We start from the raw sequence: 72,089 nt of genomic DNA, 5'->3' as shown, positions 1-72,089 counted from the left end.
TCTTACAATATGTTGTCTTTTATGACTGGATTCTTTCATTAGCATACTGTTTTCAAAATCCAACCATGTTGTAGCATGTAGGAGTACTTCATTCTCCTTTTTTTTTTAAAAAAAAAATTTATTTTTTGGAGAAGTTTTAGGTTCACAGCAAAATTGAGTGAAAGGTACAGAGATCTTCCATATTCCCTCTACCCCCACACATGCATAGTCTCCCCCATTATCAACATCACCCCTCAAAGTGGTACATTTGTTACAGTTGACCAGTCTGCGTTGACACATCATCAACACTGAACGTCCATAGTTTATATTAGGGTTCACTCTTGGTGTTGTTTATTCTATGGGTTTGGATAAATTTATGATGACATATATCCATCATTATAATATAACACATAGTAGTTTCACTGCCCTAAAAATTCCCTGTGTTCCATTTATCCCTCCCCACCCACTAACCACTGGCAACCACCAATCCTTTTACTGTCTCCATAGTTTTGCCTTTTCCAGAAAGTGATGTAGTTGGAATCATACTGTATGTAGCCTTTTCAAATTGACTTCTTTCACTTGGTAATATGCATTTAAGTTTCCTCCATGTCTTTTCATGGCTTGATAGCTCATTTCTTTTTAGCATTGAATAATATTCCATTGTCTGGATGTACCACAGTTTATTCATTCACCTGCTGAAAGGACATCTTGGTCGCTTCCAAGTCTTGGCAATTATGAATAAAGCTGCTATAAACAGCTGTGTGCAAGTTTTTGTGTGTACATAAGTTTTCAACTCCTTTGGGTAAATACCAAGGAGCATGAATGCTAGATCATATAGTAAGAGATTCATTCCTTTTTTGTTTGGTGAGGAAGATTGGCCCTGAGCTAACATCTGCTGCCAGTCCTCCCCCCAAGACCACTCATGTTTTGTGGCTAGAGGAAGATGGTCCCTGAGCTAACATCCATACCAATATTCCTCTATATTCTATGTGGGAAGCCTCCACAGCATGGCTTGACAAGCAGTGTCTAGGTCCATACATGGGATCCGAACCTGTGAACCCCAGGCCGCTGAAGCAGAGTGTGAGAACTTAACCACTATGACACTGGGCTGGCCCCCTTCAATCCCTTTTATTGCTAAGAAATAGTCCATTGTATGGCCCCATCACATTTTATTTATCCATACATCAATGGATGGACATGTGGATTGTTTCCACATTTTGACTATTATTAATATTGCTGCTATGAACATTTGTGTACAAGATTTGCTTGGACATATGTTTTCCTTTCTTTTGGATACATAACTAGGAGTGGAATTGCTAGGTCATATGGTAATTCTATGTCTTTCTTGTTTTAGATTTTAGATCTTCTTTGTTTACTGTAGATGTTTATAGCTATAAATTTCCCTTTTAGCACTGATTTGTATGTATCCCATAAGTTTTGGTATGTTGTGTTTTTATTTAAATTTGTCTCGCAATATTTTCTGATTCTCTTGTGATTTCTTCTTTGATGCATTGGTTAAGAGTGTGTTTAATTTCCACATATTTGTGGATTTTCCACTTTTCCTTCTGCTATTGATTTCTAGTTTCATTCCACTGGGCTCACTGCATCCCATAAGTTTTCATATGTTGTGTTTTAATTTTCATTCATCTCAAGGTATTTTCTGATGTAAATTTTGATTTCTTCTTTAATCCATTGGTTTTTTAAGAATGTGTTGTTTAATTTCCTCATATGTGTGAATTTTCCCATTTTCCTACTGTTATTTCTAGTTTCATTCCATTGTGAGTGGTAAAGATACTTGGTATATTTTCAGTATTTTAAAATTTATTAAGACTTGTTTTGTGGCTTATTGTATCATCCATCCTGGAGAATGTTCCATGTACACTTGAGAAAAAATGAGTATTCTACTGTTATTGGGTGGAGTGTTCTGCATATGTCTGTTGGTTTATAGTTTTGTTCAAGTACTCTATTTCCTTACTGACCTTCTGTCTCATTGTTTTATTCATTATTGAAAGTAGGGTATTGAAGTCTCCAACTATATTGTGTCAGTTTTTGCTTCACATGTTTTGCAGCTCTGTTGTTAGATGCGTATTATGGACTGAATGTGTGACCCCCAAATTCATGTGTTGAAGCCCTAACCCACAATGTGATTCTAGTTGGAAATGTGGCCTTTGGGAGGTAATTAGGGCTGGATGATATCATGAGGGTAAAGCCCTCATGATGAGATTAGTGCTCTTATAAGAAGAGACATCAGAGAGCTTGCCCACTCTCTTTCTCCATGCTCAGACAAAGAAGTGGTTATGTTAGCACACAGCAAGAAAGTGGTGACCTGCAACCCAAGAGAAGAGCTCTCACCAGAAACTGATCATGCTGGCACCCTGATCTCCAAGTTCCAGCCTCCAGAACTGTAAGAAAATTAATTTGTATTGCTTAAGACACCCAGACTATGGTATTTTGTTATTGCAGCCCAAGCTAAGACAGTGCATATATGTTTATAATTGTTATATTTACTTGATAGATTGAAGCTTTTATCAATATCTTTGCCTGACCTCAGAGATAATGGAACAGAAATTTCAGTGACCACACACAACATGGAATACACACTTTGCAAAAATAGCTTGGAAGTCACTACACAAATGGATGGCTGCAGTCCTCAACAAAAATCAGCAATCCCTGAAGAAGGGAAGAATCTGATTTCCAAAGTTACATTATATTACTCAAAATGTCCAGATCTCAAAATTAAATTACAAAGCATGCAAAGAAACAGGAAAGTATGTCCCATTCATATATAAAGAAAAGAATTTGACAGAAACTATCCCTAAGGAAATCCATTTGAAATTACTAGTTAGATACATTAAGCCAACTATCTTACATATGCTCAATGAGCTAAGGAAAATCATGGACAAAAAGACTAAAGGAAATGAAGAAAGTAGTATATATACAAAAATGAATGTCAATCAAAAGGTAGAAATTATACAAAGGAACCAAAAAGAAGTTCTGGAGCTGAAAAGTACAACAGCTCATGTGAAAAATTCATTAGAGGAGTTCAATGGCAGATTTGAGGAGGCAAAAAAACTTAGTGAACTTGAAGATAAGGCAAGTGAAATGATCTAGTCCAAAAAGCAGAAAGAAAAAAGAATGAAGAAAAATGAAAAGAGCCTGAGAAACCTGTGGGACACTATCAAGGATATTAATATATATATAATAGGAGCCCAAAAGGAGGAGAGAAAGGGGCAGAAAAAATATTTGAAGAAATGACTCCCCAAATCTTCCCAAACTTGATGAAGACATGAAATATAAACATCGAAGACTCTCAATGAACTACAAGCAGGGTAAACTCAAAGGGATTCACACTGAGACATGTTATAGTTAAATTATTGAAAGACAAAGACAATCTTGAAAGCAGCAAGAGATAATCAATTTGTCATGGACAAGGGAGCTTCAATAAGATTAACAGCTGGTTTCTCATCAGAAATCATGGAAGACAGAAGATGGTGAGATGATATGTATATTTAACATCCTAAATGAGAAAAAAAAAAAAAGCCTTGACAATTGTTCTATATTTAGCAAAACAATCCTTCAAGAAGGAAGGAGAAATTAAGATATTCCCAGATGAACAAAAGCCAAGGGAGTTTGCTACTAGTAGACCTTCTGTTGTGACTTTGTTAAATTAACATTTGTTAACTAGAGCCCCAGGGTGTTGGATAGTGAGCTGCAGTTCAACAAAAGGCCACAAAGGAATTGAAGTTGAGAATTTTTATTACTCGTAAGTCCTGGAGGAGGTACACAGCACGCTTTGAGGGGCCATTTAAGAAGGTTACGACAGGGTGCAGGCAGAGAGTGCAACAGGACCTAGGACACACGTGTCTGTCAAGGTCTGTGGGTGGAGTGTTTTGGGGTTCCCATCCTATGGCCAGATTGCTTAATTCAAACCAAAAAGAACAGGGTTTGGGTAAGGTTCACAGGGATCTTATTAAAGGGGCACACAAGGGGGTCAGGGGTCCCTGGTTGTCAGGAGAGACTATTACAAGGGCTATTGGGGGAATCATATCAGAAACTTACATTTACTTGTGTCTCTGTGGGTTGTTATCTAGGGCATACACTTGAGGGAGGCGCTAGTGTTAGTTCAAGGCCCTTGCAGGTTGTTTGATGACACAAAACGGATGCTGAGGCAGCAATATTAGGGAGTAGCTTGGCTAAACTTTCAACACCTTCCTTACAAGAAATGCTTCAGGCTGAAATGAAAGGACACTAGATAGTAACTTGAAGCCATAATTACACAGGTAAATATAAAAGTCAGTATTGGGGCTGGCCCTGTTGCCAAGTGGTTAAGTTCGTGTGCTCCTCTTCAGCAACCCAGGGTTTCACCGGTTCGGATCCTTGGTGCAGACCTAGCACTGCTCATCAGGCCATGCTGAAGTGGCGTCCCACATAGCAGAACCAGAAGGATCTACAACCAGAATATACAACTATGTACTGGGAGGCTTTGGGGAGAAGAAGAAGAAAAAAAGAAGATTGGCAACAGATGTTAGCTCAGGTGCCAATCTTTAAAAAAAAAAGTCAGTTTTATTGTATTGGTTTGGAGCTCCTCTTTTTTTCCTCTATGATTTAAAGGTAAAGCATAAAAAATTACAAATCTATGTTAATGGGCATACAAGGTATAAAGGTGTAATCTGTGACAATAACAATATAAAGGGAGTACAAAGAGATGTATGGGAGCAGACTGTATACCAGTAAGGCTAAATTAGTATTACTCAAACTGTGTTATAAGTTTAAGATGTTAATGGTAATCTCCAAGGCAACCACTAAAAAAGTAAGTAAAACTATACAGACAAGGAAAGAAGAGAATCAGAGTTGTATACTATAAAAAATCAACTATATACAAAAGAAATGGAGGAATTGAGGAACAAAAAACCATAAGACATACATGAAACAAATAGGTATATAGTAGACGTCCTTCCTTCCTTATCATTAATTACTTTAAATGTAAATGGATTAAATGCACCAATTAAAAAACAGATTTGTAGAATGGATAGAAAACATGATCCATCTATATGCTGTCTATAACAGACTTACTTTAGATACAAAGACATAAATAGATTGAAAGTAGAAGGATGGATAAGGATACTCCATGCAAACAGTGACCAAAAGAGAGATGGGGTGGCTATATTATTGTCAGACAAAATGGACTTTCAGTGATAAATTGTTACACAACACAAAGAGTATTTCTCAAAACTGGAAAAAAACCCACCAAGAGTACAGTATATATTGATAAAAGGTTCAATACATTCTTAAATATATTTTTAATATAAATTCCTTCTTATCAATGGAATTGCTTTTTTAAAACTTCTGTGTGTGTGTGAGGAAGATTGGCCCTGAGCTAACATCTGTTGCCAATCCTCCTCTTTTTGCTTGAAGAAGATGGTCACTGAGCTAACATCCGTGCCAGTCTTCCTCTACCTTGTATGTGGGACACTGCCACAGCATGGCTTGATGAGCAGTGTGTAGGACCATGCCCAGGAGCTGAACCTGTGAACCCTGGGCCACCGAAGTGAAGCATGTGAACCTAACCACAATGCCACTGGGCCAGCCCCTGGAATTGCTTTTTAAATTTCTCTAATTATAGTAATACTTGTATTTTAAAATTTCAAGAAATTAAAGTTTTAAGAAATTTCTGTCCAGAGACTAAACACCATTAACTTGTATCTTTTGATAAAGAAAGAGATAAAAATGAGGCCAGAGTCAACATGATGTTACTTTGACCATCTCAACGCAAAGCTATGGACAGAAATAAAAAATACATGTTAACCTTGACTGTCACCAGATGGCCATGGAACAATACAGTAGTCTTTCCCTGTCATTAGGACATTTGGAAAGCCCCAGGCACAAGGTACACTGTGGCTAGAAGGGGCAACCAATCAGAACTGGACTCAGCCTTAATCTTGCAAACTCTGCACCTTTTGCCTTTAAAAACCAGCCACCCCAGGACTAGGAGCAGGGGGTCACCTATTAACATGCAGGTCTGGGTGTACTTACCTGGTTTGCAAACATTTTTAAAATGTATTTTTATTTTATTGAGATGGTAATAGTTTATAACATTGTGAAATTTCAGTTGCACTTTATTATTTGTCAGCCACCATATATATGTGCCCCTTTACCCCTTATGCTCACCCCCCAACCATCTTCCCCTCTGCTAACCACTAATCTGTTCTCTTTGTCCATTTGTTTGTTTATCTTCCACATAAGAGTGAAATCATACAGTGTTTGTCTTTCTCTGTCTGGCTTATTTCACTTAACATAATACCCTCAAGGCCCATCCGTGTTGTTGCAAATGGGACGATTTTGCCCTTTTTAATGGCTGAGTAGTATTCCATTGTACACACACACACACACACACACACACACACACACACATATACACACCACATCTTCTTTATCCAATCATCAGTTGATGGGCACTTGGGTTGCTTGTACGTCTTGGCTATTGTGAATAATGCTGCAATGAACATAGGGGTGCATAAGTCACTTTGAATTGTTGATTTCATATTCTTTGGATAGATACCCAGTAGTGGGATGGCTGGGTCACATGGTATTTTTATTTTTAATTTTTTGAGAAATCCACATACTGTTTTCCACAGTAGCTACACCAGTTTGCATTCCCACCAGCAGTGTATGAGGGTTCCCTTTTCTCTACATGTTCTCCAACATTTGTTGTTTTTTGTCTTGGTAATTACAGCCATTCTAACAAGTGTAAGGTGATATCTCATTGTAGTTTTGATTTGCATTTCCCTAATGATTAGTGATGTTGAACTTCTTTTCATGTGACTGTTGGCCATCTGTATATCTTCTTTGGAAAAATGTCTGTTCCTTATCCTCTGCCCATTTTTTGATTGGGTTATTTGTTTTTTGTAGTTCATTTGTGTGAGTTTTTTTTATATATTATGGAGATAATCCCTTGTTGGATATATGATTTGCAAATATTTTCTCCCATTTGGTGGGTTGTTTTTTCATTTTGATCTTGGTTTCCTTTGCCTTCCAGAAGCTCTTTAGTCTGATGAAGTCCCACTTGTTTATTTTTTCTTTTGTTTCTTTTGTCTGCTTACACATCATATTCGAAAAGATCCTTTGAAATCTGATGTCAAAGTGTGTACTGCCTAGATTTTCTGCCAGAAGTTTGATGGTTTCAGGTCCTACTTTCAAGTCTTTGGTCCATTTTGAGTCTATTTTTGTGTCTACTTTCATTCTTTTGCATGTGGCTGTCCAGTTTTCCCAGCACCATTTATTAAAGAGGCTTTCATTTCTCTGTTGTATGTTCTTGGCTCCTTTTTCAAAGATTAGCTGTCTGCAGATGTGTGGCTTTCTTTCTGGGCTTTCAATTCTGTTCCATTGATCTGTGTGCCTGTTTTTGTACCAGTACCATGCTATTTTGAATACTATAGCTTTGTAATATATTTTGAAGTCAGGGACTGCAATGCCACCAGCTTTGTTCTTGTTTCTCAGGATTGCTTTGGCTATTCAGGGTCTTTTGTTGCCCCATCTGAATTTTAAGATTCTTTGTTCTATTTCAGTGAAGAATGTCATTGGGATTCTGATTGGGATTGCATTGAATCTGTAGATTGCCTTGGGTAGTATGGACATTTTAACTATGTTTATTCTTCCAATCCATGTGCATGGAATATCTTTCCATTTCTTTATGTCCCTATTGATTTCTTTGAGTAATGTCTTATAGTTTTCTTTGTATAGGTCTTTCACCTCCGTGGTTAAATTTATTCCTAAATATTTTATTCTTTTTGTTGCTGTTGTAAATGAGATTGTATTCTTGAGTTCTTTTTCTCTTAGTTTGTTATTAGAGTATAGAATTGCCACTGATTTTTGTAAGTTGACTTTGTATCCTGCAACTTTGCTGTAGTTGTTGATTATTTCTCATAGATTTCCGATGGATTCTTTAGGGTTTTCTATATATAAAATCATGTCAGCTGCAAACAGCTAGAGTTTCACTTCTTCATTGCCTATTCAGATTCCTTTTATTTCTTTTTCTTGCTAATTGCTTTGGCCAAAACATCTTGTACTGTGTTGATTAAGAGTGGTGAGAGTGGGCACCCTTGTCTTGTTCCTGTTCTCAGAGGGATGGCTTTCAGTTTTTCCCCATTGAGTATGATGTTGGCTGTAGGTTTGTCATATATGACCTTTACCATGTTGAGGTAATTTCCTTCTATCCCCATTTTATCAAGAGTTTTTATCATGAATGGATGTTGGATCTTGTCAAATGCTTTCTCTGTGTCTCTGGAGATGATCCTGTGGTTTTTGTTCCTCATTTTGTTAATGTGGTGTGTCATATTGATTGATTTGTGGATGTTGAACCATCCGTGTCTCCCTGGTATGAATCCCACTAGATGATGGTGTATGATCTTTTAAATGTATTGCTGTATTTGATTTGCCAATACTTTGTTGAGGATTTTTGCATCTATGTTCATCAGTGATATTGGCCTGCAGTTTTCCTTCTTTGTGCTGTCCTTATGTGGCTTTGGTGTCAGGGTGATGCTGGCCTTGTAAAATGTATTAGGAATATTTCCATCTTCCTCAATTTTTTGGAATAGTTTGAGAAGAATAGGTAATAAATCTTCTTTGAATATTTGGTAGAATTCTCCAGAGAAGCCATCTGGTCCTGGACTCCTAGATTTGGGGAAGTTTTTGATTACTGTTTCAGTCTCTTTACTTGTGATTGGTCTATTCAGATTGTCTATTTCTTTTTGATTCAGTTTTGGGAGGTTGTAAGAATCTTAGAATTTTCCATTTCTTCTAGATTGTCCAGTTGATTGGCATATAGCTTTTCATAATATTCTCTTATAATCTATGTATTTCTGTGGTATCTGTTGTAATTTCTCCTCTTTCATTTCTAATTTTATTTATTTGAGCCTTCTCTCTTTTTTTCTTAGTGAGTCTGGCTAAGGGTTTGTGAATTTTGTTTATCTTCTCAAAGAACCAGCTCCTTGTTTCATTGATCCTTTCTACAGTCTTTTTTATTTCAATTTCATTTATTTCATTATTTCCTCCTTCTGCTGTGTTTGGGCTTTGTTTTTCTAATTCTCTTTGTTATAGTTTAAGGTTGTTTATTGGAGCTTTTTTTGTTTGTTAATGTGGGCTTGTATTGCCATAAATTTCCCTCTTAGGACTGCTTTTGCTGCATCTCATATGAGTTGGTATGGTGTGTTTTTATTCTCATTTTCTCCAAATATTTTTTGATTTCTCCCTTTATTTCTTCAACGACCCATTGATTGTTCAGTAGCATGTTGTTTAGTCTCCACATTTTTGTTCCTTTCTCAGCTTTTTTTCTTGTAGTTGGTTTCTAGTTTCATAGTATTATGGTCTGTAAAGACAGTCAATGTGATTTTAATCTTCTTAAATTTATTGAAGTTTGCCTTCTTTCCCAATATATGATCTATCCTTGAGAATGTTTCATGTGCACTTGAGGAGAATGTACATTCTGCTGTTTTTGGAATGAGTGCTCTATAGAGGTCTATTACATTCATCTGGTCTAGTTTTCATTTAATTCAACTATCTCCTTGTTGACTTTTTGTCTGGATGATCTATACATTGATGAAAGTGGGGTGTTGAGGTCCCCTACTGTTGTTGTGTTGTTGATAGCATCTCGTTTTAGGTTTATTAATAGTTGCTTTATGTACTTTGGTGCTCCTGTGTTGGGTGCATATAAGTGTTATGTCTTCTTGTTGGGGAGTCCCTTTTATCATTGTATACTGCTCCTCTTTGTCTCTCTTTACATGTTTTATCTTGAAGTCTACTGTATTTGATATAAGTATGGCAACACCTGCTTTCTTTTGTTTGCCATTAGCTTGGAGTTTGTCTTCCATCCTTTCACTCTGAGCCTATGTTCGTTTTTGGAGCTGAGATGTGTTTCCTGGAGGAAGCATATTGATGGGTCTTAGTCTTTAATCCATCCTGCCACTCTCTGTCTTTTGATTGGAGAATTCAATCCATTTACATTTATAGTTATTATTGATATGTGGGGGCTTAATACTACCATCTTATTGCACATTTTCCGGTTCTTCTGCATTTCCTATGTTTCTCGTACTGTGTATTTTAGCCAATTTGATTTGGTAGTTTTCTATGTTGGTTTTCTTTATTTTTCTCCTTGTTTATCGTATATGTCTCTGTTCTCATTATTTGTTTAGTAGCTAGCATTAGGTTCATATAAAAAAATCTCGTAGATGAGATAGCCTCTTATTTCCTTAGACTCTACTGATTCTGTCCCTTTCCTCTTACCCTTCTAAGTTATTTTTGTCATATCTTATTCCATCTTCTGTTGTGAGTTTGTGATTAAAATAATGAGATTATTTTTATTTTGGTGTCTTCCTTTTCTTTATCCTTGGTGTAAAAGTTAAGTGTTTTACCATCCTGATCTTATAGAGAGCTGCCATTTTCTGATTATTGCCTACCTATTAATCTCCTTGCTCAGGCCTTTGTAGCCCCTTCCCATTTTTGTTTTTTTCTTTTCAGGTATTAGGGCCTTCTTGAGGATTTCTTGTAGGGGGGTTCTTGTGATGATGAACTCCCTTAGCTTTTGTTTATCTGGGGAAGTTTTTATTTCTCCATCATATATGAAGGAGATTTTCACTGGATAGAGCATTCTTGGCTGAAAGGTTTCATCTTTCAGGATTTTGAATATATCATTCCACTCTCTCATAGCCTGTAAAGTTTCAGCCAAGAAATCTGCTGAAAGCCTGATAGAGATTCCTTTATAAGTTATTGTCTTCTGCCTTGCTGCCCTTAATATTTTTTCTTTGTCATTGACTTTTGCCAGCTTTACCACTATATGCCTTGCAGAGGTCATTTTACATTGACATATTTAGGAGATCCAGTAGCCTCTTTCACGTATCTTTCCATCTCCTTCTCCAGGTTTGGGACGTTCTCTGCTATTATTTCTTTGAACAAGCTTTCTGCTCCATTCTCCTCCCCTTCCCCCTCTTGAATATGTATAATCCTTATGTTGCATTTCCTAATTGAGTCAGATATTTCTCTGAGAGCTTCTTCCTTTCTTTTGAGTCTTAGTTCTCTCTTCACCTCCCTCTGAAACATTTCTATAATACTGTCCTCTAAATTGCTACTTTGGTCCTCCATATTGTCAGTCCTGTTGTTTAGGGAGTCCAGATTTTTCTTCATTTCATCCAATGTTTTTTATCTCCAACAATTCTGATTGGTTCTTCTTTATACTTTCAATCTCTTTTGTGAAGGAACTCCTGAATTCTTTAATTTGTCTTGCTGTGTTTTCTTGTAACTCATTGAGGTTTTTTTGATAGATATTTTGAATTCTTTGTTGTTTAGGTTATGGATTTCTGAGTCTTCAGGGTTGGTTTCTGGGTACTTGTCATTTTCCTTCTAGTCTGGAGATTTAATATACTTTCTCATACTGCTTGATAGTGTGGATTTTTGCCTCCACGTGGTGTTATTATCTGGTCTCAGCTGTCACATGCTGTCACAGGGTGGGGATCAGGCGCTGTGTATTCTGGGCCCAGCATGATCAGGGGCTCCCCAGCTCTGACTGCTGACTGCTTTTCTGTCTGTGCAATGCTCTGGCCAATAGCAGATCTGGAGCACCAGGGAGGGGAATGGGTGCTCTCCTTCACCTGTGCTTCCCCCAGCCTTAGCTTCTCTCTCTGTGCAGAGCTCTTGGCAGTCACAGGACTGGAGTGCTGGGCAGGATAAGGGGCACTTTCTTACAGCTGCATGGCCTCCCCCAACCACTGCCTCTCTCTCCGCATGGTGCTCTGGGTGCTCACAGGGCTCCACCAGCTACTGCTTCTCTCTCCATGCTCTGCTCTGGGTGATTGTGGGGCTGGGGTGCCAGGCAGTGACAGGCTGCATCTCCTCACCTGCACACTTCTTCCAGCTCCCACCACCTTGTTCTCTGCGCTGTGCTCTGGGTGATCATGGGGCTGGTGTGCTGAGTGGGGATGGGGTGCCTCTCCTCACCTGCATGCTTCCCCCAGCCATGGCCCCTCTCTCTCCACACCATGCTCTGGGCGATTGTGGGGCTTGAGTGCTGGGCAGGGACAGAGTGCCTCTCCTCATCTGCACCGTTCCCCTAGCCATGGCCCCTCTCTACGCTGTGCTCTGGGTGATCATGGGGCTGGGACTACTGGGCAGGGACGGGGCACCTCTCCTCACCTGCATGCTTCCCCCAGCTGCAGTCCCTCTTTCTCCACGGAGCTCCTGCCAATCTGTTTCCAACTCCTCCAGAGGCTCCAGCCTGACCCTTCAGATATATGTCTGCCTGGGTCTCTCAGACGTCTTTTGTGTTGTGTGTATGTCCTCTGTTGGTGTATGAATGTCCTCTTGGTTGTATTGTAGAGGGGAGAGTCCAAGGGAAGAGCTCACTCTGCCATGATGCTGACGTCACTCCTGTTGTTGTCAAACTTTTAATAAAGACTCTTTTTTCTTTAAAACTTCATTTTTGCCTTATAAAGCTGTTCATTCCAGTTAACACTTTTTTAAAAAAGTTATTTACTTGTTGGATTCAGGCAAACAATATTGGCTACATTTTTTGGTACCAGATGTTATGATCAGCATTAGGGAAAGAGAGATGAAAGATATGGTTTACTTCTAAAGTAAATCATAGTTTAGTTGGTGAGATCAGAAAAGTGTAAAATATAAAATAGTGAAGCTAGTTAGAAATGTAAAGCAAAGATTCTCAAAATTCTAGCATTGTCATAGGTTTTCATTTGTTTCTTCATTCATTTGGGAGCAGAGGGCAGTGACATTACACTTCTCAAAAACTAAAAAGCGATATAAAGATGGAACAGCACTTTCTGAAAACTCAAGAGGTAGTGTGGGCCAAGGATTTTATATCCAGCCAAGTTTTCCTTCCTGTACAAGGTTATAGACAAATAGTTTTCAATATGTATGCATACCTGTAGTCTTTCTAGAGGAATTTATTAGAGGGCAAGCTTCATCCACTCAAGGTTTTACTGGGAAAACTTTAGTAAAATGACTCAAAGTCAGCATTTAATATATTTAATTACACAGATTCCATGTATGCTTTACCCAGTTTCCCTCAAAAATAACATCTTGCAAAAACTATAATGCAATATCACAACCAGGGTACTGACATTGATACAACCCACTGATCTTATTTAGATTTTCCCAGTTTTACTTGCACACATTTGTACGTTTGTCTATGTCTCTATGTGTTTTGTTCTATACAATTTATTATGTGTAGGTGTGCGTATTCAGCAACTTAGTCAAGATATAGAACAGTGCCATCACAAGAATCCCTTGCATTGCCCTTTTATAACCACACCCACATCCTTCCTGTTTTTTCATTCCTCCCCCATCCTTAATCTCTGGCACCCACCAAGCTTTTCTACATTCCTATTATTTTGACATTTAAAGTATGTTATATAAATGGAATTATACATCACATAATCTATTGAGATTGGCTTTTTTTCCACTCAGCATAATTCACTGGAGATTTGTCCAAGTTGCGTGTATCAATAGTTCATTCTTTTTAAGAAACACTTTAATTGCTGAATGTTATTCCATGGTAGGAGTACACCATGGTTTGTTTAACCATTCACCTGCTGAAGGACATCTGAATTTTTTTCAGTTTTTGGCTATTCTAAACAAAGCTGATAAGAATATTTGTGTGCTTTCAATTTCATTCAGCTCAATACATTTTTTACTTCCCTTGAAATAAATAGGGAAACAAATCATTGACCTATCGATTGTTTAGGAGTGTGTTGATTAATTTCCAAGTGTTGATATTTTTCCTGTTGGTTTTCTCTTTTATTGACTCTAGATTAATTCCATTATGGTCAGAGAACATTCTCTGTATGATTTCAATTCTTTTAAATTTGTTGATGTTTGTTTTATGACCTAACATATAATCTATCTTGGTGAATGTTCTATGAGTGCTTAAAAGAATGTGTATTCTGCTGTTAATAGGTAGAGTATTCTATAAATAATATACTTAACTATAGACCTAAGACTAAAATAAAAGTAAAGCAAACCATGTCACTAGGAGCATATTGGTATTTATGTCCTAGTATATCTGTGTAGGTTTTCCATAGGGGACAAATTTATTATATATCAATATGCTGAATCTACCTCCATACTGTCATTGGCATGTGCATCTTTAAAATTAAGAGGTACTGCCTATTTCTCCAAAGTAGTTATGATTTTCACTCTCGGTAGCAGGTGAAATTCCCATTTCTCAAAATCCTCACCAACACTTGATACTTGCCAACTTTATTTTTGCCAATAGACATTTGTGATAAGGTATCTCTGTGTAGTTCTGGTTCTCATTTTCCTGATTATTAATGAGAATGAACAACTTTTTAAATGTTTATTGATAATTTATGCTTGCTTTTCTGTGAAATGCATATGCATTTCTCCACTTTTCAATTCACTTACTTGAGTTTTTCTGACTGAAAGAATTTATATTTTCAAGATATTCATCCATTCTTGTGCCAGTTATTAATTTATTGCTTCACAGCTCCAAATTCAACTTTCAGTACCTGCTGTGCTATAACAGACTGGCTTCTAAGCATCTCTCCTTTACAGTGAGCATGATGTTAAGCTTTCAATAGGCTTCTCTTACTGGTCCTGGTGTGCAGTGTTTTGCTTTTTCTTGCTCCGCCGGCATAGTTGTTTAGCAGTGTGGGCATGTGAGAACATTCGATGGTGCTCTGCCCCAGCCATGTACCTAGAGAGCACACAGTCCCTTGGTGATTCTGCAGCCCAGCCAAGGCCAACTACCTTTCCAATGCAGACAATGTGAACTGTAGTCCCTGGGCCACAGCAGCTTCTGACTCGCCCTATGTGCCCACCCACCAGCTGTGGGTCACCTATGCCCTGGTGGTTTCCCACAGCCCTCTCAGGGTAGACACTGTGTTCCCCAAGCCTTGTACCTGTACTTCAGCTCTACCACTTGCACCTCAGTTGTGTCCCAAAGATTTGTTCCTGCTTGCTCAATGACTATAGATCAACTCTGGCCCTGGCAACCCACCAAAATTCTCCATTATCCAGTGGAGCTGAAACCACACCTTCTGTGAAGCCTGAACCTAGAGATGGGGCCCACCTTCAAAATTTATCCTTCTTTGGATACTCTCTCTTAGCCTTTGGGTACTCTTCAGAGTTCTATCTTATATTTACTCTTTTACCATAGTTTAATATTTCTTTATACTCCATCGTGGTCCAGAACTGGAAGTAAAATATATCCTTTAATAGCCACATTAAATATTTACATTAACTATAATGATGGATCAGGATTTATGTCTATCCTCTTATGGTAATTACTTTTTGAGCAAATTAGAGGGAAATTGCATATTACTCCTGATAATGTTTCACTTAGTCACAGGGCCACAGTTGGCAAAGGAGGATGGGAAATTTGGTACCTAGCTGGGTAGCCAATCACCCAGGAAAAAAAAAATGAGAATTTTGGCACTGTGCCAAAATTATGGTACGTCAATAAAAGAATATATAGCTATAAGAATAATATATCACATAAAAATGAGGAAACTTTTCATGTATGACAGGATTTCTGGGACAGAATATATTTTCCAAAAATGTCCACCAAAATGTATCCCATCCTATATACTCTATTTACTATGTGAGACTTGCCCATCAAGACGTAACTGCCTAAACCAATAGAGAATGGCAGAAATGAGATTATGTGACTTCCAAGGCTAGGTATGGAAGCATCTTTATGGCATGTTGTATTTTTCAAACATGGCCACAATATATCCTATCCTATACGTTCTTCTTACACTGTGACACTTCTTTCCTTGAGCTGTAACAGAACCAATAGAGTACAACACAAGTGATGTCATGTCACTTCTGAGCCTAGATCATAAAAATTGCATGCACTTCCACCTTGTTGTTTGGGACAGACTCTTGGAACCCAAGTCACCATGCTAAGCAGCCACATAGAGTTATCACATGTAGGTATTCTGGCTGACCACGCTATCTGAGGTCCAGTTGACAGCCAGAATCAACTGCCAGACACGTGAGCAAGTGAGTCTTCAGATGATTCCAGCCTTCAGCCATCAAGTGATCCCTAGCTTTCAAGCCACCCCATCTGAGGCTGTGTGGATCAGAGCTGAGCTGTTGCTGCCAAACCCTGCCCAAATTTTTGTAGATGTGAGCTAAAAAAATTATTATTGTATTTTAAGCCAAGTTTGCGGCAGTTGTTATGCAGCAATAGAAACTGGAACAATTGCCAAAATATGTAAGTGAAAAAGCAAGGCACATTTTAAAAACAGAATATACAATTTAGATATCTTTAAAAAGCAAAGAGAAAAAGAGACAACTACATTCTAGGTATGTATATATATATATATTTTTTTCATAACATGTAGTTTCCTATATATCTTTGGAAAAATCACATAAATGGGTCATTTCCTGATGGATTTGTACCATAGCCTGAGAACTGTTTGGGAGAGTTGAATCATTGGCTGTTGCAGGCTAGGACTGGGTTTTATTAGCAGTACATTTCCCTCAACACTCAATAGGCTTTCAAACTATTTATTTGCTACTGTTTAATTACAATGCCAAAGATCTGGTGTAAATATAGTTTTACGCCTGATGATTCCTTTGCTCACTGGCCCCTTTGCTCTTTCATTTTTCTAGCCCTCTCATGTTCCCAGGCAATCATCCTGTACATTAAATATCTCACTTTAGTCACTATTTCATATCTCTTTTCTTTTAAACCCCAAACTTCTCATCTTCCATACTTTCAGCTAACCCTACTTACCATTTCATGAAAGCACTGAAGGAATCAGAACACTTCCCAAGACTTCTTCCATCTCATCTACTCACTTCCCAGCACCTGCACCCCATATTCTGCCATTCTACTGCCAGGAATAACCTTCCCATGATATTACCTAAAGCTAATCCCTCCATCCACTAAATCTTACCTCCTCTTACCTACATAAGGTCATTGCTTCAGTAACTCTCACTTCTTCGTCCTGAATCATTTTCTTCCTCTACTGAATTACTCCAATCAGCATACAGAATTGCTATTCCTTCTCCTCTCCTGAAAACAAACAAAAACACTCCTATTCCTATTGCCATGCTAATTATTAGCCTATTTCTTTGTCTTTTGTAGCAAAATGCCTCCAAGCAGTTGCTCTATACTCATTCTCTCCAATTTCTCTTATCAGGCTTTTACTTCAATCACTCAAAACAAACACACACACAAATACCCCTGCTGTTCTCAAGGTCAACAACATCAATATTGCTAATCCAATAGCCAACTCTCAAGCTTTGTATTATGTAACTGGCCACCGGTATCTGATACCATTGATCTTCCTTCCTTTTACTCACTTTTATTTGGCTTCTGTAATGCCACACTATCTTGATTTTCTTTTCATCTCACTGGTCATCCTTAGCATAGTTTGCTGGTCTGTCCTTTTGTCCTCAAACTCAGTGGTGGAATGCACAGTGGATCAGTCTTTGCTGTCCTTCTTTTCTCTATCTACACTCAGGTCCTTAATGATCTTATCCTGCCTCATGACTTTAAATAAGTGTAGGCAATAACTACCAAATTAATATACTCTCTAGAATAGTACAAGCTAGAACATCCACGTGCCTACTCAATATTGTCATTTCGTGTCTAAAAGACATTTCAAACTCAACAAGTTAAAAACTGAACTCCCAATCTTCCAACACAAACCTGATGGAACAGTAGTAGCTTTCCCCATCTCAGCTGATGGGAACACCATCTTTCTAGTTGCTTGGAACCAAAACCTTTGAGTCAAAATCATCCTGGACTTTTCTCTTTCTCTCACACCTGACATCTAACGCCTAAATAAATCTTGCTTGCTCCATCACATTTACATATATCTAGAATCCAACCACTTCTCACCATTGTTACCACCCTGGTCTGAGCCACTATCATCTATCATCTGAATTAATGCCGTAGCCTCTTATCCACTTAGGGTTTGTTTGTTTTCACAAAAAACAGCAGCACGTCAGATTGTGTCCTCTGCTCAGAACTGTCCAATGGCTCCCCATTTCCCTCAGAATAAAATCCAAAATGCTTACAATGACTCACAAGGCCTTACAAGATATGGCCCTGCTCTCTCTCTGACCTCCTCTATCAATCATCCCCTTGCACAAACCTCTACAATAGCTTCTCTGATGTTCCTCAAATACACCAGCATAGTCCCATAGTAGGACTTCTGCTCTAGCCTCTTCCTGTCTGGAATACCCTTCCCTTGGATAACCACTGACTTACTCCTTCAAATCGTGACTCAAATCTTTCCTTCTCCATGGTCTAGTCTATTCTATTTCACTGGTCATTCTATTTCATACAGCAACCTAAACTGTCATATCCTTGTGACTCCTTTTGAATGACCTTTTCCCCCATAACACTTATATCCTAACATACTCTACAATTTATTATTCTTCTATCTCCTCCTGCTAGAATTGCTCAGATATGTCCCAAACACCTAAGATAGTGGCTGGAATTATAGTAAGTACTTCATAAATACAACTAATTTTAGAACAATAGGCTCAGGTGGGGAAAGCATTTTAAACTCATTTTTGCTAGCAGACTCTCTGCCTTTGCATGGATGGGGCAATGGTTTCATTTTTTTGTTAAGACTGCCACTATAAGTGGCTTCAGTTAAGGGTCTAGAATCAGTTTGGAATTTTGAACCCCACAAGTTTCAAAATTCTGAATTTACTGTCAACCTAGATTGAGCACCTGCATGCACACATAGTATCCCTCTTTTTTTGCTGAGGAAGATTCGCCCTGAGCTAACATCTGTGCCAATCTTCCTCTATTTTGTATGTGGGTCACCACCACAGCATGGCTGCCAATGAGTGGTGTAGGTCTGTGCCTGGAACGAAACCTGGACCACCAAAGTGGAGTGCGCCAAACTTAACCACTAGGCAACATGGCCAGCCCCAGTATTTAACAAAGCAATATCACTTTCAGTCTCTGCTAGTGGCTTCTGCAGTTAACTCTACACTAAATTCATCTCTTTCACAGGACATTACCGAAAGCAGCAAGAAACATCCAACACACACATTCTGAATCACTCCTACCATTTAGCCTAACATTACAGCTTTGACACAAGATCTGCCTTGTAAGATAGAGTAGAAGGGAGTCTGACCAAATGCCCCATCTATAAAAACAAGATCTTCAGTTTTCTAGCCTGAAGTGGGTCTATCCTCATTCTTCATGGCCCTAAGTCAGTCCACATTTGAAATTTCTTTAACCCACAGCACTTCACTTCCAGGTACAAAATTTTATATCCTTAATCATTTTTAGGCTCATTAACAGAAAACAGCATCAACAAATAAGAAATTTATTTAAATTTTATATAAAGAAATACAAGAGGCAGGTAGACCAGAGTTGGTATGGCTGTTCCATGAAATCAGCACAGATGTAGACCCATTCTGTACTTTTGCTCCATCATCCTTAATACTCAGATACCATTCTCAAAGTCCCCGTAAAATTGTCAGGGCTGCAGATTAAATGTTCACATTGTAGGCAGGGAAACAAAGAAGTGCAGAGAGAAAAAAAGGATTTCTTAGATGTTCTACTCATACAAATACCACTTCCATCTTGTTGACCTGTAAGGGAGGCTGAATGTTTTCAGCCAAGAATTCTGTGAGAAAGGGAAAAAATGAGGCCAGCCCCATGGCCGAGTGGTTAAGTTCAGATGCTACGCTTCGGCTGCCCAGGGTTTCACTGGTTTGGATCCTGGGCGCGGACATGGCACCGTTCATCAAGCCATGCTGAGGTAGCATCCCACATGCCACAACTACAAGGACCCACAACTAAAAATACACAACTATGTACCAGGGGGCTTTGGGCAGAAAAAGGAAAGATAAAAATCTTAAAAAAAAAAAAAAAAAGGGAAAATGGATATTGTGTAGGGAAATAGCAGTCTCTGACACAGACTTGCATCATTTTTCATTGCAAAATAGTCTGTAATGTCAGTTTTTAATTTTAATTCAAAAGCGGTACATTCAAGTTTTAAAAAATTTCCTAGATTTATTTTGGCTATCGATTTTTTTTGTTGTTTTCGTTGAGATGGTGGAAAATACTAGTTTTTGGACTATCTTACAATTCACTTCACATCCCTTCAACAACAATCCACTGATTAAATCTACAGTTGTGTGTGTGTTTTTTTTTTTTACAGTACTAATTGCCTCTTAAAGCATATGGGATGAGATCTGAATAGAGCTTTCTCACATTCATTACAGCATACAGTACCCCCCACTCAAATAATCGGGGCTAAGTGTTAATGAAAGATTTCTCGATATTCATTATATTCATAAGTGTCCTCCTCTCATGCAAATTCTCTAAAATAACACTACTAATAATGATAGCTAATATATGTGATACGCTATGTTCAAGGCACTGTTCTAAGAGCTTTACATGTAATAACTCACATAATACTTCCAAGAATCTTATAAGGAAGGTATTATTCTTGAGTCTATCTTACAAAATTATTAAACCTAAGCAGAGGTTAATTACCATGATAAATGTCACAAAGGAAAGCAACTGGTAGAGTCAAGATAATGTTGAAAAAGACATATGGTACGGCTGAAGGCCTTCCTATATTTACTACATTAACAGGATTATTCTTTACTATAATGTGCTAAAGTTTAACAGGTTCCAGTAATGAAAGGTTTTTCTACATGGATTACATTAACATTATCTTTTCCCCATATAAATTCACTGATGCTGAACTTTGTGAGGCAAATGTGCTCCCATATTCACATTTTAAGAATTCTTTGATAATAATGGATTAATGACCAGAGAAAGCTTTCTATATTAATCACAAAGAATCAGGTAATTCATATATAAACTTGTGAGCCATGACTGAAGTCTATCCCACATTCCTTATATTCAAAAGATTTCTCACTGATATGAATTCTCTGATGTTGTGTTAGTTGTGAACCACGAGTAAAGGCTTTCCCACATTCCTTACATTGGTATGGTTTCTCACCAGTATGAATTCTTTGATGTCGAGAAAGATGTGAGCTCTGAGTAAAGGCTTTTCTACATTCTTTGCATTCATAGGGTTTCTCACCAGTATGGATTCTCTGATGTAGAGTAAGTTGGGAGCCATGACTAAAGGCCTTCCCACATTCCTTGCATTCATAGGGTTTTTCTCCAGTGTGAATTCGCTGATGTTGAGTAAGTTGTGAACCACGAATAAAGGCCTTCCCACATTCCTTACACTGATATGGTTTCTCACCTGTATGAATTCTCTGATGCTGTATAAGTAGTAAGCCACGAGCAAAGGCCTTCCCACATTCATTACATACATACGGTTTCTCACCAGTATGAAGTCTCTGATGTTGAGAAAGATGTGAACTCTGAGTAAAGGCCATTCTACATTCTTTACATTCATAGGGTTTCTCACCAGTATGGATTCTCTGATGTTGAGTAAGCTGTGAGCCACGAATAAAAGACTTCCCACATTCCTTACATTCATAGGGTTTCTCACCAGTGTGAATTCTCTCATGTTGAGTAAGTTCTGAGCCACGACTAAAGGTCTTCCCACATTCTTTACATTCATAGGGTTTTTCACCAGTATGAATCCTCTGATGTCGAGTAAGGAGTGAGCCACGATTAAAGGCCTTTCCACATTCCTTACATTGATAGGGTTTCTCACCAGTATGAATTCTCTGATGCTGAGTAAGTTGTGAACCATGACTAAAAGTCTTTCCACATTCCTTACATTCATAGGGCTTCTCATTGGTATGAATTCTCTGGTGTTGAGTAAGTTGTGAGCCGCGAATAAAGGCCTTCCCACATTCCTCACATTTATAGGGTTTTTCACCAGTGTGAATCCTCTGATGTTGCATAAGTAATGAGCCACGAATAAAGGCCTTTCCACATTCCTTACATTCATATGGCTTTTCCCCATTATGAATTTTCTGATGTTGAGAAAGCTGTGAGCCACAAATAAAAGCTTTCCCACATTCCTTACATTCATAGGGTTTTTCACCAGTATGAATTCTCTTATGCAGAATAAGTTGTGAGAGCTGAGTAAAGACTTTCCTACATTCTTTACATTCGTAGAGTTTCTCACCAGTATGAAGTCTCTGATGCAGAGTAAGTTGTGAGTTCTGAGTAAAGGCCTTCCCACATTCTTTACATTCATAAGGTTTCTCACCAGTATGGACTTTTTGATGTCGGGTAAGTTGTGAACTACGAATAAAGGCTTTTCCACATTCTTCACATTTATATGGTTTTTCACCTGTATGAATTCTATGATGTAAAATAAGTTGTGAGCTCTGAGTAAAGGCCTTCCCACATTCCTTGCATGCATAGGGTTTCTCACCAGTATGAAGTCTCTGATGAAGACTGAGCTGTGAATCACGACTAAAAGCTTTCCCACATTGCTTACATTCATAGGGTTTTTCACCAGTATGAATACTCTGATGTTGAGTTAGGTGTGAGGCTCGTCTAAAGGCCTTCCCACATTCCTTACATTTATAAGGTTTCTCAGGGGAATGACATCTGGGATGTTGAGTTAAGTAAGTATGCTGGCTGAAAATGGACATTTTTTCATATATGATCATCCCTTGCCTGAAATATTCCTCCTGACTTTCTTGTTGCTTTTCCAATGTGCCTTTGACTTCTAAATAATCTCTGGAACTGGACTCCTCAAGATCCCAGTTTTCAAGCCTAGCACTCATTTCCCATTGGGATAATTCTGTTTCATAAGTGTCCTTTTTTGGAGATAATTTCTTATTTGCACTCCTTGAAGGCAAGTCTGAAAGATAAAAAATGTCTGTTGTCATTTCAGAAGGAGAATTTCCATAGTAGATCAGACTATATATGAAAATATATACATGGAAGTAATACCCATAAGAAATACCTGGTTTACATCCATTTTACAAAATTTTTCAAATACTGTTTATGATGACCTATAGTAATACTTACTTACCTTTCACATCACAACCTTATACATATATAGTTTCAGAAAACAACACCTACCCTGTTTTCTATTCTACACTATTCTAGTCTCCGCTTTCTCCCCTCCTCCCTTTCTCATCCACACATACACATTCAAAACCCACTAAACCCAGATTTCATGCTGCAGTAATGTGCTGCTACCTAGAGTTTGAAAAAATATTAGCTTAGAATGATCTCATATATTAACATGTAAAAAAGGGCAGCTCAGAGATCAGAGAATAATAAAACCTCGCTGAGAAGATAAGGGAAGAGATCAAGGAAACTTTTTAAGTCAGTGGTTCTCAAGCTGTGGTAGGGATCAAAATCACCTGGGGACCCTGTTAAAATTAAAGATGTCCAGATTACCACACCAGACTAACTAAATCTGAATCAAGTGAATCAGAAAAAGAGCATGGAGATCTCTAGTTTTAATACTTCCCACCAACTGCTTCAGATTGTGATTTGCTATTTCTGCTTAAAACTTTTAAGTAACTTTCTAGTTAAACTGAGAGTAAAATCCAATGCCTTCCATGACTGTGACAAAGCCCTCCATGGTCTGGTCCCTGCTTCTGTATCTGATTTCCTCATGAGCCTTCTCATCTTTGCTCACTATTTGCCAAAAATACTAGATTCTTTTTAGCTCTGAAAAATTCACAAAGCCAATCTCAACTTACAACTAACTAGAGCCTGTTCCATGTCTTTGGATTGCTCTGTATGAGCTCCCCTACACTGACTGACTCTTTCTCATCTTTCAGGTCTCAATTTAAATACCAGTTCCTGAATCTTAAACGTCCATTTCCTGTAACAGAAGGCTAGGTAATCTAAACCAACCTTCCTAATAAGAGCAATTTTACAAATTGGACAAAATATAAAAAGGCTCCTGACTGAAGGCACTGGAGAATTAATGTTGGAATAAAGAGTTGGTGGGCTAAAAGTTAAAAAATATGAAAACTTAGAGAAATAAGCCCAACATATGGGGCCACTTTTCCACTTAGGGAGGTCTTAAAATTCTAGAAAAGGCAACTGAGATGTGGAGAAACTATGCAGTGTTTTGGACTATTTCATAGGGCTTGGGTGACAATAACTGGAGAACAAGGCCCAGCATAAGTTTCTCCATACTTTGGGTTGGGAACCCTGAGGGCTACAATAAGGGAGAAACAGTAAACCAGTCTACACAGGGTCTGAAGCCTGAATCATCTCTGAATCATCTCAAACCCAGAAATCTGAACTAAGGTAATTCAAGATTGCCGGCCATAAGCAAACCTAAATCTTCACTGGAGATGTATAACATCATCCAAGGCTTCAATTACTTTTGTAATTTTTCTTTACGATATATAGCACTCAATAAAAAATAATCAGGTGAATGAGGGTACAAGATAATGACTGAAAAACAGAAAGAAGATAAAAGAAACAGACCTATAAGGGCTCAAGTCATGTATCACCACCACAGTAATGATACACAACAGTTCTGTCACTCCTAAACACTCTAGTGCTGTCCCTTTGTAGGGAACCTCTCCTCACCTTACAGCAGATGCCTGGAAACCATGGATTGGTGGTTTCCCCAACACCTCCCTAAAGATGGAAACAAAAGTATATCCATACTAAATCTAAGATAAAAATAGAAAAAGTGATCATATGCACCTCTCTAATTGCCTTGCCTTTTGCATACTCCTTCCCAGGTACTAGCCGGGATTATCTTCTTTAGTTATGCCTATCCTTTTCAACCAAGATACCAAATTGCTTTTGTTTACTTAAGTCTTTACTTCACAATCTGTTTTGTTTCTTTATGCCCTGTCTCATGTCTTCTCTTATTTATTCTTCTATCCAAGGTCGATTCTATGTGTTCATCCCAGAAGAATGTCTTTATCATGTCTCAGGCACTGCTATAGGTCAAAGATGTAATGAATGGTTTCTGTAATCTTAAGGAATGTTGGGGATATTGAAGAGGAAAAAAAAGCAATTATTGAATATAAGGGAAGGCATCTGGAGTGATAAAGTTCCAGGCATTCTATTTAAAAAAGATTATGTTGGATAGAAATAAGAAAAAGAACACAAAAAAAATCTCATATACTGCTAATGGGAATCCAAAACAGCACAACCACAATGAACGAGAGTTTGGTTGTTTCTAATAAAGTTAAACATACACTTACACGATCCAGCAGTCCTATCTGTGGGTATTTACACTTTGTCCAGACAAACATCTGTACGCCAAAGTATATTATAGCAGCTTTACTCAAAATTGCCAAAAAATTGGAAACCCAGATGTCCCTCAAAAGATGAATGAATCAACAAACTTTGGTATTTCCCTACAATAGAACACTATTCAGCAATAAATAGAAACAAACTATTGCTTCATGCAATAATATGAATAAATCTTAAATATATTTTACTAAGTGAAAAAAGCCAAACCCTAAAGGCTACATAGTTTGATTCCATTTATATGATATTCTGGGAAAGGGAAAACTGTAGAGATGGAAAATAGGCCACTGGTTTTCACAGGCTGGAAAGGGGGAGGGGTTGACAACAAAGGGACAGCATGAGGGAATCTGAGGGTATAATGGAACTGTTGTATATCATGACTGTGACAGTAAATACACTTGATACGTAAATGGTGCATCGGATTTCCTGAAGGCCACCAATAAATGTTGGATAAAATATAATAAACAACCTTCTAAAAGTATGCCAAGCTTAAAATAAAACAAAGAAGATCCACAGGGGCCACAATGAAGTGATAACCAGAAAGTAGAGAGGTAAACATGCTTTGAAGCCACAGCCACCCTTGGGACATTTGCCGTCTTCAATTGCCTATGTTTGAATCTTAACACTCTAAAAAAACCAAGAGACAAGACCTTGGGCCAACAATATGTCAGGGATTAGAAATAAACCTCTTTACAAAACTGGAACCATCCAAAGCCTACAGTTCAGAGGGAGGGAAAAAAAAAACAACTCTGGCTTCAAAGGCAAATGACAAGGAAACCTTAGTCTCACCCATTTTAAGAAATTTGACTTTTACTCTGAGGTGGGGAGCCACTGGAGAGCTGTGAGCAGCCTGACAAGATTTGACTTTCATTTAAAAATGAATCATCCTGGTGGTTTTGTTTAAATTTTTTAAAAAAAACAACAGAGAGTCAGTGGAAAAGTAGAGAAGCTAGGTAGATGGTGGTTAGGAGCAATAAGCCACATGGCTCAGACCAGATGACTGTGGATGAAGGGGTGGAGAAAGCGAGATGTGACAAGAAATTTTCACATACTGAGGTACATGGGGCAGCAGCTATTCTGGTTTAAACCTGATTCAGCCTGAACTAAAAAAGGCCTAACCTACGGCCTGTCAAACATACGCGGTACATCTGGTTTACACATTAAAGTAAAGAATGCATTAAACATTATCCCCAAGTAAAAGAATGCACTCTTTGAAGATAAGGATGCACACTTCCTTTCCTACAATACCAGGATCAGTAATACCAGTGTTAGTACTCCTGAAGATGTTTCCTTTCCTGGACATCAGGGTCATTTTGACCTGCTCATCTGCAACTGAATATCTCTTTGAAACTCTTATGAATATGTATCCTAGGCAGGTTTGATGTATATTCTTTGTTCTAAAAAGGTATAAAATTGTACTGAAAACCATGCTTCTCTGGAACGCTTTCTTCCTTTGTGGAGACTACCTTCCCAGATTACAGTCCTCAGCCTGGCTCAAGTAAAATTCACCTTCTCTCTCTTATCTATAGAATGGTTACTGGTTACTTGTGCTGACAGATGTCATTGGATTCTGGATATATTTTTTAGGTTTAATAAAGAAGATGTGATGACTGATTGGACATGTAATATGAGAGAAATCAAAGAAAACTTAAGTATTTTGGCTGAGCATCCAGAAGAATGGAAGTGCTGTTTACTAAGAACTTCTCATTGTAGTAGGAGCAGGTTTGGGAGAGAATATCAAAGAGTTTGGTTTTGAACTATTAGATATTGCAAAGAAGATGTTAAGTAGGCAGATATATGTACAAATACAGGGTTCTGGGGAGATATTTGGATTAGATATATAAATTTGGGAGTCATCAATAGATGACATTTAAAGCTATGGAATTTGATTAGATAATCCAGGAAGAGTCTTTGGATACAAAAGAGATGGGAAGAGAAGGGAAGAAAAGATAAGGGAAATTTGAGGATTGAGCCCTGGGGCACTTCAACAATTAGAAGTCAGGTTGATGAGAAGGAACCAAACAAAGGAGACTGAGAAGGAGCAGCCAATGAGCAAGGCGGAAAAATTAGGAAAATGTGGAATCCCAGAGGCCAAGTGAAAAAAGTGTTTTAAGGACAAATGATCAATTATGTCAAATGCTGAGAGATAAGATAAACGGTGCCGTCTAATTTAACAAAGCCTTTAATATGGAGATAATTAGTGATCTTTTTGGTGGAGTAATGGGGACAAGTTTTGATTGAAGCAGATTTAAGAGCATGAGAAAAGAGCTGGAGCTAGGGAGCATGGAAAATTCTTTTGAGAAATTTTGTTGTAAAAAGTAGCAGAGAAATGGGGCCGTATCAAGAGGAAAATAATGTGTGTCAAGAGATTTGTCTGTTTTATTTTTTCTTTTAAGATGGGAGAAACTACATGTTTGTGTGCTGATGAAAATGATTATAAAAACGTCCCTAAACAGATGAGAAGGAATGGTATTCAGTACACAAGTAGAGGTACTAGCCTTAGATAAAGGCACAGAAAGTTCATCTATCATAACAGGAAAAGAGGCAGAATGAGTATAGATGCAGTGAGGTAGACTGATGAGGAAGCTTGTAAAAATTCACCTCTGATTACTTCAGTTTCCTCAGTGAAATCAGCTCAGGGCAATCATCTTAGAGTCAGGCAAGTGGAAATTATAACAGTCATGACCATTATGCAACTAAAACTTAGCTCTGAAGTAAATAAACAAAAATTGATAGACATACAAAGAGAAACTGATAAATCCACAGTCATAGTAGAGGACTGTGATACTGTGATATAATAAGAAATATCTATTTGGTCTTTGTGCCTGATTTCTGGCACAGAGCTCCTAAAACTCTTAGAATTTCCTGGTGATAAAGTTAAAAGGAATGTCTTTTGTTATTCATAACAAGTCCCTTTCTACCACACTTGAGTTTATGTTAATGAGGTGACTGTTGGAGAGCCTCTGAGGATGGGGGGGCTGGCTGCCAGGGGAACCAACCATATGATTAGAGGGTTGGAACTTTCAGTCCTACCCCACCTACCTCTAGGGAGGGGGAGAGAGACTGGAAGTTGAATTGATTACTAATGGGCAATGATTTCATCATCATGCCTATGTAATGAAGCCTTGATGAAAAACCCTAACTGAAGGTGTTCAGAAAGCTTCTGGGTCAGTGAACACATCAAAGTGCTAGGTGGGTGGTGTGCCCAAGAGAGGGCATGGAAGCTCTGCACCCCTTCTCCACACCTTGCCCTATGCATCTCTTCCATGTGGCTGTTCCTGAGTTGTATCCTTTAAAATAAATTGGTAAATGTGAGTGAAATGTTTTCCTGAGCTCTATGAGCAATTCTAGCAAATTATTGAACCCAAGGAGGGGGTTGTGGGAACCCCCAATTTACAGGCAGTCAGTCAGAAGTACAGGTGACAACCTGGGACTTGCAATTGGCATCTGAAGTGAGGGGCAGTCTTGTGGGACAGAACCCTTAACTTGTGGGGTCTGCACTAGCTCTGTGCAGGTAGTGTCAGAACTGAGTTAAATTGTAGGACACCCAGTTGGTGTCCACCAAGAATTGCAGAATTGCTTGGTGTGGGAAAATCCACATATCTGGTTTCAGAAGTGTTGTGTGAGTAAAAGGAAACAGTTTTTTTTCCTTTTAGGATAATAATATAAACAGACAAGAAATAAGGACAGAAGCCTAGAACATAATTGATAAGATAGGTAGACAGATAAAACTGATAACATGTTACCACATTATGATAAAATTAGGAATTACAAAAACATAGAAAAAACAATACAGGGGCCAGCCCAGTGGCACAGTGGTTAAGTTCACACGTTCCATTTCACTGGCCCAGGGTTCGCCGGTTCGGATCCCAGGTGTGGACCTATGCACTGCTTGTCAGGCCATGCTGTGGTAGGCATCCCACATAAAACAGAGGAAGATGGGCACAGATGTTAGCTCAGGACCAGTCTTCCTTAGCAAAGAGGAGAGTTGGCAGCAGATGTTAGCTCAGGGCTAACCTTCCTCAAAAAAAAAAAGAAAAAGAAAAAACAATACACAATCCTAGAACTAAGTAACTATGATATGTCTATATAATGTTTGTCATAAAAAGAAGTAAAAATAAAACTTACAAATAACTTAGAAGTAGATACCAAGAGCAACTCTGTGTGAAATCCCATGAGATTCAGCTAATGCACCCACAGAAAACTTAGTCTTAAATGCATTTATTAGAAAACAAGAAATAATTAAAAACAAGAGAATTAAGATTTCAACTCAAGAAGCACAGGGAGAAATAAACAAAACAATTAGCTGGCTAAAAATCAGAAAACAAGTAAGCTAGAATTTAGAAAGAATAGAAATGATTAGAAAAACTAAAAGTCAATTCTTTGCAAATACCAATAAATGATATAGAAACTTGATATTGTAGGGAAAAAATCAGATTGGGCACAAATCCAAAACACAGGAAAGGAAAAGGAAGAACATAAAACCAAAAATCCAAAGGAGTCAAAAAGTGTTTATTAGAAAAACCTACATATAACTCAACAGTAAATTAGAAAAATTAGATGAAATGGATAAAAATAATAAAACATGACTCACAAATATAGAAAATCTGAGTCTACATCAGTAACTACATAAGAATTTTAATGTAAGTTCAATGTCTATGTTCCTAAAAGGCAACAGATACTGATGACTGATGTATTACTGGCAAGATCAACCAAACCATTAAAGAATACATAATTCCAATCATACATAACTGTGCTGAACATATAAAAATATGGAAATCTCCCCAAGTCATTTTACAAAGTTAAGTTAACTCAGATAAGAAAACTGGACAAAGACAGCTCAGGAAAAACAAGCCAATCTCATGAACAAACATAGGTAAAATTTTAAAATAAAATATTAGCAACATAGAATCTAGCTGTGTATTTAAAGACTAAAACATCATGATCAAATAGGGTTTATCCCATGAATGAATATAGTTCAACAGAAGAAAATCTATTTTAAGACCCTCTATTAAAAACTCTCTAGGGGGCCAGCCCCGTGGCCCAGTGGTTAAGTTCTCACGCTCCGCTTCGGCAGCCCAGGGTTTCACTGGTTCGGATCCTGGGCGCGGACATGGCACTGCTCGTCTGGCCGTGCTGAGGCGGCATCCTGCATGCCACAACTACAAGGACCCACAACTAAAATATACAGCTATGTACTAAGGGGATTTGGGGAGAAGAAGGAGGAAAAAAGAAGATTGACAACAGATGTTAGTTAGCTCAGGTGCCAATCTTGAAAACAAAACACAACTCTCTAAGACCAGAATGGTTCTTCCTTAACCTAATTAAGGGTATTTACCAGAAACCTATAGAAACATATTTTAATAGTTACAGACAGTCACAATGGTGCGACTTAAAATATTTTGACTTTACGATGGTGCAAAAGTGATATACATTCAGTGGAAACTGTACTTTGAATTTTGATATTTTCCCAGGCTAGTGATATGTGGTATGATACTTTTTTTTTTTAAAGATTAGCACCTGAGCTAACAACTGTTGCCAATCTTCTTTTTTTTTCCTTCTTCTTCTTCTCCCGAAAGCCCCCCAGTACATAGTTGTATATTCTAGTTGTGAGTGCCTCTGGTTGTGCTATGTGGGATGCCACCTCAGCATGGCCTGACGAATGGTGCCATGTCCGCACCCAGGATCCAAGCCAGGGAAACCCTGGGCTCCCGAAGTGGAGTGCGAGAACTTAACCACTTGGCCACGGGGCCGGCCCCTGTGGTATGATACTCTTTTGTGATGCTGGGCAGCAGCAGCAGCTGAGCCACAGCTCCCAGTTAGCCACACAATCATGAGGGTAAATAATGGATACACTTACAACCATTCTGTACCCATCCAACCATTCTGTTTTTCACTTTTGGTATAATATTGAATAAATTACATGAAATATTCAACACTATTACAAAATAGGTTTTGCGTTAGATGATTTTGCCCAACTGTAGGCTAATCTAAGTGTTCTGAGCACATTTAAGGTAGGCTAGGCTGGGGCCAGCCCGGTGGCACAGTGGTTAAGTGCACACGTTCCGTTTCATCAGCCCCGGGTTCGCCAGTTCAGATCCTGGGCACAGACATGGCACCACTTGGCACGCCATGCTGTGGTAGGCGTCCCACATATAAAGTAGAGGAAGATGGGCACGGATGTTAGCTCAGGGCCAGTCTTCCTCAACGAAAAGAGGAGGATTGGCAGCAGTTAGCTCAGGGCTAATCTTCCTCCTCAAAAAAAAAAGGTAAGCTAGGCTAAGCTATGATGTCTGGTAGGTTAGGTCCATTAAATGCAGTTTTGACTGATGAAATTTTCAACCTATGATGGGTTTATCAGGAGAGAACTCCATCATAAGTAAAGGAAGATCTGTAAACACCAGAAGCACTCCCAATGAAGTTTGCAAAAGACAAGAAATATTTTCAAATTGTGAAATACTTCAATACTCTTCTCCTACGGATTATAGTTTGTTAAAAACAGTACAAATAGAAAAGGAAGAGATAATATATTATATAGAAAGAGTAAAGGAAGAGCTAATACATTATATGTAGAAAGCAAAATTATCTACCTAGAAATCCAATATTAGCCACTGAAAAACTATTAGATATTTCTACAAGGTTATTATGAATTTATAGAAATCAGTATTTGCTCTCTCTATATATATCAGTATCAACCCTTTAGAAAATGTCATAGAACAAAATATTCTATTCATAATATTAACAGAACTTATAAAGTACTGAAGAAATTAATAAGAAATGTGTAAGAGCTTTTAAGAAAAAACAATGAAACTTTACAAAAGTACACGAAAAGAAAAGTAGATATACAGCATGTTCAAAGATAGAAGGATTGAATATTGTAAATATGTGAATGGTTTATCAGATTTCCTGAAAACACCATGAAATGCTAGATAAATATGACAAACATCCTTTTAAAAGTATGCCATGCTTAAAGCAGACTGAAAGGAGGTACAATGAAGTGAGAACCAAAAACTAAAGATAAACACACTCTGAAGCCACAGCTACCTCAACACACTTGTTGACTTCAATTGCCTAAAGTTTGTATCTTAATGGTCTGAAAAGAATCCAAGATACAAAGCCTTGGGCCCACAAAAGGTCAGGTGTTAGCAGTGAACCTCTTCACAGAATCAGAACTATCCAAGGCCCACAGTTCAGAGCAAGGAAAAAAATCCATCTGCCCTCAAAGGAAAATGACAAGGAACATTTCAGCCTTGGCCTAGACTCTCAATGAAAAGGAGAAAAGAATGCTGTGGATAATTCATCATTACACAAGAGCCCCTAAGCATGCAAGAAACTGCAGTTAGACTCGTTCCCCAGAAACTGAAATTGTTGAGTGATACATATACTATAAATACTTGAAATATATGAAAATATATAAAATCAAAACCATGAGAAAGGGACTATATAGAAGTAAAAAAAAATAAGATTTAGGGGAGAGGAAAAATCAAAGTTGTAGAAATAAAGCAATATAATCAGTTACATTAAAATCTTAAGAAAAAAATCTTAAAGCAGCTAGAGAGAAAATACAGATTACTTACAAAAGGAACAACAATGAGACAGATGGCAGACTTCTCAAGAGCAACAAAGAAGCCAGAAGACAGTAGAATAATATCTTCAGAGCGCTGAGAAAAAAATAATTGTCAGTAGAGAATTCTAGACCCAGTTAAATCATCAGGCAAGAATGAAAGGTGAAACAAGGTTATTTTGCAACAACAGCAAAAATAAAAACTGAGAGCATTTACTACCAATAGGCCTTGCCTATCATGATAAATAAAATGATCCCAGTAGGAAGGTTTGATGGAAGAGGAACAGTGTACAAATAAAGGGATAATCATGTGAGTGAATCTACAAGCAAACATGGCCATTATAAACAAAAATAATGCCCATTTGGGGGGTTAAAAAGAAAACAGAAGTAAAATACCAGACAACAATAACATATGAGATGGGAAAGATTAATCAAAATTAAAGCATTCTAAGATCCTTTATACTGTCATGGTAGAAGGGAGAAATTAGCCTGTATTAAGTATGTATTTGTTAAGTGACGCACACAAGAATGATAATGATTATAGGACCAAAACAGGCATGGATAGTCCCAAAATATTTAAACTCACCAGTAATCACAGGTATATGTTATTCCATCTTTTTTTAATCTATAAATTGACAAAGATATTTTTAAGTGAAAATATCTAGTGCTGGTAGAAGTATAGAAAAAGAGCAGTCATACACTGCTGATACACTCCTGGTAAGAATTTTGTGACAATGAAATATCCATTTCACATAGAGCTGTCAATATCTCATCTCTCTATGGAACCTCAACTTACTGCCACAACAGCCACCAACTTATTTCAAGTAGGCATGATCCTTTTTACTTGTGTTTTTCAACTTGGCCTTGAAATCCTAGGGGTGAGAGTGGGGCATATAGTTATTGCAAAACCTCTGCAGAGAAGTATGCAAACCACATATTGTATGTGGATTGAGTAACTATGTTTTAATATTAATTAAAACATTTAATATCTAACAAAAATTTAATTTCCATTAAATGTGTATTTTTTCAGACATCATTACAATTAGTAAAAACTACAAAGCTCCATTTGCATTAAAAAGAATGAAGTGCATGTGATAAAAAGTTAAAGATAACCATTAAAAGCATGTAAATAGTGTAAGCCTTCCAAACTAAGTAAGAGGGAAAATGGAGTTAAAAAAACAAAAACAAAATACAGTATCCATCCTAATTAAGGAGAGAGATTACAAAAGGAAGCAAAGAAGATTAAAAGAGCAAACAAAAAGCATAAAATAGGGGAGAAATAAATCTAAGCATACTGGCAGTAATTAAGTGGAGTGAACCTTCAAATTTAACAACTCAATTTTCAGATAATATCATATTGCAGTGGTTAGCAAACATTTGAACATCTGAATAACCTAAGGAACTTCAAAACACAACGGTAATGCGTCTCATGCGTCTCGTGCCCAGAGACTGTGATTTAATTGGTCTAGGGTGTGGCCTGGGATCTGGAATTTTTAAAGGGACCCCAGCTGTTTCTAAAGTGCATGTAAGTTTGGAAATCATTGCCACATTTTTTTCCAAAGTGGTTATGCCCGTTGATACTGCCATCAGTAAGGTATAGAGCATTTAAGAAAAGAAAAACAAATCTACTCCAGTGTAATTCCCAGACCTACAGTTCAGTCATTTCAAGTGCACGGTGCAGTGGTTTATAATATATTCACACAGTTGTGCAACAATCATCACAATCAAATTTTATATTTTTATCACCTCAACAAGAAACCCTCTGGGGACCGGCCCTGTAGCCAAGTGGTTAACTTCACATGCTCCGCTTTGGTGGCCTGGGGTTCACTGGTTTGGATCCTGGGCACGGACCTACACACTGCTCATCAAGCCATGCTGTGGTGGCATCCCACATAGAGGAACTAGAATGACTTACAACTAGGATAAACACTTTGTACTGGGGCTTTGGAGAGGGGAAAAAAAAGAGGAAGATTGGCAACAGATGTTAGCTCAGGGCCAATCTTCCTCACACACACACACAAAGAAACCCTGTGTCTACTAGCAGTTATTTTCAATATCCTCATTCTCATTCTCCAATCCACCCCCACCTCCCAGCCCCCACCCCAGTGCTGGGCAACTGCTAATCTACTTCCTGTCACTACAGATTTGTCTACTGTGGACATTTCATATAAATAGAATCATACAATATGTAGTCTTTGTGTCTGGCTTCTTTCATTTATCATGTTTTCAAAGTTCATCCATGTTGTAGTGTGTATCAGAACTTCATTCCTTTTTATTTCTGAATAATATTTCATTGTAAGGATACACAAAATTTTATTCATCCAGTTGATGGACATTTGGGTCGTTTCCACTTTTCAGCTATTGTGAATAATGAGGTATACAGCACTTCTGCCTCCAAGAGTTGTGATCACTGGGTACTGTCAGACTTAATTTTTGCTAATGTAGGGTGTGTGAAATAATTATGTCACTGTGGTTTTAATTTCCACTTCCTGATTTCTAATGAGGTTGAGCACTTTTTCATGTTTACTGGCTATTTGCATTTCCTTTTCCTTGAACTTCCTATAAAATGTTTTTTACCCAATTTTTCAAAAAGGTTATTTACCTTTTTCTTATCAATTTATAGAAGGTTTTTATACTCTAGATACTAATTTCATTGCAAATATCTTCATCCAATTCATGGCTTGTGTTTTACTTTCTTTATGATGTCTTTTTATAAAGAGAATAATTTTCATGCAGTTAAATGTATCAATCCTTTAATGATTATTTTAAAAAAGAACTAAATAGAACCTTTAGAAATGTCCTATTTGTTTCTCTTTCAAATATGTTCCTTTATGAAAATCTCTTCCTGCTTGTCATTTTTGCAATTTAGTCTATTTCTTTAAATATTTCACCAAACTTTATATTTACATCTAATAATTCCAATATGTGAAATCTTTTGCCATGTAATCTGTTGTTTCCTTAGATTATCTATCACTCACCTGTGACCTGTTTCCTTGTGGGTGTGGTGATCTTTGTGAGCTCATCTTTTGTCGATCTTAGTTTGTGAGACTTCTAAAGCCCTCTTACTTTCCTCCAGAGAGGATCAGCATTTGCTTCAGCCAGGAGTCAGAGGGTACCACCTTAGCCAATAAAATTTCAACTCCTTTTTTTCTATTGCCTGTCTTTATTTCTTATTACTCCTTCATTCACTCTTTTTTAGATATAATGTTTTTCTGTTCCTCATACAAAGTTAATGCCCATCCCAAGCCCTTTACACTTACTACTCTATCTGCCTGGAATACTGTTCCCCAGATATTAGCCTGACTCTTGCCCTTACTTCAGTCACGTCTTTTTTCAAACAGTACCTCCTTAGACAGGCTTTTCCAAAATCTCTCTAAAACAGCCCACCCCACTCCCCATTTAGTTCTTTATTTGCCCACTCTACTTTACCTTTATTCATACTGCTTATTGCTACCTGTAATTGTTATACTTATTAAATAAATGTATTTATGTACATATAGAGGCATACACATATATTTTTATTTCCTTATTTATTTTGTAGTTCTCCCACAAGAATATAAGTTTCAGTAGAACAGGAATCTTGTCTAGATCATTATTTCTCCAATGCCTACTACAGTCCCTGGCACAAAATAGGCCCTCAATAAATATATTTTGAATGAATGAACAATTTTAAAGAATGCAGACAATGATATAAGTCTAAATACACAAAAAATATCTGGAAAGGAACTAACTCTCTAGTTTACATAAAAGGTTGTCACTGGGGAAAAGGAAGAGCCCCTCCCTCCTTTGAAAGTGGGAAGGATTATTATAAAAGACAAAAATGGAGAAGAAGTAGGGATTAGGTGGGATTCCTTAGGGAGATTGTGCTCTTCTCAAGTCAGAGGGTTTTTTCCCACACAACTTGGGCCCTGCAGGGGAGTGCACCAACCAATAACTTCCTAAAGCCTTTGAAGAAAGAGGAGCCAAGGGGCAACAGACAGTTATAGTGCACTGACTTGCAGAGTCCAAAGAATAAAGTGATCATGCAGGTAGGAAAATCACTTCTTAAAGTTTTAATTGATATAGACTATCTTATTTTGCTACAGGAAAAAACAAATTTTCTTAGACCATCACAGGTTTTTCCTGAGCTATTTTCCAATTAAAAGTGGTTCTAGGGGCCGACCCTGTGGCCGAGTGGTTAAGTTTGTACGCTCTGCTTCGCTGGCCCAGGGTTTTGCTGGTTTAAATCCTGGGCGTGGACACAGCACTGCTCGTCAGGCCACACTGAGGCGGTGTCCCACATGCCACAACTAGAAGGACCCACAACTAAAATATACAACTATGTACTGGGGGGATTTGGAGAGAAAAAGCAGGGAAAAAAAAAGAAGATTGGCAACAGTTGTTAGCTCAGGTGCCAATCTTTAAACAAAAAAGTGGTTCTAGCATATTCATTCAATGTAAAATACTAAGTTCTTAAAATGTAGTATTCAACCAAAAAATTACAAATAAGAGAATGTGTTTGTTGTAATGGATTGTGTTCACGTGAATTATTAGTAAATTGCACTGATCCACCCTATCAGTATATAAATAATATGAGTTCTTATGTTGTCAGAAAAACCATACATTTCTGCATCTATTTTTTAAAAAATATTTAGAGCTCCTTTAGCAGATCTAAATTGTAACAATGCAAAGCCTGTTTTTTCTGACAATATTGCAAGTGTCCCAGAATTCAAATCTAGCTCCTTGATCATCAAGGAAGACAGAAGGAAGACAGAAGAAAAACAGGCAATTATATTTGAAGGAAGGAGAAGATAAATGTGCCCTTTGAAACTATCTATGACTACAGCTAGTAATTTAAAACCATTCCTTAGAAGAAATTCAGTTAATGACTTAAAAACAACCTTGAAATAACATCAGAGAAAGCAGCCATTGCAGAGGTAGATCCTGAAATACTAGGGGTTGATGTCCTTACCTAGTGACACCAGATTACTATAGTTCTCCAACATCACATCTCTATACAAGTCTTTTTGAGCAGCGTCCAGGCATTCCCACTCTTCCTGAGAGAAGTCAATGGCAACATCCCTGAACATCACTGATCTCTGAAACAGCAAACATAATACTAGTTGTGGAAATAAAGAAAATATTTTTTCAATGGAGGGGGAGATGACGGGGAGCTCTCCACAAAGGAGGCAACAGAGCAAAGAGGCTGGGAAGCCTCTGACATGAATGAGACACTAAAGATACTCGTGTTTCTGAAGTGCCAACATGTTCTATTTTTATTTCTGTTACTGTAGATATTTCCTGCATATAGAACATCTCATTAGACACATAAGTCTGGGAATTAATAAAGTAAATGCAGTGTCCCAATTAAAAGAAATAGCATACACAGGCAACCTGTACAGTATGTATCTTGTATATCACATGTTCTCAATAAATGCAAGTTTCTCTTTCTTCTTCTCTATTTAAGAAATAAGAAAAATTGGGGAAATATTTCTGTAAAATCTTATAAAATCTCTACCTTATAAAATAAGATTTGTATAAAATTAAAGAATTTATTGGAACCTCAGGTTCATCATTGTATCAGATTATCTCATACGCATTTTCCTTGTTACAATAATTTAGTAAATTTTTTAATGGGCTGCAGAATAGCTCCATGTAATGAGTATATCTGACTTAATAAGTCAGCATATTTGAACATTTTAGGTTATATAAAAATCTCGCAGGCATTTCTTACTTTTGGGAGTTTATAATTCTCAACGACTTCTGTACATGAATGATTGCCTTTCTTGTTACTATTCATTACTTATAAATGTACCTTTTCTTTGTTCTAAGTAATAAAAAGATGGAAAAGACAATCCAAATGTACACATTCAAGAATAGCAAATAATGTTGAATCTCAACACGATCCATAGTTTTGGTATTCGTCAATTACGGATTCCCAGGGAAGATCCCGGACCTCTCTGTCTTCAGTCTCTAATCACGTTCCTAATCTTAAAAGCTCACAAAGCACGAGCTCTTGCCATGTAAGGGGACTGAGGCCAGTCAAGTCCGACTCCTATCTCGTCTAACTGGGAAACTTAGGTTTAAAGTGAAGTTCAAAGTTTTCTCATGTGTGGTGCATTTAACATCCTCCTCTATCTTATAAAATCAGGGAATGTGCTTTTCTTATATCAGTGCTCCTAGTCAAAGATGCTCCATGAATTTTTGAATAGGTATGTGGATATAGGTTAGATTAGAAAGACATACTTAGGGAAGACATTATCACTTATAAGAATGGAACAAACTGGGAGTACATTCCTGAGTGGGGTCAGTTAGGAAGTTTCAGGAATAAGGAATGCAAACATGTCCATACTCTGTAAAAACGTGACTGCTTAAAGAGGACACAAAGAAACACAAATTTACCTGAGCCATGGTTTTTAGAGCTGCAAGAAATGATCAGCCCTCCTCTGGATTCCTATCTTAGAGAAGCACAGGGTCTGGAAAAGGCAGAGCTGGGGAGGAGAAAACAAAGCCATGAGACCATATTCTTTGCAAAGCTCCAAATGAGTCAGTTAGAATTATCTTTGCTGCTCTCCTCTTCCTGTCTCTTGCTCCCATCCCCAAAATACACTAAGGAGAGGAGATATAGGTGGTGGTTCTTACCCCAGTCAAACTCAGTGCTCTCTAAATACAAAAAGAAAATATCTGTAAGAATTTCTCTACCATTTCTGAAATGAAACTTATAGATAATATGACACATTTATGTACGTTATACCAAAAATAGAGATAATGACCAACTGTTATATTTCAATATATTAGTGATCATACACAACCTCATCAGAAGGCGCAAATAAATGCTTATGCTTACACCTACTTAAAATAAACAAATTTAGATTTATAAGATGACAATATTCAGCCAAGTATTGTTGATGTCTTTTATTTATATTTGACATTTTAAAATAAAAGCTATATATGTAGACAGGCATACCTCAGAGATATTGCAGGTTCAGTTCCAGACCCCCCAATAAAGCAAATATTGCAATAAAGCAAATATTGCAATAAAGCGAGTCACATGAATTTTTTGGTTTCCCAGTGCATATAAAAGTCATGTTTACACTATACTGTAGTCTTTTAGGTGTACAATAGCATTATGGCTAAAAAAACCCAATGTATACACCTTAATTTAATAACGCTTTATTGCTAAGAAATGCTAACCATCATCTGAGCCTTCAGCAAGTTTTAACCTTTTTACTGTTGGAGGGTCTTGTGAAAAATGCAGTATCTGTGAAGTGCAGTGTGCAGAATCAATGAAATTCATTATCTACAAGTGGAGGCTTCTACAAATCTGTGATACTGGCAAGTCAAACATCACAAGCAGCGCTGCCATCCGTGCTGTGACTTTTTAAATGGTTAAAAAAAATCTCCGCAAACTTCTGAATAAAACAAACTACAATCTTTTCTCAATCAAACTATAGTAGCATTCCTGAGAGATTTAGCTGATAGTAAAACCAAGCAATAATAGTAAAATAGACAAATTCAGCAATTTTTAAAAATCATGCAAACAATGCTTTATGTGAGAGGTTCTAGACCTGGATAATTATAAACACATCTTTTCCCAGCTGTGGTCCTCATTTTGTAGGTCATACAACAATTCTTTGTTGTGTACTGCAGGACTCCTTGATGAAAAGTTGGCAAACTACTGCCCACCAACTATTTTTGTACATAAAGCTTTACTGGAACACATCTACACTCATTTGTTTATAAATTGGCTATTTTCACACTACAGTGGTAGAGCTCAATAGTTTCAACAGAGACCACATGACCCATAAAGCTTAAAATATTTACTGTGTAGCCCTTTACAGAAAAGCTATCTAACCTTTGATCTAGATCAGCTTCAAGCCTTCAAATGCCAGAAGCCTTGACCCTCAACCCAGTTATTTTAACACTCAGAAGCACCCAGATATATTATTTCCAAACATCCCCTAGGGAGAGTCACTGCCCTTACAGAGAGTCACTGCTACAGGTGCCCCACAAATATTTAATCAGAAATTCCACTTCTTCCACATGTGGAAAGCTCAATAGATAATTGTGCCCATCTTTTTTTTTTTTTAAGATTTTATTTTTCCTTTTTCTCCCAAAGCCCCCTGGTACATAGTTGTGTATTTTTAGTTGTGGGTCTTTCTAGCTGTGGCATGTGGGATGCCGCCTCAGCATGGCTTGACGAGCAGTGCCATGTCCACGCCCAGGTTTCAAACCAGTGAAACCATGGGCTGCCGAAGCAGAGAGCACGAACTTAACCACTCAACAAGGGGCCTGGCCTAATTGTGCCCATCTTAACAACCAAAAATAATTCAGGTAAGATGAAAAATCATAATTTCTTTTAAATTCATCACAGAGCTAAAGACACAAAGAAATTTAAGTGCAATAAATTCCCAAAAGTACCAAGCTCTTGAAAGACATATGGATGCTCCCATCTCTGGCAGGGCTTAGATTAAATTGTAATTACTTAAAGGTAAACAGTCCAACCATTCCAATAAAAAGATAATGTAAAGATAAAAAAGCAAGTGCCAACTAGATGCTCTTTACAAGAGCAAAGTGCCAACCATATGCACTTTAAATATAAAGGCACAGGTGAGTTGAAAGTAAAATGGTAGAGAAAGATATACCATACAAATACTAAGCATGAGAAAGCCTGTGTACCTGATTAATATAAGACAAAAGAGACTTCAAGACAAAGAGTAAAACTAGAGAGAAAGAGGGAAAATTCATCAAGAAGACATAGCAATTCTAAATGTCTAGAGATTTAACAACAAAGCATCAAAATATATGAAGCAAAAATTGACAGAACTAAAGGAAAAAATGAACAAATCCACAATTAGATTTGGAAATTTTAACATCTTTCTCTCAGTAGTCAATAGAACAAGTACACAAAAAAAATCAGTAACAATATAGAGGATTTATGTATAACACTATCAAGTACCTTGACATAATTGATACCAAACCCAATTGTCAAGAATACCACACCCAACTGTCAAAAGCTGAGCTGAGCTCAAGAGAGTCCAGTTGTCGGAAAAACCAATTAAGACAACAAGCCAAAATGAAAGTAACAGTCAAGCCCTTAATCACTTACTAGTCACTTGATATAAGCAAGAGGCTAACCCAGAGAAAGCGCTGACTCCTCCACTGTTCATATTCCCCCATGGAAAAGCACCTAGAGAGGGTCAGATGGAACAGCACAGATGTGGTGAATCATCTCACTGCCAAGAGAGTACCAAACAAAAGGCTCCTCCCATCTCATGGGCTATGGCCATAGAGAGGGAGAGGAGGAAGGGCTAGGAGTAGAAAGGTACTGAGCACTGAGTCACAGTGGAGAAAAAGTGTCTTCAAGGTTTTCCCCACTACCCTTGATAAGGAAGTCTTGGCAGAGGTATCTGATAAGGAGGTATCCTAATGGAGGTGCTTGGGCTAGGAATGCAGATATGCAGAAGAGCAGAGCTGGCTAGGGGGCCTCAGTCCTTGACTGCAACTCCCTTAGGAGAGTGCAACATACTGGTTATGCACGATGTCCAGAGTGGGGAGGAAACAAGTATCAAAAATATTTTAAAATTGAATCATACAGAGTATATTTTCTGGTCTTTGTCCACACATCATTAAATTAGAAATCAATAAGAGGTCTAGAAGAATCTCCAAATATTTGCAAATTAAACACACTTCTAATAGCCCATGAGTCAGAGAAGAAATAACAAAAACATTACCAAATATGTTGAACCGAATGACTACAAAAACACAACTTAACAAATTTTGTGGGCTGCAGCAAAAGCCGTATTTAAAGGAAAATTTATAGCTTTAAATGCTTATACTAGAAGAAAAAGGAAGGTGTAAGATCAATGACTTAGGCTCCTACCTTAAGGACCTCGAAAAAGAAGGACAAATGAAGCCCAAAGTAACAAGAAAAGAAATAATTTAAATGATATGGACAAATGCCTTAAAACACAAATTACCAAACGTCACACAAGAAGAAAAAGAAAACATAAATTGCCCTATAGATATTAAAGAACTTGAATTTTTAGTAAAACAAAACAAAACACTCTTCCCACAGAGAAAGTCCAGATGGCTTCACCAGTAAATTCTACCAACATTTAAGGCAGATATACTACTATTCTTTAACAAACTTTTTCAGAAAATAGGAAAAGGAGAAAACACTCTCTTCTACATTTTGAGGCCAAATAACCATGATACCAAAACCTGACAAAAATATTACAAGAAAAAAATTATAGCTCAATATCTCTCATGACATAGACACACAAAAACATTATGAAGTAGGAATACTGGCATTGTTATTCCAAAATCTATATATATAGATAGATATTCTGAAACGATTACACACACATACACATATATCAATGAGAATAAAGCAAGTATGTAATTATCTTAGTGTTATTAGGAATAAAGATTTTCAGAGTACAAAAAGAAATACAAATATAAAATCAAGAAAAACTCTATAATCTTTAAATTCAATTGGAAATATCAATATAAACTTAGGATTTATTTTTCTCCAACTAAAAAATATGTATTTAACCAGCTCTGTAAAGGCCTACAAGCGATAACAGAAGCAATGAGAACTCCTACTATCCTGATTATGCCTTCTTAAAACCACTTCCCACTAAAAGGAAACAGGGCTCCATAGAGAAGTGACTGATTTCAAGTTTGAGTTAGGAAAATGTACAAGATGAGCCTAGAACTTCTTGTCACACCAGGAAGTTTGGACTGTACCAAAGACTACTGGGGTCATGTCAAAAGGAATCCAAAGGAAGCTAGATCAGAGGCAGTACAGAGGATCCCATTGGCCATGGATGGGCAATTTGAGTATTAATAAGAACAATAACTGCTATGGACTGAAACATATCAAATATATTTAAATCCTCAAGTTCAAATATTTTTAAAATCCTCAAGTTCATAATAATTTAAAAGTAAGACAGAGAATAATCTTTGGAAGATGCTGAAAAATGAGAGAAAAATCAAGCTTTTATCTTACTTTTTTTGCATAAGCTGTACTTCAGAGTAACCAAGACACTAATGAGAGGATGGCTCCCTTTACAGAAGTATTCCAGCTAATAAATGCAGAAGAATCAACAGAATTGGAATACCATTTTGTAACTCCTGATAAAATAATGGATTCCAAGTAAAGATGATCAATGGCTACTGACATCACATAAAGAAAACAACCAAATATTACCACTTTGGAAAACAACTTTGGAAAACAACCAAATACACCACTTCATAGACATGCACACCATTATGTATGAAGGATTAGTGAAAGCAAATAAGCAAAAACACAAAAAACCTGAACCTGATCAAGCCTCTAGAATTAAATTCCAATTTATAAGAAATACAGGGTTATGGGGCTGGCCCTGTGGCCAAGTGGTTAAGTTCGCATGCTCCGCTGCAGGCGGCCCAGTGTTTCATTGGTTTGAATCCTGGGTGCGGACATGGCACTGCTCATCAAACCACGCTGAGGCAGCGTCCCACATACCACAACTAGAAGGACCCACAACGAAGAATATACAACTATGTACTGGGGGGCTTTGGGGAGAAAAAGTAAAAAAAATAAAATCTTAAAAAAACAAAAAAGAAATACAGAGTTAGGGGAACATGTTAAATGACACCACATATAGGCAATCAACAAAATCCAGAATATGGGTAACTCTATAAGAAAACCCTGTTTCTGGAACAGATAAACTGCAAGAAAAGAGAAACAGAGAAAGAAAGATTTAAGAAACATATCATGCTATTACACTAAATAGACATTGTTTGAATATTGATTCTAACAAACCATAAAAAATATTTATGGACAATGGGGGAAATTTGAACACTGGCTATTCCATGACATTAAGAGAGTACTCAGTTTTTTTCTTTTTAGTAATGATGATGATGTGGTTATGTTTTTTAAATAAAAAGTTCTTATCTTTTAAAAACACATATTAAAATATTTGTGGATGAAGTTATATATCTGGAATTTACTTCAAGATAATCCATGTTTTCTTTGGTGGGGGAGGGTGTGGTGGAGCTATAGATGAAACACATTTAGCCATAAATTGATATTTGTTGAAGCTGAGTGATGGGTAGGGTACATGGGGATGCGTTACACTACGCTTTTTTGTTTTTTGTATGTTTGAATTTTTCCATAATAATAAGTTAAAAAGAAAAAGACCTGAAGGATAGATTCCAAATATGAACTGTGATTCATTCCAAGGGAGGGTTTTTGAGTAACTGTTATTTTCTCTCAGTTTCTTTTTATATTTTCTAAATTGTCCCGACGAACATGTACTACTTTGATATCAGAAAACAAGAAAACAATAGCTTCCTGAAATTTAAAAGAAGGACATGTAATGGTTAAAAAAAAAAAGAAATTCTCAATAAATTCAGAGAAAACAGAATATTTAACAGTATGATGATAAACTCTAAGACTTTTTTTAAATTGGGTAATGGAAAAAAAGATAGGGAGGGGGAAAAATGAGGAACTATACCAATTTTATTATTACTCAGAGTTGTGATTCAGGCAGAATTTATATCAAAGGCATTAAAATAAATTAAAAGTAAGGCACTTCTAGAAATGTGCCCCAAAGATAAACCTCTACAAATAGAAACCATATACACAGTTATGGATCACTGCATTACATAATGCTAAATATTGAAAAAAAATGCCCGCCCATAGGAGACTGCCGGAATAAACTATTACACCACACAACAGAATATGCAGCTATAAAAAAGAATGATGGAAGAACTGTATAGGCTGCTATGGAATGATCTCTGGGATACATTAAACATGTGAGGGGAAAAAAAAAGGAAAATGTAGAACTGTGTACACAGAACACTCCCTTTTAGTTAAGAATGGAGACAATAAAAAATATATACATATGCATACAAACACATACACGCATATATCATTTAAAAGAAAAATAGAAGGATAAACCAAAGAGAAAAATAGGTAGTGATTTACAGAGGGAAGAAAGAAACAGGGTGGAGGGGACAGGAATGGATAGTAGATTTCTCTGAATTCACCTTGTTCTGTAGTTTTGATTTTGGAAATATGTAAATACTTTATGTCATTTTAAAATTAAATGAAAGTGGGGGGAAAACAATCCCTAAAAGTAGAAAGCAAGATGAAACAAATGAGCCTAACTATATCTCTCAAATTGGTGGCTTAACTATATGTGAGGTGTTACTTTAGGTGCTTTAAAAAACCCAGTAATTTGATTATAGATCACTAGTGGGTTATATCCTACTGAACTCCAAGAAGTCTTGATTATTTTTCTGCATTCATATGGTTAGTAAAAATATTGGTATTGCTACTTTCAAACGCTATCAATTCAAAAGAAGGCAGAAAAGAAGGAAAAGGTAATAAAGAATAGATGGGACAAATATAAAACAAATAGCAAGAGATGGATTTGACCCAAATCATATCTATAATCACACTAAATATAAATGGTATAAACACTCCAGTTAAAAGACAGTATAGTTAAACTGGATAAAAACACAAGATCCAACTAAATGCTGCCAACAAGAAATGCACTTTAACTATCAGAACACAAATAGGTTAAAAGTAAAAAGATAGAAAAAGATACACCATGCTAACACTAATGAAAAGCAAACTCAAGTGGCTACGTTAAATATCAGACAAAGTGGATGTTCAGAGCAAAGAATACTACCAGGGATAAAGAAGACCATTTCATAATGATAAGGGGTCCATTCACCATTAGGACATATAATCTAAAACATTTATATACCTAATAACAGGAGCTTCAAAATACATGAAGCACAGATAGAAACTACGAGGAGACAGAGATAAATCCAACAAGTAGACAGAAAATCAGTAAGCGTTCAGAAGATTTAAACAACACTATCAACTTACCTGACCTAGCTGACATTTATAGAACATTCCACCCAACAACAGCAGAATACAGTCTTTTCAAGTGCACACTAAACAATTACTACAATAGACCACACATTCTGGGTCATAAAACAAATCTCAATACATTTAAAAGGATTCAGGTCATACAAAGTACATTCTCAACACAATGGAATGAAATTAGAAATTAGAAATCAGTAACAGAAAGATCTCTGGAAGATCTTCAAAGTATTTGAAAACTAAATAACATATTTTTAAATAACCCATAAGCCAAAGAAGAAATCAAAACGCAAATTAGAAAGGATTTCAAACAGAAGGCAAAATAAATGAACTAAGACTGGCGAGTGATGACTTTTGAGCTGGACATATGATGGTTCATTACACTTTTGTGTACACTTGAAAATTAACAAAAAGTTAAAAAAACTGTCATAAGTAACACAATATTATCTCTTTCTTAAACTTATGAATCTCAAATCCATTCTCTTCCTCAATTCAACCACCATTGGGAAGCATCTATCACGATTAACTGCACACATTCCTTGCCCCTAATCTACAGAAAACTGCCTTAGCCCTTCATCATTTGAGAAGGCTTAGCTAGGAAATTTCAAAAAGAAAAACATTCTTATGTTGTGAAAAAAACAAGGCATTTCAGGAAACAAAGAGGAAACATCTACTCACCTTGGGCTTTGCTTTTGAATGTGTAACAGCCATTCTTTCCTCCTCTGGGCTCTACTCTCAGGAAAAGAAAATGGAATGAGATACTTGGCCTTTCTTAGGGTGTACTCTAAACTACAACACATTCCCTGCCCCCTGCCCCACCATCTACCCCTTATTTAACACAGAGGAAAGTCAGAAGGAAACCAGAACAGTTCTGCACTTTCTGCATCAGAAAGGGGGGCCAAGATCACAGCTGTCTTGGGCTAGAATTTCCTTCTGGATTCAAAGCTGTTCACTGGAGACAGAGCCCTGCAATGGAGTACCACAGGCTCTAAGTGTGTGACTGGCTCCTCTAGCATGCTCTCTGCGAGTATTCCCACTCCTGGACCTCCATTACATTTCCAACTGGCCTGCCTCTCAGCTCTGAACTTCTCATATCAAGACCAGGTCTGTGGCTTAGAAATAACTCATATTCTTCATTCAGGGGCTCAGATTTCTGACTTCCTTCCTTCTCTGCATCCAATACCCTTAAGGCTACAGGTGAGAGGGCACCGGGAAGCAGCAGGGAATCTACCACTACAGTCCCAGGGTGTACTAAGGATGGATACAGACATGAAGCAATACAGGTCACGTGTGAACGGAGGGGGAGGGTAGTCACTGTCAGAAGAGAAAGAAGTCAAGTCCTTAGAGGACAGAGCGACTGGGACTCATTATCCGTAGGCAGACTCAGCCCCAGGATGGACCCCAGAAATACGAAAACTCAATTTTACTCCTGCACCCCACTAAACTCCCATAAGGTCACAGACTATCAAATATACAAATGACCACACAAAGTCACACACAATCACATTTCCACAGTCACAGAGCCAGAGTGAGAATCACCAAGCTCATGCCACACTGTCAGACCGCCTAGTATTAAACAAAATCCGATCATACCCAGAGCAAGCAATCACTCAAGCACATCCAAGCGCCCTGTCAGGGGACAAGGCCAAAAACACCCCTTCACAGCAGCGCTTTCACTTTCTTCACACAGTCATGAAAACGGCACACACACACTCCTACAGTCACACACATGGCACACACACAGTCATCCAGTCAGTCAGAAAAACACAACCAAGTACCAGGTCAAGGAAACAAGCAGTTACAAACACTCAGTGCAACACTGTCCTAACACCTCAAGTCACAGGCAAACCCCAGCAATACACGATACACAGTCACATACACCACCTCACAGAGACACAAGAACATCCCATTCCCTGTCACAACAGCACTGTCGCACACCTCACAGTCACAAGCAAAGCCCAGTCATACACGCGGTACACATGCAATCACACTGTCACATACCCACATTCTCAGGAAAGTACGCGGTCACAAACACGGCCACAGCAGTATTATCACACCCTCAGAGTCACAAACAGCTGACACTCACACACACGCTTAGACACAAAGCCACAGTCGCACACGCCCATTCGCGCACAGTCACCAATACCAGGCAGGCGGTCGCACAACACAAAACCGCAGGAGCCACGGCCACACACGCTTCCCCTGCGCGTTTCCGCCCTAGCATTCCGGACATCCTCACCTCGACCGAAGGTGCGCTGCAGGGTCCAGGATCCGGCGCCCGGACTCCAAGCCCGCTTTCGGTTCGCCCGCCCCGCAACAGCCGAGCCAAGCTCTTTCACAGACGCAGCCCTCTCCCCTCGCGAGCCCCCCACATCGCGCGAACAAACGGAAATGAAGCGGCGCTCGGCACGCGGTGGACCCTGGGAAATGTAGTCCAACGCCGCGGAGGCCGTGGCCGGCTGCCCAGGACGCTGGGAGACGCAGGCTGCTAACCCTCGGCGGGGTTCGTGGACCGGGCGCCAGACCCGGCTCGCCCCAGCAGCCGCGCCCCGGAGGTTTCTGGGAGTGCTCGCCTGAGCTCAGTGCGCAGGCGTCGGGTGCGCTCCGCTGGAGCGGCTGGGGCCTGAGACAGGGAGCAGCGAGTCGTGCCTGGGTCCTAAGGCATCTCGAGAAGGTGGCACTCGCCGGCAGGTGCAGGGGAGGAGCTGGAGCTAGGGCGGCGACCATCCGGAGCTTCGGGCTGGCAGGAGACCCCCTCTGTGCTTTGCCAGGCCCTTTGGTGTGTGTAAATGTGTGCGAGACGACGCGAGATGTTGGGCGGCCTGGGAGTCCCTCACTGGCCGGGTGTGTGGTTGTATTTCTGCCTGTGTGTGATTCTGCGTGCTGATGGGTGTGAGGTGATTCGTATTGAAGCTGCATGGTAATGACATTTTATAACTGTATGGGATTGTCTGACAGAGTAAGGGCGCTCTGCTGTTGTGGTTTGTTTTGTGTTCATAATTCAGTGTGGTTTCGTGACTGGTGATGGTTTGTGTTATATAAATGTGTTCTTCTCGTGCCTGTATTTCAGCGTCTGTAGAAGTTCCAATAGCAAAACGGCATGCGTGTGACTGAAAAAAAACGATGGATGGTCAAGTTTTTTTCCTTGGATACTAATTTGATGATCTGGGAAAGGTTACCGATTTATCTGGCAAATTTACACATGATTTTTCTATTGGATCAAATACATGTATTATGGAGAAGTATGTAAAATCAACATAGTTTTGTTTGTGTGTTTTTAAGAAAGATGATTTCAAAGCCAGTCCCAAAGTAACTGCTTTTTCGTCTGCCACAGCTCTCCCCCAAAGTAGGCATCCATTCTTTTCTGCTGTTAGGGAGACATTATTGGGAAAGGTTGAAAGGCTATCGACTAATAAATTAATAAAATAACTTTATACATAAGAAGAGTGAATTTTAGTAGAGTCCAGCATTAGTCAGATTTCCTGAATTCTAAGTCAAACCCTTGTCCCCATTTTCTGATGAGCAAACCTTGACTCACAGAGAGAAAGGAACTTAAGGCTCTCTGGTTTGTCGATAAGCCTGACCTTGTCTTCCTTTAAGACCTCATGTTCTTTTTTTTCCCAAATAATCACAGACGTTTGAACTTCCAGGACAGAGGAGACAGAGTTGTAATTACACCACTCCTACAGGGGGAAGAAAATTAATAAAACTTGTTTTGACATTCAGGACCATATACCAAATACTTTGATCTCTTCCCAGTGATGTGACTGGAGTAGCAAGTTTGGTGACCAGGATTGTTGAGGGAAGGAAGCTGTGTGCCTGATCCAGTATAGCTGTGTGAAATAAAGATGGTCAGATTGCACTGACATAGAGTGGGTCAAAGTGTCCAAGTGGAGCAGGAATTTTGTTGGAGTGTACATGAGAGATGTAGATTGGTTTTTTTAAGAGGTGACACATTCTGGTTTCAAGTTAGACAGCATGCATTGATCTTAAGCCATATCTGTTTGATTCTGGATTATCTCTTTTGGCTCTTGAGTCATTGTGATGACTGCTTGCAAGAGTTTAAAAGTGGAAAACAGGAATTGTTAACCTGAGATGAATAGATTCCATGGGATGGGCTTCTTGTTATAGTCATATGTGTGGATATAATGTGAATGTATTTCTAGTGGTCTTAACAATGTTGGGTTAAAGTACTTCTTTGTGAATCTGATAAAACTGCCTATACTTTCTTTAAAATCGGTCTCTTTTTTTTCTTTACAAGGAAAACATGTTACTCATGCATTTAAATTTTAATTTTAAAATTCAAAAGAAAACGGAGACGTTGAAGATTTTGGAGGAAGACAGTGAGCCAAGGGACCTAGATGCTTTGGAAGGAGGCAAAATCCAGAAAGCATGCCCCTTAGGAAGACTGCAGAGAGAAAGGAATACTTGGGCAATAATCGTTCATAGGTGTCAGGTGCCTTGTTTGCCTATCAGCTGGCTGTGTCAGATTTATGTCCTTATGACCCATTTTGACCTTGCAGACTTCTAAGAATTAGTTATCTCTTCAGCCCGGCAACTGGACTCGCCCCCATGGTTGTGGCTCCCCATGAACAGCACTGGTAAGCGTATTCTCTTTCCTGGCACTGGATCATTTTCTTTGAGAGTCTTTTTTGATGCTGGCAAATGATTTTGACCTTTTTCCAATAGATTGGGTTTATACCAGTTACATGCGACTCAGGCATTTAATCAGTGATGCTGTGAAAGTATTTGAGGCCCTCTGGCATTTTTATAATTATTGTTTCCTAAGATTTTATTTTGAAAAATTTTAAAGCCACAGGAAAACTAAAAGAATAGTATAATATGTACAGTGCATATAGTTCACCTAGATTCACCAGTTTTGAACATTTTGTACCATTGCTTAATCTGTCTACATCTATTTACATATTTTTGTATGTTTTTTGCTCAACATTTATGAGTAAGCTGTAGACATCATATACTTCACCACTAAATATTTCAACATGCGTCTCTAACAACAAGGTTGTTCTCAGGGCGGCCCTGTGGTGCAGTGCTTAAATGCGCACGTTCCACTTCTTGGTGGCCTGGGGTTCGCGGGTTCAGATCCTGGGTGTGGACATGGCACCGCTTTGCACACCATGCTGTGGTAGGCATCCCACATATAAAGTAGAGGAAGATGGGCACGGATGTTAGCTCAGGGCCAGGCTTCCTCAGCAAAAAGAGGAGGATCGGCAGTAGTTAGCTCAGGGCTAATCTTGCTCAAAAAAAAAAAAAAAAAAACCAACAACAAGGTTGTTCTCCTGTAGAACCTCAATATCATGAATACACATAAGAAATTCAACAGTGATTCATGATATCATCTAACATATAATCCATATTTAAATTGCCCCAGTTGTTCCCTAAATGTTCTGTATGTCCTTTTTAAAAATTGATCCACAATCCAAGTCAAAGTCACACATTGCATTGGATGGGCTGTCTCTTTTTTAAAACAACAACAACAAATCTTTATTTCTCACAGTTCTGGAGGCTGGGAAGTCCAAGATCTAGGTGTGGGCAGATTTGGTTCCTGGTGAGAGCCCCCTCCTGGTTTACAGATGTCAGCCATCTTGCTGTTCCCTGAAGAGAGGACATATCTTTTTAGTTTCTTTAATGTGGAGCAGCATTCCCCTTGCCTTTTTTGTGTTTCATGATGCCATTTTTGAAGAGTTGAAGAGTCTAGAATGTCTGTCTTACAGAATGTCTACCATTCTGTGTTTGTTTGTTTTGTCATGATTAGGTTAAGTTTAAATATATTTGGTGAGAACACTATGAGCGGTGGTGTAGTCTTCCTATTCTATCATATCGAGGAGGACATAATTTAAATTTGATCCATTATTGATGATACTAAATTTGATCACTTTGGTTCAAGTAATGTGTGCACCTGATTTCTCCATGGTAAAAGTTACCCTTTGATTTTGTAAGTCAAGAGGTAATCTAATAGGGATGTTTTGAGACCATTTTATATATAACCATTTACCTAATGGCTTTAGCATCCACTGATGCTCTTTGCCTCAATAAGTTATTAAATTAGGGGTTAAAATGGTGATTTAAAATTTTATCATTCCTTCTTTTGTATAGAAAAGCTTTGCCTTCCCCCTCTTTTCCCTCGCCACTGTTTTTTCTGAGTATCACTGTGGCTCATATTTTTTTTTTTTTTCCATTCAAAGTATTTTAGTACAAGGAACAAAGTATTTTAGCCCATTATTATCATCATTCTTTATGTTGCTCAAATTGTCCCAATTTGGCCTCTTAGACTGGCTCCTGTCCGCGTTTGTCTTTGAGTACTTCCTTACCTTTTTATAAAAAAATTTTATTGAGATTATGATAGTTTACAACCTTGTGAAATTTCAGTTGTACGTTAATTTTTTTGTCAGTCATGTTGTAGGTGCACCACTTCACCCTTTTTGCCCGCCCCTCAACCCCCCTTTCCCCTGGTAACCACTAATCTCTTCTCTTTGTCTACTTATTTAAATTCCTCATATGAGTGGAGTCATACAGAGATTGTCTTTCTCTATCTGGCTTATTTAACTTAACATAATTCCCTCAAGGTCCGTCCATGTTGTTGTCAATGGGACAATTTTATCCTTTTTTATGGCTTAGTAGTATTCCATTTGTGTGTGTGTGTGTGTGTGTGTGTGTGTGTGTGTGTGTGTGTGTACACCACATCTTCTTTATCCAGTCATCTGTTGATGGGCACTTAGGTTGCTTTCACATCTTGGCTATTGTAAATAATGCTGCAATGAACATAGGGGTGCATGGGACTTTTGGAATTGCTGATTTCAAGTTCTTTGGTAGATACCCAGTAGTGGGATGGCTGGGTCATATGGTATTTCTATTTTTTTTTAAAGATTTTATTTTTTCCTTTTTCTCCCCAAAGCCCCCTGGTACATAGTTGTATATTCTTTGTTGTGGGTCCTTCTAGTTGTGGCATGTGGGACGCTGCCTCAGCGTGGTTTGATGAGCCGTGCCATGTCCGCACCCAGGATTCGAACCAACAAACACTGGGCTGCCTGCAGCGGAGTGCGCGAACTTAACCACTCGGCCACGGGGTCAGCCCCAGGTATTTCTATTTTTAATTTTTTGAGAAATCTCCATACTGTTTTCCTTAGTGGCTGCACCAGTTTGCATTCCTACCAGTAGTGTATGAGGGTTCCTTTTTCTCCACAACCTCTCCAACATTTGTTATTTTTTGTTTTGGTTATTTTAGCCATTCCAACGGTGACATAAGGTGATATATTAGTGTAGTTTTGATTTGCATTTCCTTGATGATAAGTGATGATGAGCATGTTTTCATGTCCCTATTGGCCATCCATATATCTTCTTTGGAGAAATGTCTGTTCATATTCCCTGCCCATTTTTTGATTGGGTTGTTTGATTTTTTGTTGTTGAGTTGTGTGAGTTCTTTATATGTTATGGAGATTAACCCTTTGTCGGATATATGATTTGCAAATATTTTTTCCCAGTTGGTGGGTTGTCTTTTTGTTTCAATCCTGTTTTCCCTTGCCTTATAGAAGCTCTTTAGTCTGATGAAGTCCCATTTGTTTATTCTTTCTATTGTTTCCCTTGTGTGAGAAGACATGGTATTGGAAAAGATCCTTTTAAGACTGATGTCAGAGTATATTGCCTATATTTTCTTCTAGAAGCCTTATGGTTTCAGGTCTTACCTTTAAGTCTTTGATCCATTTTGAGTTTATTTTTGTGAATGGCATAAAAGAATGGTCTATTTTCATACTTTTACATATGGCTTTCCAGTTTTCCCAACACCATTTGTTGAAGAGACTTTCTTTTCTCCATTGTGTGTTCTCAGCTCCTTTGTCAAAGAGTAACTGTCCATAGATGTGTGGTTTTATTTCTGGGCTTTCAATTCTGTTCCATTGATCTGTGTGCCTGTTTTTGTACCAGTACCATGCTGTTTTGATTGCGATAGCTTTGTAGTGTATTTTGAAGTCAGGGATTGTGATGCCCCCAGCTTTGTTCTTCTTTCTCAGGATTGCTTTAGCAACGCAGGGTCTTTTGTTGCTCCATATAAATTTTAGGATTCTTTGTTCTATTTCTGTGAAGAATGTCATTGGAATTGCATTGAATCTGTAGATTGGTTTGGGTAGTATGGACATTTTAACTATGTTTATTCTTCCAATCCATGTGCATGGAATGTCTTTCCATCTCTTTATGTCATCATCAATTTCTTTCAGGAAAGTCTTATAGTTTTCATTGTATAGGTCTTTCACTTCCTTGGTTAAATTTATTCCAAGATATTTTATTCTTTTTGTTGTGATTGTGAATGGTATTGTGTTCTTGAGTTCTCTTTCTGTTAGTTCATTATTAGAGTATAGAAATGCTACTGATCTATGTAAGTTGATTCTGTACCCTGCAACTTTGCTGTAATTGTTGATTATTTCTAGTAACTTTCCGATAGATTTTTTTTAGCGTTTTCCATAAATAAGATCATGTTGGCTGCAAACAGCGAGAGTTTCACTTCTTCATTGCCTATTTGGATTCCTTTTCTTTCTTTTTCCTGCCTAATTGCTCTGGCCAAAACCTCCAGTACTATGCTGAATAAGAGTGGTGAGACTGGACACCCTTGTCTTGTTTCTGTTCTCAGAGGGATGGCTTTCAGTTTTTCCACATTGAGTGTGATGTTGGCTGTGGGTTTCTCATATATGGCCTTTATTATGTTGAGGTAATTTCTTTCCATACCCCTTTTATTGAGGGTTTTTACCATGAATGGATGTTGGATCTTGTTGAATGCTTTCTCTGTGTCTATTGAGATGATCATGTGGTTTTTGTTCCTCATTTTGTTGATGTGGTATATCATGTTGATTGACTTGAGGATGTTGAACTCTCCCCGTGTCCCTGGTATAAATCCCACTGGATCATGGTGTGTGATCTTTTTAATGTATTGCTGTATTTGGTTTGCCAGTATTTTGTTGAGGATTTTTGCATCTATGTTCATCAGTGATATTGGCCTGTAGGTTTCCTTCTTTGAGTTGTCCTTGTCTGGTTTTGGGATCAGGGTGATGTTGGCCTCATAGAATGTGTTAGGAAGTGTTCCATCTTCCTCAATTTTCTGGAATAGTTTTGAGAAGGATAGATATTAAATCTTCTTTGAACATTTGGTAGAATTCCCCAGAGAAGCCGTCTGGTCCTGGACTTTTATTTTGGGGAAGTTTTTGATTACAGTCTCAATCTCTTTACTTGTGATTGTTCTATTCTGATTCTCTGTTTCTTCTTGATTGAGTTGTGGGAGGTTGTAAGAGTCTAAGAATTTATCCATTTCTTCTAGGTTGTCCAGTTTGTTGCCATATAGTTTTTCATAGTATTCTCTTGTAATCATTTGTATTTCTGTGGTGTCCCTTGTGATTTCTCTTCTTTCATTTCTGATGTTATTTATTTGAGTCGAAAAGGGAGTTACACATATGAAAATGGACAAAACTAGAATGAACTCAATGGTTTTAGATTAGAATTTGAAGTATTAGTGTGAACTTAGACTTTTCATTATATATACATAGATATAAAAATAAATATAGATATAAATGTGTGTATGCAATGTATGTGTCTGTTTATTTATGTTCATAAGCTTTGTCCACTGAGAGGGCCTGGAAGCAGTGACGCTTGATAGCAGTGAAAACGCTAGCACCCAGATCATGGCCTCTAAACACCATTCCCCCTACTATTAGGAACCAGGGCTCCTTGAAGAAATGATTGATTCCAGTGTTGGGGCAGGGCAAATACAAGATGAACCTGGAACATCTTGTACGTGAAAGTAAGGACATGCCCAAAGAATGATAGGGACTTGTTAAAAGGTCCATAGAAGCCAGATAGAAGGAGTTCTCACTTGTCAAATCTTGCACAAAGTGAACAATAATATAAATAATAACAGTAGTAGATTATAGGCTTTGAATGAAATAGGAAATCACAAGTCCATACTGATATAAATTAATAAATTGAAAATGTGATGAAGAATGGGATGTTTATATGGTCTCAGAATACTCCCCTCTATAAAATCCTTACTAATTACAAAGGGAAAAAAAGTAATTTTACAGTGGAGAAGGCTGGCAGGTACACCTTATTAATTGATCAAAAAGAATATCACCAGTAATGGGACAAGCTGTCATCCTGTGCCTCCTGATATGCCCTGAGAAGAAGGCATCCTCACTTCTGTGGCATTCCTTCCAAAATGCAAAAAGACAGGTTTCAGTCGTGGCTCCACCACTTTCTGTGACCATGAGCAAGTTACTTAAACTGTCAGTGCCTCAGTTTTATCACCCAAAGATAAGGCTAACTCCTTAGATGGTGGTTTTTGAGAATCAGTGATCATGAGGCAACATCAAAGAAAACCAAATTGGAGGGACATTCTCCAGAGACTGGCTTGTAATCATCAAAACTGTCAAGATTATGAAAGTCGGGGCAAGACTGAGAAACTGTTTCAGACTAAAGGAGATTAAAGAGACAAGACATATGAACATGATGTGTGATTCTGAACTGGATCCTTTAGTACAAAGGACATTATTGGCACAATTGGCAAAACTTGAATGGGATCTGATATAGATGGTAGTAATGTATTAATGTTAATTTCTTGATTTTGGTAATTGTATTGTGGTTATGTAGGGACATGTCCTTGTTTGTAGGAAATAGACAGCGTATTCAGAGGTGATGTGGCATTAGGTAAGCAATTTACTCTCAAATGGTTCAGGGGATAAAAAGTTCCTTGTACTATACTTTCAACTTTTCTGTAAGTTTGAGATTGGATAGGTAGATAAAAAAACAAAAGTATGGAGTGTCTTTAAAAAATAGCTTGGGAATTATACTTCTACTCTTAAAATAATTTTAAAAGTTCATATCGAAGTTCTGTAGGCTTTTGTCAGTTGTGCTTGTACATATTGATGCCTCCAAACAGTATGATTATTCTTGGCTTTTTGATGGGTCTTAAGATTGTTCCCCCCACAAGGTGATTGACCTTATTTACCTGGAGATTTCTTGCCTGCCTTGTCTAGAGCTACTAAGCAAGCCTGATTTTTCATGGCTTCTTTTCCACCCATCCCCCAGCTTGGCCATTTCCAGATTCTACTCTCTCCCAGGAAGAAGAAGAAATGACCAAGTCCCAAGTGAGTTTTAAATGATATGTTTCTTTTATTGTCTTATTCTGCACTGCAGATAAAGTAGGTCACAATAATCCCAACAATAAGATGAAAAACCCTAAATGGATAAAAATCAGTCAGCAAAAAATATAAATGGTTAAGACTAGGAGAAAATTACAATTAGAATATAGAGAAATTGGTTAATTTAGCATTGATCTTCAGGCCAGCCCCATGGCTGAGTGCTTATGTTCGCGCGCTCCACTTTGGTGGCCCAGGGTTTCGCTGGTTCGGATCCTGGGTGTGGATGTGGCACCACTTGTTGGCCCACACTGAGGCATCGTCCCACATGTCACAACCAGAAGGACCCACAGCTAAAATATACAACTATGTACTGGGGGGACTTGGGGAGAAAAAGCAGGAAAGAAAAAAAAGAAGATTGGCAACAGTTGTTAGCTCAGGTGCCAATCTAAAAAAAAAAAGAATTGAGCTTCAAATTTGAATCTGATCTTCATGGGAAAAAGAAATTAGGACATAAAATTAAGAAAATTCATTACATAGTTTATGCTGCCTTTCATTAAAAAGCTCATTAATGTCTCAGAAGAAAATAAAATATTTTAATGGACATAAAGTAAAGTAAAATGCTTTGGCATCTTTTTGAACTGGTGATCCAGAGCTCTCGTCGCTCTCGTCGTACCTTCTTTACTCTGGTCTCAAAAAGTGAGGTGTGTCTCCACTCAAAGATATTGTCTTTTCTGTTCTTGATCCCATCTTTCCTGTGTCTTCTGGAACCATTCTCCATTGGTTAATACTTACACTGAAATATATCAGCTAGTTCTTTCTTTACAGCCTCATTTCCCTTCCTTTACTTACTTCATTCTCCACATCCTGGGGAGAAAACAAGCAAACAATTATTTTGTCCATGTGTCCTCATTAGTTACCTCTGATAATATAGAGGTTAAGTGCACAGACTTCAGAGGTAAAAAGACAGGTTTCAGTCGTGGCTCCACCACTTTCTGTGACCATGAGCAAGTTACTTAAACTGTCTTTGCCTCAGTTTTATCACCCAAAGATGAGGCTAACTCCTTAGATGGTGGTTTTTGAGAATCAGTGAGTTGTTCCGTGTGAGTTGCTTAGAGCAGTGATTGGTACCATTTAATATTCACTTGATGTCTGCCTCATTTCTTTCTCAGAAACGGTACTGATGACTTACGTCTTGGTGATTTCTTTCTGTCTCATCCCATTTGTAGTATTTTTGTAACAAAGTCCTCCAAGTATGGGATATGTGGATGCCTCACTTTCTTATTTCCATTACAAGAGGAAGATTTTTTTTTATTCTACATTCTTTTGGAAGTTACGTTTTTCATTTTTTGTTGGTTTGTTAGTTTTATGAGAGGGGAAGTTAAAATATGGTCTTCATGACTTTTTTTAAGAAATCTAAAATATTTTCCTTAGCTTCATTATATTATTTTCTCATGATGCTAATTAAGATCCTCTGACAGCTTAAAAACAATTTTCCATTAATGAATGCCTTTCCTTTGTCTGCTTCTTAAGTGGTGGTCGTTTCTAGAATTCATTTGGTGCCCCCCTTTTCATGCTGTTCAGCATAGCCTCAGTGAATGATCACATCCCACTGCAGTGGCTGCAGCTACCAGTTATAGACTAGTGATTATCAAATTGATCATTCCCTTTCTAGTCCTTGCTTGAGCTCTTGATTAACATATTTAACAGCCAGATGGATCTCTTTACCTGGTTGTTCTGTAGAAAGCTGGAATTTTACAGGTCCAAAATTTCATTCTTACCTCTTCTTATCACCTTCTCCCCTCAGCACCCTTTGCCATATTCCCTGTCCTGGTGACTCACAAAGCCATCTCCTCCTGAGTTCCATCTCTGTTATTTCCCAGTATAGGATCTTCTCTCTCGCATATAGCTGATAATGGACCTTTAAGGAGGCTGAAGCAACGAGTAAACCTGTACTTCGAGAAAATATCCTATGTGACTTGTTCTCTTCTAGAATACAAAATAAAACTAGATAAATATTAGGCATCTGTTGTAGCTTTTTATGAATTCTGACCCCTGAATGCTTTCACATGTCACCCAGTATTCTCAAATTGATGAGGAATGTATTGTTACAGGAAACAGTAACATTCAAGGATGTGGCTATTGACTTTACTCAGGAGGAATGGCAACAACTGAAACCTGCTCAGAGGAATTTGTACAGGGATGTGATGCTGGAGAACTATAGCAACCTATTAATAGTAGGTAAGGACAATCTCTGTGAAAATCAGATTCTCCATTTCTGAACTATGAGAGGCCTTTAAATGGGATGGGGGGTATAGCCCTGAGTTGTCACATTAAAAGATCTTATTTCCTTTGTTCACATGATAGTATATATTCCAGCCATGTTGCATTTCACAGGAAATTTCTTTATGCCTCTCTGGAAACCACACCTTCCTCATTCGTCAGAAGCCCTGTGGCTTCCCATATTCAGCCTAAATTCTGAGATGATACTTTCTCCCTCACATTAATACCCAAGTCATGTATCTTCTCATAAACAGGCTATCAATTCACCAAACCAGACATCATTTTCAAGTTGGAGCAGGAAGAAGAGCCATGGGCTGTAGAGGAAGGAACGTTAAGAAGACGTTCAGGTGAGTCAGTGAGGCACGTGTGAATGGTGCAGTCACGTGACAGTTGTTTAGAGAACACCTCTGAAACATTTTCCAGTGTGGTTTTCTTAAAGGTCCTAGTCTTTCAAGTGGCAGTTGATATAACTTCCTCAGATACCTACATGGCACTTCTAGATATTTCTTATACATCAGGGCTCTCTTTTTATTGAAGTTGAGAGGATTAACCTTACTTATATTCTGGATGCTGAATCTTCCCATTTCCTTTACAACCTGGTTTTCTTGATTATTTTCCCTTTTGCTTGCATTCTCATTCTTTACCTCCACCTGCTTTCATCTAGTTATCTGCTTATGTATTCAGTCTTTTAAAATACTACAGTCTTACCAAAACTCTTTGACACGTAGGTTCATTTTTCATTTCTTTCTCGTTTAGCTCTTTTCACCCATTGTGAAATGCTTCAGAATCATAAATTTAGAGCCACAGGCATATCTCGCATTGCTTATCATCATACTTTAAAAACTCTCCCACGCGACCCCCGTTTTGTTCTAAAAGTTGCTGCCTTCCTGCCAGCCCAATTCCAGCCTTTCTACCCTTCTGCATTTTTTTCTACCATTTATATTGTGAAATGTAACAAACACATCAAAAAAGCATCAAACATAAATGTATAACTTAACAAATTATTATTAAGTAGACATCCATGTAGTCAGTACCCTGGTGAAGAAATAGAACATTGCCAGCTCCCCAGAAGCCCTTCACTGATGCCTTGCAATCTCTGTCCCTACCTTTCATCCTAAATAGAAGTGTCCTGACTTTTATGGTAATCACTCTCCTTATTTCTTCCTAGTTTTATAACCTATGCATTCCTAAAGATTATGGTTTAGTTTTAGGAATTTATATAGAGTCTATGCTTCACTCCATTTGCTCAATATTATAATTGCATGATTTGTTCATGCTGCTGTATGTAACTGTAGTTTATTCATTTTTATTGCTGAATAGTTTTCCTTTGCATGACTATACCACAACTTATTTATCCATTCTATTGATGGAAATTTTAGTTTTTTCCAGTTTGTAGCTGTTATAAATAATGCTGCTATGAACATCCTTGTACATACCTCCTGATGCAGATGTGCCTGTATTTCTGTCAGTTATATTCTTAGTAGTATAATTATGATATAATAGGTTATGTGTGTTTTCAACTTTAGTTTGATAATGCCAGACCATTTTCCAAAATGTTTGTTCTGGTATATTCTCACTGGAAGTGTGAAGTGTTGCTCCACAGACTTGCCAACATTTGCTATTATTGATCTTTTTATTTTTAGCCATTCTGTTGAATAGAGGAGTGGTATCTCATTGTAGCTTTAATTTGCTTCTTTCTCTGAGCTCAAACACCTTTTCATATGTTTACTACATACGACTTTTCCATTTTGTGAATTGTTAATCCAAGGCTTTTACTTATTTTTCTACTGAATTGTTTGTTTGTTTCTGTTAAGTTGAAAAAGAACCTTTTTATATTCTGGATCCAGAGTGTTTTGTGGGTTGCATGTGCTGCACAAATCTTTTTCCATTTGATAGCTTGCTTTCTCTGTTTCCTAATGGCATTTTGTGATGAACAGATCTTCTTAAGTTTAATGTAGTGCGTTTTGTAAATCGTTTATTTGAAGGTTAATAGTATCCTGTTTAAAAATTATTTCCCTAACCCAAGCTCATGAAGATATTCTCTGATATTCTAAAAGGTTTACTGTTTTGCCTTCAGAATTTAGGTTTGCAGTCTACATGGAATCAGTTTTTCCATATGGTGTGAGACAGGTATCAAGTTCCCTTGGTTCCACGTGGATATCCAGATAATGCAGCACAGTTTATTGAGAAGACCATTCTTTTCCTACTACTCTAGTGTGCCACCTTTCTCATGAGTCAAGTACCTGTACACATGTGAATCTATTTCTGGTGCTCTCTTCATTTCCATCATTCTAATTGTCTATCTTGTGCCACTAGTAAACTGATTTAATAAGTGTTGATCTATAGTAGAGCAAGTCCTTCCACTTTGTTTTTCTTCTTCAAAATTGTTTTGGCTCTTCTGTGTCCTTAGTGTTTCCATATAAATTTTAGAATCACTTATCTAGTTCCACAAAAAAAACTGTTGAGAATTAGATTGAGATTGCATTAAATCTACAAATCAGAGGATGGTGGATATCTTTATTATGCCCTCCATTCATGAACATGGTATCCCTCCATTTATTTACCCCTTTGGTTTTTTAATAAAATTTTTAATAATTTTTTTGTGCCTGTTCTTCAATCTCTCATTTTTAACTGCATGACTTATTTTTTGATGATCCACCTGATCATTCTACTTTTTTTGCAGTCATCCTACATCACATTTTCATCTTATCATTTGTCACTTTTTGATGTTTATTTCCCTGATTTCTGCAAAGTGCAAAGTCACATTAAAAGCACTCAAAAATCTTTATACTAATAAATGTTACTTTTTCTACTCTTAAGTCTTCTAAGAAGTTTTCCTTCTGAAAACAAGGTGATGTGGAATATTTGCACTTGGGATTTCTTTTGTTTTGGAGACAAGTCCTGAAAGCAGAGAAGCAACTTCACATTAATTCATTTCTGAAATTTTATTAATAATATAATGCTGGAAATTTTATGTTATTTTTTATTCCTTTTTAGAAGACTGGGAAGTTGGTGAGCAAATGGAAACAGAACATCAAAGATTTGTGAAAGGAGTTGCAACCATACTTAAGAAAACCTTGACTAAGGAGAAAGGCAGTGAAGTTAAAAAAGTTGGAAAAATGTCTCCTGTGAACTCAGACATTAATTATACAAGGAAATGCCTCTGTAAATGTGACTCTTTAGGAAAGAGTGTGAAACATAATTTAGACTTACTTAATCATGGGAGAACCTGTGTCACAAAGAAACATCATGAATGTAATAAGCCGGGAAAACCCTGCCATAGGTCATCCACTATTGCAGTAGCCCCTTTTAAGTGTGCTCAGTGTGGAAAAGGCTTCATTCAGGAGTTGGATCTCATCAGACATCTGAGAGTTCATACTGCAGAGAAACCTTATGAATGTTATGAATGTGGAAAAGCCTTTAGCCGGAAGGAAAACCTCAGTTCACATCAGAAAATTCATACAGGAGAGAAACCTTATGAATGTAAGGACTGTGGAAAAGCTTTCATTCACATGTCAAACCTAGTTAGACACTATCGAACTCATACAGGAGAAAAACCCTATGCATGTAAGGCATGCTGGAAAGCTTTCAGCCAGAAATCAAATCTCATTGAACATGAGAAAATTCATACTGGAGAGAAACCCTATGAATGTAATGAATGTGGAAAAACATTCAGCCAGAAGCGAAACCTTATTGAGCATGAGAAAATTCACACTGGAGAGAAGCCACATGAATGTAATGAATGTGGGAAAGCCTTCTCTCGAATCTCATCTCTTACTCTACATAAAAGAAGTCACACAGGGGAGAAACCCTATAAATGTAATATATGTGGAAAAGCCTTCTCTCAGTGCTCAGTATTTATTATACATATGAGAAGTCACACAGGTGAGAAACCTTATGAATGTAATGAATGTGGGAAAGCCTTCTCCCGAAGATCATCTCTTACTGTACATATGAGAAATCATACAGGTGAAAAACCTTATGAATGTAATGATTGTGGAAAAGCCTTCAGCCAAAAGGAAAACCTCATTACACATAAGAAAATTCATACTGGAGAGAGACCTTTTGAATGTAGTGAATGTGGAAAAGCTTTTATTCAGATGTCAAACCTTATCAGACACCAGAGAATTCATACTGGAGAGAAACCTTATACATGTAAGCAGTGTGGGAAGGCATTTAGTCACAAATCAAATCTCACTGAGCATGAAAAAATTCATACTAGAGAGAAACCTTATGAATGTACTAAGTGTGAAAAAGCCTTCAGACATAAGCAAAATCTCAGTGAGCATCAGAAAATTCACACTGGAGAGAAACCTTATGAATGTAATGAATGTGGTAAAGCCTTCTCTCGAATCTCCTCTCTTACTCTTCATCTGAGACGTCACACAGGGGAGAAACCCTATGAATGTGGTGAATGTGGGAAAGCGTTCTCTCAAGGTTCATTACTTATTATGCATATGAGGAGTCATAGAGGTGAGAAACCATTTGAATGTAATGAATGTGGGAAGGCATTTTCTCAAAAAGCATCTCTTACTGTCCATGTGAAAGGTCATTCAGGTGAGAAATACAGTAAGTGTAATGAATGTGGGAAGGCCTTCTCTCGAGTTTCAGCCCTTGCTGTACATTCGAGAACACATACAGGTGAGAAGCCCTATCAGTGTGATGAGTGTGGGAAAGCTTTCAGACAGAACTCACACTTCATTAGACATCAACAAATTCATAGTCGGTATAAACCTTTTGAATGCTTCGAGTGTCAGAAAATCTTCAGTAGAAATTCACATCTTCTAGCTCATCTAAAAATTCATTCTTCAGCAAAACGCTATGAAAGTGAAAAAGCCTTCAGTAAAAACTCAAAATTTATGAAACAAATAGATTCACACTGAGGGAAAAGACCATCAGTGTTGTGAAAAGCCAGTACCCACAAAAAACTACAGCAAACATTGTTCTTAACAATGAAACTTAGAAGCATGACCATTAATGTAAGGAATAAGATGTGAATGCCTTCTGTTGCTACTATTTGTTCAGTAGTAGTCACAGCCAACAACCTCTTCCAAGTATTCACTGGATGAAAAGGAGTAGGCATCATCTCATTTCTACTAATCGGATGATGATCTAGATGAACTAGTCAATGAAACAAATATGAGAAAAATAAATGCATAATATAGATTGAAAATGAAAGGTTAAGATCATGGTTTGAATCTTGGCTCTCAAGTGTGACTTTTTGTAAATTACTTAACCTCTGTATAAAATGAGGATAATAATAGTGCCCACTTCATAGTGCTCTTAAAAGGATTACATGAGTTAATAGCTACAAATCACATATAACAGTGCATGGTGTCATTTCAGTATTCTGTAATTGTTAGGCATTCATATTGTCATCATGTGCAAATGATATGCATATATAGAAAAAACCCAATAGAGAACCTCCCAATAAGAGATAGTTAACATACAAAACTCGATAGCATTTCATTATGCCAACGATATCAAACTAAAAATGTAATCTAAAACAAAACTTAAAAATGTGTATGAGTAAATCTAATTAAAATATGTGCAGAAAATTATAAAACATCATTGAAAGACAGAAGAAATCTGGGTAATAAAGGAATAGACAATATTTTAAAGGTATCAGTTTTCCTACAAGTTAATTTGTAAATTCATTGCAGCTTCAATTACAACTCCATCAGCTTGACATACTGATTTAAAAATTTATAGCAAAATGTCTACAAATAACAGAAAAAAAAATTTAAATAACAGGTAGGGAGACACCCCCTAACAGATATCAAAATTTATTGTAATGCTAGAATAATTAAAACCCTGTGTTATTGGTATAGTAACAGGCAAAACAGAATAGAGAGCCCAGAAACAACCATGTAATTTAGGACCTTTGCATATGATAAAGGTGACATCACAAAAATGGGGAAATAATAAACTATGCACACTGTGGTATTGGGATAATGGCTTTTAAACTTTACTTACACAAAAGTCCTAAAACCAAAATTCTAAATCTAAAGAAAATATAGAATGCCTGTAACAGCATTTGTCCAATAGAAATTTCTGCAGTGATGTAAATGTTCTGTATCTGCCCCGTCATTTATAGTAGCCGATAATCACTCATGGCCATTCAGCACTTGAGGTGTAGCTACTGTGACTAAGGAACTGGTTTTCAAAATTACATTAACATTTTAAGAGTACTTGAGGGAAGCATTTCTTTAAAACATACAATAGGGGTGGGCCCCATGGCCTAGTGGTTAAGTTTGACACGCTCTGCTTCAGTGGCCTGGGTTCAGCGTCCAGGCATGGACCTAACACGACTCGGTGGCAATGCCATGGCAGGAACACACATACAAAACAGGAAGACTGACACAGGTGTTAGCTCAGGGAGAATCTTCCTCAGCAAACAAACAAACAAACAAAACGATACACTGAGACTCATCAATTCCACTCTGAGACTATGACTTAGGAGCCTTCTAACATTTTTAGCTAATGTGTCTTCTAAGATTTTAAAGAGCTATTTATACCTTGTAAATTTTTTAATGTATAAATATTTCATCATGGTCTTAAACAGATGCCAAGTTTCTAATTTCCACCATAATGTTAATGTTTCATTTTAAAGTAGTAAATCACTACTTTAAATATCCCAGTGGAGGGGCTGGCCCCGTGGCCGAGTGGTTAAGTTCGCGTGCTCCGCTGCAGGCGGCCCAGTGTTTCGTCAGTTCGAATCCTGGGCGCGGACATGGCACTGCTCGTCAGATCACGCTGAGGCAGCGTCCCACATGCCACAACTAGAGGAACCCACAACGAAGAATACACAACTATGTACCAGGGGGCTTTGGGGAGAAAAAGGAAAAAATAAAATCTTAAAAAAATAAATAAATAAATAAATATCCCAGTGGAGTCTAAATACTTAATGATTGGATACCATCAGACATGTACATGAATAAGCTCTTTAACAAGTTTTATATTCCTTTCTTTCTTTAATCATATTTGTAGTCCTCTTTTCTCACAAAATTTTATCATACTATATTTTTATGCTTGAAAGTCTTATTTATTGATCATTATAGCATAATTCTATGCAATAAAAATGTATATAAACTGAAACTTTAAAAGTTTTCTGTGAACATAATGAATAGGTCAAAATAAAGTAGTATAAATTTTTATTAAAATTACTTTAATGTCATTTTTTGAATATACATCTCTTTAAAAAAAAAAAAGGCTGGCCTGGTGGCATAGTGGTTAAGTTTGCACGCTGTGCTTTGGTGGCCTGGAGTTTGCAGGTTCAGATCCTGGGTGCGGACCTATACACACCACTCATCAAGCCATGCTGTGGTGGCATCCCACATACAAAAAATAGAGGAAGATTGGCACAGACATTATTAGCTCAGGAATAATCTTCCTCAAGCAAAAAGAGGAAGATTGGCAACAGATGTTAGCTCAGGGCCAATCTTCCTCACCCCCCCCAAAAAAAGAATGGGGCTATTTTCATATAGTTCATGTATTAGTAAATGAATATATCTTATTGCTAAAATGCTAGATAATTCAGCATTAATTCCAATCCTGTGTTTTTGGTTTTAATAGTTGAAAGCACCCAGAAACCATGTTCATATAAATAAAAATAAAAAGGATTTGTTATTATAACATTACTCAATTTTTTTTCAACTCCTTCCTGGATATATACAAAATAACCACTTAGTGCTCTAAGATTAAAAATACTTTTAATAATCAGTGGATTACTCAAGTAAGTTGTCCTTAATTTTGTTGTGAGCAAAAAATTGGAAGGCACCAGACTTGCAAAAGGATTAGTTATCCAGTCATCTTTTTTCTCAGTTTCTGAGAAATACACCAAAAGCTTTAATCAATAATTATCAAGTGACTATTAATTATGCCATGTTATTGTTTCTCTTAGAGGCACCCAGTTTAGCCTAGTATACTTTGAAAGGCTTGGGAACACTGAAATATTGTTGATTATATCATGTTTTTATCAATATAATATTTTTGGATTAAAATGCTTTTGCCGTATATTTTAAAAATATTTTCTTCAAAATCTTGGCGTTTCAGACTTGCCACGTTCACTTGGTGGAAAGCATTCCCCAGGTATCTTGGAGCAAAGTAAATTCTCATTTTTAAGCCAATCAGCCAAATCATACTTTCTAATAAGGAAAGTAACTTCATTTTTCATTCCAATAATGTGTTCTTAAGAATTTTACAAAAAACGAGAAATAAATTACAGAACATTTTGTAAGATAGATTAGTAAAACACTCAAGATTAAAATAATATAGATTTGATGTAATTAGTTTATTCATTCTCTAGTTATAAAACAAGATAAATATGATTTTTCTCATGACAAAAGCCCACCTTAATATGTCCAGTAAGGAAGCATTAGATGTAACAATTGGCATTCTACTCAGCCACCTTTTCAAGGAGAATAGTCTAAAAAGTGTTTCTTTTTGTGGGTAAAGAGGTGAAAAAGTGACACATTCCTGATCATTTGGGACTCTCTCAGTACAGTGTTTTACCAGCTCTATTTTGTGCTCTTTGAGATAGTACATGCCAACTAAATATGCCATATTTCATTAAGCTCCCAATAGCTAAAACCTGCATTTTATGTAATTGAAGTTTTGGACTCTACTTACAGCAAGGTTTTACTGACTTAATTTGTAATTATGCAATTTAGCATATGGCTAAAAGAATTCAAGTTTTTTTGGTGAAGCAGAGTATGATAGTTCCTTGATAAATGTGTACGTGTTTCAAAATATGACTGACTTTTTTGAATAATTAGGTATTTAAGGTCAGATATAATAACTCCTTTTAGTCAGACATTGTGGCCAAACTTTTCCTATGTATTTAGTGAGAGATACAAACTGTGTAAAATTAATTGGTTATGCACCAAGCATATAATTTTACTACATCTTTATGGTTATGTGTTTTTCTCTAGCTATGTTTATCTGTGGTTTTAACCAGACAAAATGTAAAGTAAGCAATAAAAGACAAGGGTTCTAATAATGGGCCATGATTTAAACAGAGAAGTGAGGGGGACAGGGGATGAAGGACAGTGAAGAAGTTGTAAAATTCAATGGCTTGTAGATCTAGGTGGGATTCAAGGATTTTTGGAGTTAGGAGGGTTTCAGAGTGAGTGAGCTAGAAAGATGGAGATGATGTTCAGAGTTGTGTGGTTGAAATTCAGTTGATAGAGGCATTGCAGTTATTGATAATGTTCATATCTAAATATTTATCTGGGAATGAGTGGCTGAGGTAAGATGGATGACAAAAACACAGGAGAATAGGAGGTCAGAGAACTGAAAGAAAAGGCTATTGGAAATATCATGTATATTAAAATCACAGAAATAGTACTGAAGAGAGTGACAGTCGACCAGAGACTAAAATCTTTAGAATATAGGAGTAGCAATAGGTGGTAGAATCTGATATCTTAAGAGTCAAAGCTGGGCCTTTTCAGAAAGTAGAACAATTTTAGAAAATCATTTGGAAGCAGAAATGAGGAGCAAGAGAGACAGTCCCCGCATTCCCCAAGGCCCACTGGTATGATGGATGTGAAAAGAAGACAGCCACCACAGGAGGAAGGATGCAGTGGAAGCGGAATCTTCAGGGAAGAGCCAGGTTTCAGTTAGAGCCAGCGGGAAACATTGAGAGAAATTGTTGAGGGCATGGGGAATTTTGTTGATAACGGTGTAAGTTCCAGACAGCACAGGGTTTCTAGAATTGGGCAAGGGTGGAAAATGGAGTCCAAAAGGGGGCTGTACATGTGAGTCAAGTGAGTAAAAGTCTGAGGGATTAAGGATGACCTGGGAGTCCTTGGCTATTTGAGGTGATTGACAAAAATAGCAAAACGAAATACCACTCCTGCCCGCGGTGGAATGGTAAAGGGGTGGGGCTCTTTCTTTAGGACAGTTCCAATTCCTGACAAATGGTGAGCTTGCACGGGCTGCTAGGTCCTTCTCAAAAAATCAATTCTCAAGACTCTACAGAAGTGAAAGTAAAACAAGATCTGAGGAATAACAGCAAAAGCAAAACACAATCCTGAGATTGATCTGTTTCTGTGGGAGAAATGGGAGTGGAGAGAGAGGCAACATGGGGCAGAGGCCTTTGTATGGTGAAGTAAGGGAAGAGATTAGGAAAGCTGTAAATTCTGCTGTTGCTTCTTGCCCACATACTTTGGGATTATCATTGCTTGCCCCATTGCCACAGAAATCCACAGCAACAATCCAAGCAGCTCTCTATCACTGGGGAAATTTCAGGGCATGAAAATGTCATTAGTCAGCTACCATCAAGCATGCATTCACCCACTTTCATTCCAGCCCCTCAAGGATGGTTGATTACTTAAGGAAATTGCTGCTTTCTAAGAGTTTAAAGGGGTCCTTGACTGGAAGGAACGGCTGAAAATCAGAGTGTAGTCAGTGGCTGTATGGTACTTAGCATTCCAAACCCAGGGGTTCATCTCCTCCTTTCTTTAAACAAGTGCCTGGTTTGGGGTCTTTCTCAGCACACCTTATTAGGTAAAATAGTTATTACTCCACGGAAACATCAGCTCACAGGCCAAAGTAACTAAACATCTAGTAAGTATAGTTACTATAATAGATAAACTGAACAAGATACAGCAATTGAAGAAGAATTATTGGTTCAGATGAACTAAGAACTTAAAACATTTGTAATGCATATCCTCTAAGAGAAGGGACGATATTTGTAGTTTTTAACAAGTACCAGAAGTCATAAAGAAGTAGAAATATCAGGGCCGGCTCGGTAGCCTAGTGGTTAAGTTCATGCACTCCACTTCAGTGGCCCAGGCTTCACCGGTTTGGATCCTGGGCATGGACATGCACACTTCTCATTGGGCCATGCTGTGGCGGCAACCCACATGCAAAGTGGAGGAGGACTGGCATGGACGTTAGCTCAGGGACAATCTTCCTCAAGCAAAAAGAGGAAGATTGGCAACAGATATTGGCTGGAGGCCAATCTTCCTCACTCCTCCCCCAAAAATAAGTAGAAATATTAAGAAAAATATAATAGTTGAAATAAAAAGTACAATAGATAGGATGACTACAGAAGAATGAATTAATGAGCCAGAATATCAGACAAATGTTCTTAGCAGCAAAAATTTTCAAAGAGCAATTAATAAGTAAAAGCAGATAAATATGGAGGATAGAAGTGGACATGCTAATATTCAGGTAGAAGTCCTAGAGAGGAGGAAAAGGAGAATGAGAAAGAAATGAAGGAAATATTTAAAAAATCAATTCCTGGGGCCGGCTCCGTGGCTGAGTGGTTAAGTTCATGCGCTCCACTTCAGTGGCCCAGGGTTTTGCCTGTTGGGATCCTGGGCGCGGACATGGCACCACTCATCAAGCCGTGCTGAGGCGGCATCCCACATGTCACAACTAGAAGGACCCACAACTAAATGTATACAACTATGTACTGGGGAGCTTTGGGGAGAAAAAGGAAAAGTAAAATCTTTAAAAAAATCAATTCCTAAGTATGAGGATAGAAGGAAAATATTGGCTTGAAAGGGCTATCACAGTACCAAACAAAATAGTTAAGGGAAAACCCACACCTAGTTATGTCCACTTTGGTTTGAATCATGGCTATGCCACTGTAATAGTGCAAACTTGGCCAAATTATTTTACTTCCTTGTGCCTCATTTTCCTCATGTGAAATGAGGATGATAAGTTTCTATGCACAGGAGTATTGTAAGGATTCAATGAGTTTATATACAAAGGGTGAATAGAAATGTTCTAAGGAGCATTGTCTGGCACATAGTAAGACATTTTATAAATGATAGCCATTATACATCCCAGAATCTCTTGTAGTAAGAATTCCAAACATGATCTCCTTTTGATCACACAGATGCAATGCCCGAAACTTGGAGACCAAGTGTGTACTGTGAGTCATACATAAGGAGATGAGATCTATCAACATGGTGGCAAAAGTCTTTGGTTCTCATTGGCTGCAGTCATTGTGGAGATTGTAGTACCCAGTTCTTAGAATCGCAGGGACTGAGTGATCATGGCAGTGATCATGGCAGTGGCTGTTCCACCAGTCCAATGGTGTCTTCAACAACTCTTTTGGTTTCACTGTCCTTGGTCCTTTGCCCCCCATCCTTGAGATTCTGAAAACTA

The 72,089-nt window shown here is 37.7% G+C and overlaps 2 protein-coding genes and 1 long non-coding RNA gene across 40 annotated transcripts; 1 reads left to right on the top strand and 2 right to left on the bottom strand.

The window, feature by feature from the left end:
- Positions 1-12,905: 12,905 nt before the first annotated feature.
- On the bottom strand, positions 12,906-17,032 carry LOC138915902 (uncharacterized). Its single transcript, XR_011422344.1, has 2 exons — positions 16,918-17,032; positions 12,906-14,695 (listed from the first exon to the last, which is right to left on the bottom strand). It is a non-coding gene; the product is annotated as an uncharacterized lncRNA (long non-coding RNA).
- Positions 17,033-19,291: 2,259 nt separating this feature from the next.
- Positions 19,292-49,015, bottom strand: LOC138915037 (zinc finger protein 420). 3 transcript variants are annotated; one of them, XM_014733060.3, is made up of 5 exons: positions 48,791-49,015; positions 47,230-47,280; positions 39,066-39,154; positions 37,636-37,762; positions 19,292-22,739 (listed from the first exon to the last, which is right to left on the bottom strand). In XM_014733060.3, exons 3-5 carry the CDS (start codon positions 39,072-39,074, stop codon positions 20,809-20,811), a joined length of 2,067 nt encoding a protein of 688 aa, XP_014588546.2. In that variant the 5' UTR covers positions 39,075-39,154; positions 47,230-47,280; positions 48,791-49,015; the 3' UTR covers positions 19,292-20,808. The 3 variants fall into 3 exon arrangements, with proteins under 3 accessions (XP_014588546.2, XP_023507058.2, XP_023507066.2); XM_023651290.2 differs by lacking the exon at positions 48,791-49,015 and adding an exon at positions 48,553-48,717; XM_023651298.2 differs by lacking the exons at positions 37,636-37,762; positions 39,066-39,154; positions 47,230-47,280; positions 48,791-49,015 and adding exons at positions 32,698-32,781; positions 33,271-33,309.
- On the top strand, positions 48,971-67,128 carry LOC102149977 (zinc finger protein 568). Of its 36 annotated transcripts, none has more exons than XM_070224142.1 (7): positions 49,136-49,330; positions 51,075-51,152; positions 53,510-53,647; positions 57,634-57,692; positions 59,798-59,924; positions 60,221-60,313; positions 62,967-67,128. In XM_070224142.1, exons 2-7 carry the CDS (start codon positions 51,140-51,142, stop codon positions 64,847-64,849), a joined length of 2,313 nt encoding a protein of 770 aa, XP_070080243.1. In that variant the 5' UTR covers positions 49,136-49,330; positions 51,075-51,139; the 3' UTR covers positions 64,850-67,128. The 36 variants fall into 36 exon arrangements, with proteins under 36 accessions (XP_070080249.1, XP_070080256.1, XP_070080251.1 ...); XM_070224141.1 differs by having other exon boundaries at positions 62,964-67,128; XM_070224136.1 differs by having other exon boundaries at positions 53,465-53,647; positions 62,964-67,128.
- The last annotated feature ends 4,961 nt before the right edge of the window (positions 67,129-72,089 follow it).

Source organism: Equus caballus, chromosome 10 (genome assembly GCF_041296265.1).
Source record: "Equus caballus isolate H_3958 breed thoroughbred chromosome 10, TB-T2T, whole genome shotgun sequence".
Classification (NCBI taxonomy): domain Eukaryota; kingdom Metazoa; phylum Chordata; class Mammalia; order Perissodactyla; family Equidae; genus Equus; species Equus caballus.
The sequence above is the reverse complement of the archived record's forward strand: the minus strand, read 5'-3'. Positions and strand labels throughout refer to the sequence as shown.

Coding starts and splice junctions, on each gene's coding strand:
- LOC102149977 (XM_070224136.1), top strand. Junction 59,925..60,220: donor TAGCAACCTATTAATAGTAG/GTAAGGACAATC, acceptor TCTCATAAACAG/GCTATCAATTCACCAAACCA. Junction 60,314..62,963: donor AACGTTAAGAAGACGTTCAG/GTGAGTCAGTGA, acceptor ATTCCTTTTTAG/AAGACTGGGAAGTTGGTGAG.
- LOC138915037 (XM_014733060.3), bottom strand. Junction 22,740..37,635: donor TAGTAATCTGGTGTCACTAG/GTAAGGACATCA, acceptor TTTATCTTTCAG/ACTTGCCTTCAAGGAGTGCA.